Source organism: Hetaerina americana, unplaced genomic scaffold, assembly GCF_022747635.1.
Source record: "Hetaerina americana unplaced genomic scaffold, ioHetAmer1.1.p SCAF_3, whole genome shotgun sequence".
Taxonomy (NCBI): Eukaryota; Metazoa; Arthropoda; class Insecta; order Odonata; family Calopterygidae; genus Hetaerina; species Hetaerina americana.
In genome coordinates this window covers 52,937,142-53,009,230 of record NW_027286874.1, presented here as the reverse complement: position 1 = coordinate 53,009,230, position 72,089 = coordinate 52,937,142, and the positions used below count along the sequence as shown (strand labels likewise).

At 36.1% G+C, this 72,089-nt stretch overlaps 5 protein-coding genes across 6 annotated transcripts in view; 4 read left to right on the top strand and 1 right to left on the bottom strand.

Moving 5' to 3' along the window:
• LOC139691056 (midnolin-like) overlaps positions 1 to 4,242 on the top strand; it is a 93,741-nt gene extending 89,499 nt beyond the window's left edge. For both annotated transcript variants that reach the window (XM_071588786.1, XM_071588785.1), the window contains exon 7: positions 1,277 to 4,242. In XM_071588786.1, the coding sequence (XP_071444887.1) occupies positions 1,277 to 1,926 (650 nt within the window). In that variant the 3' untranslated portion in view covers positions 1,927 to 4,242. The remainder of the gene's footprint in view (positions 1 to 1,276) is intronic.
• A 15,729-nt stretch (positions 4,243 to 19,971) lies between these two features.
• Calr (calreticulin) lies at positions 19,972 to 25,602 on the top strand. Its single transcript, XM_071587724.1, has 8 exons — positions 19,972 to 20,126; positions 20,245 to 20,349; positions 20,436 to 20,639; positions 20,783 to 21,087; positions 22,817 to 22,951; positions 23,197 to 23,412; positions 23,676 to 23,834; positions 24,958 to 25,602. Exons 1-8 carry the CDS (start codon positions 20,042 to 20,044, stop codon positions 24,982 to 24,984), a joined length of 1,236 nt encoding a protein of 411 aa, XP_071443825.1. The 5' UTR covers positions 19,972 to 20,041; the 3' UTR covers positions 24,985 to 25,602.
• A 1,531-nt stretch (positions 25,603 to 27,133) lies between these two features.
• Positions 27,134 to 43,676, top strand: LOC139690165 (dihydrolipoyl dehydrogenase, mitochondrial). Its single transcript, XM_071587436.1, has 11 exons — positions 27,134 to 27,260; positions 27,572 to 27,727; positions 33,525 to 33,663; positions 33,978 to 34,078; positions 35,007 to 35,165; positions 37,383 to 37,469; positions 38,161 to 38,391; positions 39,455 to 39,591; positions 39,757 to 39,946; positions 41,898 to 42,125; positions 42,897 to 43,676. The coding sequence occupies exons 1-11, from the start codon at positions 27,219 to 27,221 to the stop codon at positions 42,960 to 42,962; spliced, it is 1,536 nt and encodes a 511-aa protein (XP_071443537.1). The 5' UTR covers positions 27,134 to 27,218; the 3' UTR covers positions 42,963 to 43,676.
• Positions 43,677 to 49,277: 5,601 nt separating this feature from the next.
• Positions 49,278 to 50,206, bottom strand: LOC139690638 (ubiquitin-like protein 4A). Its single transcript, XM_071588123.1, has 4 exons — positions 50,067 to 50,206; positions 49,887 to 49,992; positions 49,610 to 49,815; positions 49,278 to 49,503 (listed from the first exon to the last, which is right to left on the bottom strand). Exons 1-4 carry the CDS (start codon positions 50,112 to 50,114, stop codon positions 49,414 to 49,416), a joined length of 450 nt encoding a protein of 149 aa, XP_071444224.1. The 5' UTR covers positions 50,115 to 50,206; the 3' UTR covers positions 49,278 to 49,413.
• A 1,549-nt stretch (positions 50,207 to 51,755) lies between these two features.
• On the top strand, positions 51,756 to 70,738 carry LOC139690508 (quinone oxidoreductase-like protein 2 homolog). Its single transcript, XM_071587968.1, has 7 exons — positions 51,756 to 51,934; positions 52,079 to 52,268; positions 52,341 to 52,568; positions 66,588 to 66,779; positions 66,971 to 67,152; positions 69,233 to 69,379; positions 70,453 to 70,738. The coding sequence occupies exons 2-7, from the start codon at positions 52,089 to 52,091 to the stop codon at positions 70,601 to 70,603; spliced, it is 1,080 nt and encodes a 359-aa protein (XP_071444069.1). The 5' UTR covers positions 51,756 to 51,934; positions 52,079 to 52,088; the 3' UTR covers positions 70,604 to 70,738.
• The last annotated feature ends 1,351 nt before the right edge of the window (positions 70,739 to 72,089 follow it).

Genomic DNA, 72,089 nt, shown 5'->3' with positions numbered 1-72,089 from the left:
TTAGATATTCATCATTAAGTAATGTCTTTCTGAAGACTATAGTAGAAGAAATAATGAAAGACAAAATTTACTGAGATAGGCAGGGGTGGATTACATGATTGGTAGAAATAAATGTCAATGTCTATGAAACATTCAAAAGACTTATAGTGAAGGGCCTAAGAGAAACAGAACAGTGGCTGCCACAAACCAGCCAATGAATATAAACTGGTGTTGATAGTTATACCTCCTTCGTAGCTTTCAAAAAAAGCATAATTTCTATTGATTTTTCTGACAGTGTTTAGGGGGAATATTATTCCTTCTTAACCAGTCTTCATTTCATAATGAGGCCAATATCCACCTATACAATATACATGAATGCTCCTTAGGTAGCTTGCAAGGTAATGTGTTGTATAAATTTGTAGTTCAACGGGCTTTTTTTAAGCAGCCTATTGTGCTCAAGAATGCTGCAATTTAAGCCTTTTTAATCTGTATTGTTTTTCACCGGGTAAAGTATTATTTTCAATCTGTCTTTTTTAAAAGTTCTACCTCTCTAAAGACAAAGTAAGTTTCACCCAAGTCATATTGAATGCTTTCTGGGATTGCAAATATTTGAAATGCTGTACAGAAACTTAGGTCAAGTTATTTGTGGCTTGAAATTATGAGAATCTTGGCCCAATGACTTGCTTTGCTTATTACACCTGTGAAAAAGTATCTGGAAAATGACAAATATTTTCAGCAAGAAGCAGCAATAGTTTTTTGAAGGTTCAGTGCTGAAAAATACATTGAACTCAATAGAAACACTTCTGGTAGCAAATGTGCTATTCACCTTAAAGTAACCTCAATATGGCTTTGTGATAGTTTGTTAGGTAGTTATAATGGTTCAGCATCCTGTTATTGGATAGCAAATTGTTAAAAACAGTTAAATCTAAATTTGCCGTAGAAATTTTAGAGTATAAACTGATAATTTTAAAGTGGACTTGTTTAAAGTGTTTATTACTTCTTGATAAAATACCTTATTTGGCACTTTTCCTCGCCAATGAGAGTCAAGCTATTTCATTTCAGTGAAACAATGAATGAATGAATACAGCTAATGGACTTCACTGTTCTGGCTGTAGTCTCTTTAAACTTATTGTAAATGGCCATATTAAGAGGTAATTTTTACATTATGGTAATATTCAGCAAACACATAATAATAATAATATGTAGAATTACATGTGTAATTTTGTTGATCATTTCATTGAACGTGAAAATGTCTTTGAGGGTCATCTTAAGTATAATGTTAAACTTTTTATTCCAGATGATGAGGAGGAGTCAGTGGAGCTCTCTCGGGAAAATCAAGCAACACGTGGTAAAATGGAGCAACTTCGGCTCATCATGGAAGAAAGACGAGCCAGGAGAAGAGCAAGGCGTGAGGCTCGAGCGACCCCTTATTCCCAAGTCAGCTCTGCAGCATCACCTGGCTCTAGCTGCACGTCCAGCCAATGGGGTGGCACAGTTGCTGGGGCCAATTATGCTCAATCCAACGAAGTGGGAGAAAATGCAGCGGCAATCAATTCTAATGTTCCGTCAGCAATGGATGCTGATAGTAGTACCCTACCTGTCAGTGCGGGCACTGCCACAATTCCTGTATCTAATTGTTCTTCCATGTCGATGGGAAACTCTGCCTCGGTTAATGTGCCTGGAATGGTGCCGCTGCCCGAGCCACCCACGGGCAGTGCGGTTGCAGAACTTCAGGTGGCTGGTCGTGATTCGACACCACCCGGGACTGGTGTTAGTGCAAGTGGAGCAGGAGCCGGTGCTGTCTCAGATGGGGGATCCACTGCCGCAGCATCGGGTGGAGCAAATGGAAGTGGGACCAACTCGGCTTCAGGCTCGGGAGATTCTCCAATGGAGACAGACTCAAGCGCTGAGATATGTGAATTAAATGCTGAACCAGTAGTCGCTTGACCTACATTAATAGATAGGCGAGTTGTTGGTGGGCACTTTGCCTCATGTGACACCTGAGCAGAAGTTTTCAGCAAAGGGGATTGTGACATACCAAAACCATGGAATTTGATAAGGTTGGGATTTCCACACGGTATTGGTTTCTGTATTCTCCCTCATTTCTTATTGCAGCCGCTATTGTTGAACCCATGAAAATTTTATAATTGAGGGTTTTAGAAAATTTTGCTGCAGTGAATGTGATACAGTAGGTTTAGAAGTGGATCCTAAATGGGTTTTGATTTCATCTTATACTTAAAAAAAAAATTTGCTCTCAGCTATAATAGATTTTGGCTTCCTTTCTCTCTTCTCCCAGAAGTTAACTAATTTTTTTTAGGCTTTCTTATTATTCTTTAAAAATCTACCTCTTTTATTAAGATCTTAAATGGACTCCAATAAAATTTAAGACTGAGCCTTATTAAAGTTCATGTTAACTTGCTGGGCTGTAAATTTTAACAATTGCATAGCTGTGGAATGAGTATACTTCTATCATGATACAAAGTTGTATTTGACCATAAATTCCACCTTGCCCTTCCTGTTTTTAGTCTTAAGGGCAGTCTCATATGTCATAATGCTGAGATTTATGACGACTTTTTTGATAGAAGCAATAGAAGATATTTTGCTTTGCAGAAAAAATTCTCTGGTTAGCCAACTTTTAAAAAAAAAATGATGAGGTCATGAATGGTTTAAAATTCTCATGTAAATTGAGGCAACCCAGTGATTATGGGATTTCATTTGTCTAAATGAGTCTGTGCACTTGCTAATTAACATAAGTGTGAAAGTATAGGATGTATGTTGACAAATTCAGCAATTATGGGTTTGAGAAACTCCTCAAACATTGCTAAGGGCTGTGTAAGTATTTCGATGTGTATTTCAATTTGTTGCATATTAAGCTACTTATTTTCAGGAAAAGATACAAGTCATGTACGAGTAGGGGCATTTCAAATAATTTTTGAGTGCTTGCAAAATGGTCTTTTTTAAAGAGCTTTTCATTGGAATGTGTGCTTGTACCATGAAAAAATTACTTGTGATCTTGAAGTGTTTTGGGAATGGCCCATTGTATTTTAGAGAGTGCTCTTTATCTTCATGATCTGTTGAGGTGCTTGCAAATGGTGTCAGTGAGAGTGAAAAATCATTGCATAACATAAGCAGTGGATTTGCTGAATTATTCAAGCGTGTAGTGAATAAGTTTGCTTATGAATGTTCTGGGAGGCTGCGAGGAAGTGATAGGTTTCGATTAGAGTACATAGGTATTGTAACACCCATAGATATTTGAATAGGTATTGTAACACCCATTTCTATGCTGTTAATAGCATGTGATAATCAATTTCCAATAGTGACTTCTTCCATTCTAATCAAATGGGTAACAATGCTAATCATTGACAATGGACAATATGTTTTGGTGAATCATGTGGTGGAAGCATCAAAATACATGAAGCAATGCAAAAGTGAGTGACAAGGTGGATTTGAAATTAATGTTTCAGTGTCCTGGTTGTATGAGATGTGTAGAGTAAATACCAAGAGAAAAATAGCCAAGTAAACAGTGGTTTGGTGAGCACATGAGTTAGGTTCAACTTAAAATCTTGAAGATTTTGGTTATTTCATATGATGGCCAGACCTAGCTTTAGGCAATGAGAAAGCCTCACTCTATTATATCAAAGTAGATTACATCATAATGTCCTCACTATTTATCACTCTATATTAGGATGTTGTGAATGCAATTTTTACAAAGCAGTTGATCTCCTTAACGATTATTGTAAAAGAGAATTCTTTTCATTTGAGGTGACTTCTCTTAAGGACTTAAGCTTGTGTAGAAGTTAAATTCTGCCACCTTTCATAAGCCCACACAAATTCACCGAGGGGTATGATAGTTTAAAATCATTAAAATTTCCACTATAGAGTAATCTCCAATTACTAAAAAGTAAGCAAGAAGGCAAATGTAAAATAATGTAATTATTTCACGTGTATATAAAAAATAACTGTATTCTGTATGGTGCATTTGCAATATGCTGTCTAATATACTTATGTATGGAAACAATATTGAATGTCCAATGATATTGTCTGTAGCAATGTACAATACAGACATGCTGTCGAAAATCAATTTGCAAACACATGCATTGCACACTTGTAGAATTTTAAACAAAATTAATGGAACTGATTTTTTCATAAGAATTAATGGCACGCTGACCTGGGAAAGGTGTGTTTTCAGGTATTTTTAGTTGCATTTGCTGCACAAAAGTGGGTTGACCTTGGCATGAAAAATAAAATCTTTACTTTTTTGTTCACGATTCTGTGTATTTGGGTTAAATGTTAAAACCAACACCTTACCTCCAACTATATAGGAAACATCATATCATTGATCTTTTCCACTGCATTTACATTATGGATATGTATTCAGTTAACAGTTTTAAGTTCCTAAAATTGTTTTGTGGGGTAGTTCTTGGGCATGTGTTTGTGAATTAAAATGGAGAATTGATTATTTGTAGTGGAAATTATGGTTACAGTCCCTTCCCATTTAGCAGTTACCAACACACCACTGGCACACGTAAGCAACATCTGCAATTGAGCACCTTGGTTTGGTTAATGTAATTTGAAAATGAATATAGGCTTATACTGGAAACACAGTGGTACAGACACACTTTTTTCTGCTTTAAATTATTTCGTATTCCATTATATGCCCATTGGAAATTAATTATGTGTTGAAGTGAATGCATGGCCCACCTTAATATTTTGATTTGTAAGTCTTTTGTTTAATAATTCAAGTTAATTGTCTTATGTGTTGTAGAATTTGTTGATTGGAGGTACATCTGTGTGTTTAGGCTTCCAGATAAATAGAATAATATTAAGAGAAAATGGTTTTCAATATTAAGTATATTATATATATAAATAAATAGCCTTTATTCTCTTATTGAGACATGGACTTTTTTATGGAGAGAGAGTGTTGATTCATGTGAATGCTTGAGTTTTCTCAAAATAAAACAATAGTTAAACCAGGGAATGTTTTTGGAATTATTATTTAGCAGGAGATGCAAGTTAGCAAAATGTTTACATATATCTGTAAATATTTTGTGGGCTACTTTAATTTGTATGTGCATGTAGTTGTTATTTCTAGCTCACCATGCTCACAATTATATGCATAAATTAAGTTAATCATTGGTAGGAGGTTGAAAAGACTATTCTCCTCTACAATGCATATTTCAGTCTTCCATAAAATATTATTGTAAAATTACCTAATGTGGTGATATTCATTTAACTGAGTTATTTGAGGTGTACTATTTAGTACATCTTATTTTTATAATTATTCTTGAGTCACCTTAATTGATTGCCAAATATATTTACACATTTACTATACACAACACCTGTGGTTGTCAAAATGCTGTCTTTCTGATGCACCTCATGGATTCATTGCACCTTATGAATTCCATGCTCTATTATTACACATAGTCCGCACACATACGCTTAAGGTATAAAGAAGGGGCAGTGAATGTGAAAAAGAGTTTTCCATATCGACTGGCAAACCCTCAGTTACGTAAAAGTTGGCCTTTATATGCAAATTCCAAGTTTGAAGAGGTCGTATTTATAGATTTTGATTTCTTCTAGTCTTTTGATTGGCTCTGTATTTAGTTACATCTAATCATTCTAGAACATCTGGTAAAGTAATTTGAATAATTAATGGGTGCAATTTGTCAGTTTTTGTTTATGCATGGAAGATATAAGGTATTATTTTTTTGTATTTAAGGGTGCCTGGAGTATGGCTAGTAAGAAAATGTATGTATTAAGTGGAAGTTATTTGTTTTTGGTCTGGACCAAGTGCATTATTGATGAGGGGAAAAATGGGATAGGCATGAGTAAGGAAATATTGAGCAGAGGGGGCCCACCTCTTTTATGATGGAAAAAGTTTTACAGATAAGGTTATTTTATATCACTGTAGTAAGTTGGAAAAATAACTTTTGATTGGTTATGTATAATAATTATCACTAAAATGCAATACCACAAGGAATTTTTATTGGTATGAAGTGACTTTTCCTAAAGTGATCAAACTTTTGGTTTGGAAGAAGCCAAGCTCTTCATTGACTTTGTCAATCAGGCACTCGTCCATCTGAAAAAGTTGGCATCACAGGCCATGTCTCATCTAATTGAACAATTATGATCTGAAAGAGTGTAAAGGTGCGAAATTTGGCTTTTAGCTAGGCAACAATTATTGAGTTTAAGATGAAGTCTTGTGCAGTGTGTGAATCTTTCGTACAATTATTCATGTTTCTTGTTCCTTCTGAATGTAGAAGTGCACATTTGCCCTGGAGTGTGCCCTTATTTGATTTGACCTGAGAAATTAATCATGTTGTCAATGTTCAAAACCTAGTCATGATTGCTGGATGTTAGTGGTCTGCCTTTTGCAGCACTAATTTGCCATTGCACAGCAATTTCATCTTTTCAATTTCAACAATGGGATATCTTTACAATTGTTGGGTGAAATACTGCATTCTCTAATCACTACGATTATTCCCGAAGTAATTTTAATCTCCACTTCCTAGGACTTGAAAAATAAATTCCACAGTAACCTGAGTAAAATGCTATTTGATGGTATTTTTATGTACTAGTTACATCTTAAGTACATTATTGTAACTCTAGTAGGATGGAGGTATGAAGTGCAACTTTCAACACCTATCAAATCTGCGTTTTTGTGCAGGGATGTTAAGAACCATGGTATTTCCTCAAGGAACTTTACAATACTTATCCTCCAAAAACCATCCATCTAGTTTAGTGAAATTAAATAGTTTCCATCATATAATGAAATAAGCCTCTTGGAATCTACCTAAATCAAATTATTGAAATGTGATCATTAATGTTATTCTGAAATTTAGAGGCTGATGTCAGTGGTACTACTAACCTCTTTCAATAAATGGAATTTTCAACAAATTGTTGTAGTGTGATTATAATTCAAGGAAGTGATTCCGAATACTTATAAAAAAGTGAATGCTTCTTAGGATTATTTTTGCTATTCTATAAATGCAAACTAATGATGAGCAATCAATGAGGTTCTGTACAATTTGCACTCGTTAGTTTTCCATAGTTGACACTTCAGGATTTATTGTGACAGTTGGTATGCATGAAATGTAAGGAAGGTTCCTTAAAATGGGATTTTGAAGAAAGGTTTTTTTTATTAGAAAAAGTAGCCAAGTATGCATCATGTTATTGCAATTTTTTTTTCGTAATGGTCTCTGCATGATTAAGATGAAGTGAGTTAATGGTGTAACCTCATTTGCCTAGTTGCAAAAACACTTTGGTGTTCCATCCTCATTTGCCTAGTTGCAAAAACAGTGAGGTGTGCAGAAAGGGTTCTAGATTTGGAAAGTTTTGGAGATAGTTAAATATTCCAGCTGTTTTGAAATATGAGACTTTTTTCAAAGTTAAAATTTTTTGTGGTGGGTGGACTGTTGAGCTGATACTTGGTGCAGTGTTATGGAATATTTCCATTACATAACTGATTAAATGATTTTTCACTCCACTTCTGTATTCTGTGATTGTAATTATTATTTTACGAACATCCTCAGGCCAAAAAATGGAAGTATAGTTGCAACATTTAATCTTGTTCAGTATTGAAACAAATAATTTTGGGAATAATTGTACATATGACATAAAACTGATGACAGAAAAGTATTATGTATTATAAGGTATACGCATTGGATATATCCTGTGTGTATTTGTGAAGTACTATTGCCTCTGCTTTGGCAATGTATGGACAGGTGAGGACATGGGTATCACGAGAAGTATTATTAACTGTACTTGACATTCACAACCTGGTGTCAACTTATGAATTGTCCAATATTTTTAATAGTGGTACTTCTGCTCTGATAATGTGGATGTCTGCAGTAACGTGGACACATGGTAACCCTGGTCCAGATTTTTTATGGATTCTGGTTATGCCTATTCATCATGCAGTTTCCTTAAATGGTATTAGCAGAGCTATATATCAGAAATCATTTATGAATGAATCAGTATCTTTTCATCAGTGAACGTATGCTATAAAGTACTTATTATCAAAAATCTTAAGTTCTATCTTGAATAGCTTGCACACTTTCAAAGTATTCCTTGGCAAATTTAATGAAATCCGATTTTTAGAGCATACTCAGGATATCATTAAGAGTGCCCTCAAATTCATTTACAGGCAGTTTTAACATGAATGATATAATGAACATTTATTTTGAAGAGCACCAAAGAGAAGTGCATTTAGCACCTACTAATTGTTAGTCATGGGATGATAAATTATTCACTTTACATTTGTACAAAATTTGTCGAAGAATTATCATTCTGAAATATTCATATGATAAGAATTATTGACATTTCATAAATATTCTTTCACTTTGCCATACTTGGTTCCAAAACAGTCGGGTCATGTACTCCAATGTGTCTGTGATCGACACTTTTGCTTTGTGAAAAAAGTATGAAATATAGTATGCGGAAACTTATTATGGGACTGATGGATGTCAAAAAAGTGCGCATCAATAGTGATCGAAATGGAGTTTTTTAAAAGATATTCCGCGTAATTTTGGAAGTTATTCATTGGGTACATGTGAAGTACTATTTTAATTTCTTCTGTGATCAATACGGATGAACAGTTGCATCATTATTATTTATGTTTTAGAGTGAGAAAATCGGGATATCGTACAAGTTGCACGAGTTTCTTCGTGGAGGTGGTTAGGACGGGGGCGTTACTTTGGGGTCACAACAGTGTTCTGGGAACCGGTTGAATTCCCCCGAATGGCGGATGGGACTTCCGTGTCATGAGGTGATACGCTGGCATGTGTGCGAGCACCATATAGCCAATGAAATACTAACACCTCTCAAGTGATAAGTTCGACATTCTTTCAAGGACAAACATCGCTGTCGTCCGCGGAAGTTTCCTGGCATTGACTTAGTAGATGCGTTCAATTGTTGTATTTGTCCTCCATAGTATTTCACACTTCACAAGTTCAATTTTGGCCTCCTCGAAAAAGAGGAGGAGGAGCACTTCATTGATAGTGTCAATTGTAATCGACAAAAGGATTTTTAAATTCGATGTTCAATCCTATCTGTCAACGTTGGGCCAGTGTTCGCGGAATGTAGCGAAAGTAAATTAACTGGCCTTCTACGTCTAACTCAGTGATGTAAATATATCCCGATGTTTCCAACAATGTTCCGAAAAAAATCGACGTGTAAGATGTCGCAAGGAGTGTAATGACAAAGCGAGACAGGAGAATTGGAGCACGATATAAAACATGAAAAAAGATTCCAGTAACAGGCTGCCAAAATAGGCTTGAAAATAAGACAACGTTCCATATCTCAACTAATTTTTAAGGAGTACGTCTGGCATTTGGTCGCTCGTACGACCTGGGAACTCCCGGTTTTTGCCGAACCATACCACCTCTGGTGATAGATACTTCATTTACTGCTGCCCTTCCTATGACCGTGCAATAATTTTACCACAGCGAAGGAATAGTTAACGAAGTTTTACTTTTCTCTCAATGTTGAGTGATATCGCTGCCTCCGTGGTTCGAGCGGTTGGGCGTGCTCTCCATCATTTATCAGTCTTGCCAATTCTGCCGAATGGAAAATGCATCAATGCACATCCTCAATACATTGTCTACAAGAAGCTATGCCACGTAATTCATGAAGCGAAAAGCATAGTAGCTGATTTCACTCAAGTTCAGGGGTTTCTAACAAGAGTGCCTAAACCTCCAGATTGTGGCTATATGCCGATTCATCGTTGGCTTAATCCTCGTATATAGCATATATTAGTTCTTTAATATTCAGAACATAAACTGGCTTTGCTTGCTCCCTTAGAAGATAACTATTCTGCTATCTGCAGGGTCCAGAAGAAAATATTAGACGATTGAAATTGGCACTCGGTAAGGCAGAGGATTGTGAAAGTGTTTAAAAAGAGTGTAATATTGGTCAATGAACCGCAGGTTGTCTCGGGTGCCATATCTTTGGTCGGTAAAATTTTTCATGGCGCCCATGAATTCTCCCAGATTATGTCAGGAGACGCCTCTTGACCGCGGAGGCGTTAAAGTAAACCCTATCCCCTAATTTGACGCTAATCGAATTCGTTACTTTTGAAACTAATTTTTAAGGATGCATAGGACAGTTGCGGCGCCTGAGAACTAAATTTAAAAAAAAATGCAACAAAATCTCGAATGGCGCTCTGCCGCGTGCGAGCGCAGTCGGTAATCCACAAACTTAGTAAACATCGAGGAGAAAGAAGCAAGAGTCGAATCTGAGTTGGGAAAACCTTCGTGTGATTCCGTATTCATTATATTAGCCAGATTGTGTCTTTTTCCCTGAATTGAAGGATGTTGCGTGAATCTCGCTGAAGGTAGTTCATGGCCACACTATATAAAACGTACATAGTGCTGAACATTTTCGTCGAAGTGATGAAGAAACTATACCACGGGAGGTGAGATGACGATTATATGCGACGTGTTCTCATATATCTATGTGACGTATTCTTCCAAAGGTGCCATACTAATGATTTCATGTTAAGCTTTTTTACATTTTTGTGGCTGGAAATTTGTGACGTGGATGGAGCAGGTTTATCATCTAATAATACTGGTTGGCCCTAATTTCGTCATTTCTTCGCATGCAGTTAAATAAAAACAAAATTCATGTGATATAAGCCTCCCCCGAGATGAGGATCCTGAATGTCATTTTTAAGGATACGTGGCGCACTATCTTGATATATCTGTCTCCAATATTTCTCTTTCAAAACAACTACAAATAGTTCAGTAAATCACCGCCAAATGAATTTTAAGCTATATTATATTGTTTAGTTGCATTCTTTGCAAACGAATTTGTGAAGGCATGACGGAGGAAATGTTGCGAAGTGTACTCTTGCGTCAGATGTTCGCGTACTCGTATTAACCAAAATGACCGTTGCCCAATGCCAGCCGCAGTACATCTATTCCTCAATCGTCTTATCATTAATTAATTGTCCCATGTTCCTCATCTTCCATTATGTTATATATTCTTTACGAGCGATAGTATTAAAGCAAAAGATAAGCTATCCAGTTGCGTCAAATAGTACCTTATCTCTTCTATCACCGGTTTTTTTCTGCGTCATATAAAAAAATGTGCTCTCCCGGATTGAAACCTGCTTCTCGGAGTAATCGTAAACCCTAAAAGGAAGCTGAAAAAGTGCTTGGTGTAACCTTGTTGGATTCCAACTTTATTGAACTAATGAGATATACTTGATAAAAACCTGGATAAATTCTTTTTCGGCAACCGTTTAAATACGAGTAATGTAACACCTAGCATTCATAAGTATCCTCGCCTGCCAACCCAGAGGTCGCGGGTTCGATTCCCGCCTAGGTGGTTTCTCCTCCACCTAGGGCTTGGGTGAATGTAATTGTAAAACTGTTTAAAGTCCGATGTATAGTATAGGCCGAAGTGCTGTATTTGGACTAATGATGATGACAAATAATTATTTCAGAAGAGTAATTTTCGGAATTTACTTGAAAACTAAGAATATTTACCAAAAAAATAATATCGAGAATTGAATTATTTAGATCTCTTTTCTCGACTAAGCAAAATCTGCTTTTTAAATTATTTCCCTGCTATGAGAATTTATCTTCGTTTAAGCCAGTCAGAGAACCCTCTGCTCCGTCGAACAACTTTTAGATGACTTTGACGTCCAAAGCAACAATTTTTTTTCTTCATTATTTGCAACTCCATCTGCCATTGTTTATTTCAGAGAACGAGGGCGGATCAAGAAAAAGTGATTATTTTTTTATTCGCATAATTTATGGTAAAAAAATTAAGCTCGTTCGTTAATTTGACTCTGTATTGCGGAAGCCATTGCAATTTGAAACTTGTTCAATTTGCGTACGGTAGGATTGGAGCTATCAGACGACACTGCACTGAGATATTGCTCCCATCTGAACGAAGCATCAGCCGACTCTTGCATAATGCTACAAGAGGCTTATGGAGTTTGTTTTCCCCTATAGCACAGATTGAAGATGGTTTTTAATGTTTTAAGAGGAGAAAACAATCAACATCCAAGGGAAGTAGACCCGGAGCTCAAGACATTACTCTAAGGGAAGTAAAAATGAACTTAGCTGCAGGCATTGTGAGATAAGATCATCCAATAGCGTAACACTATCATAAATATGAAATTTTCATTCGGTTTTATGGACACGTTAGTAATAAAAAATTGAACTTGTGACGTGTTTCTGCACGGCAGGTTCCTCGAAGTTCAATTAATCTCTCTTAATCCTTCCTACAGTCTAGACCCAGTTCCATGTCATTTTTCATATTCCCCAATGTGAGCAAATGCCGTGGAAAGCGTTTTTCATCATCAGATACAAGTTTAAGCAAACTGAACATGTTCCAAATGGCACCGGCCGCTGTTGATGTAATATTTCAGTGAAATCAGTGTAACTTGTACCACATATAAATACCACATGAAGCTAAATATTTAACATGGAATTAAGTTTTTACGCTGTAAATTACGCGAATAAAAATATGATTACAATTTTTTGAACAGTACCTGTATATTGCATAACTGGGTATCCGGTACAAATTTTTGAAATTCTCTTGAATTTCAATTGGATGGTAGTCCGCGCAACGGTGAGGCGGCTGCAAAGGTGCCTGACTCCAGTTGGGAGGCCATTGAGTGAGGGTGTCAAATTAAAAAACACTATTAAGGAAGGCAACGGCAAACCACAACAATTATTATTCCCTAGACTTTTACGATGGGCAATATGCGTAGAGCAATTCAGTCTTAGCAACTACGACACTAAGCCGTGTGCCGTGCCCGGTTGCGGGAGAGGCAAGGCTTCCGCAGTTGTCATATCACGAAATCTTGCAAAGTTAAACCGACAGCAGCCGTACCAAAGATGAATATGAAGACCGAATAAGTTAGGATAAGAACTTGGAATGGTAGAATAATGGTGAGAATAGGAATATTAGGGAATATAAAGCAAGAGATGGAAAGAGAAAATACAGATATTTTAGGTCTCTTCGAGGTAAGATGGAAGAATAGCGGAAATTAATGGAGCGCTAGTATTAGTAACACACATTAATAACAGTAAGAGTAATACACAGCGGAGGGGACGAGAACCGGTGAAGGGTTGCCATAATATTGAATAAAAAGATAGGAAGAAACGCCGTCAACATAGAGCAAGAAACGGATAGAATATTACTGGTAGAGATAAAAGCAGAACCGACGAACTCGGTCGTTGTTCAGGTATACATAACAACGAGCAACCATAAGGAGGAAGAAGTGGATAGGGTATACGATCAGTTAGAGGAAATAATTGCGTGTGCTCCTGCAGGGAAACATTGGATGGTGATGGGGGATTGGAATGCGATGGCAAGCGAAGGAAGAATTGGTGATGAGGTGGGGGATTACAGTTTAGGTGCGAGGAATGACCGCGGGGTGAAAGCAATAGATTTCTTTATGAGGTCGGGATTAATCATAACTAAAACTTGGTTTTGACAACATAAAAGGCGTAGGTATAAATGGAAAATGCCAGGTGACTCAGAGAGGTATCAGTTAGATTATATTCTGGTTTATAGGCGTAGGTTTAGGAACAGTGTGATCAATTCACACAGCTTCCCGGGAGCGAATGCGGACTCTGGTTACAGTTTCATAGTTATGAAGAATAGCGTCCTATTCACAAAGATAAGACAGGAGAGGCGGATAAGTAAATTGAATGTAGATGCATAAACTAAATTGACAAGGAAGGAGTATCAGCAGACTTTAGAGAAAATCATGAGTGAGGGAAAGGAGCTGAGTACTATCGAGAAAAAATGGGAATATCTCAAAAAACGGACATCGAAAGCCGCAAAAGGAACAATAGGAACTGTTAATCAGAAAAGGGTTAGGAAACCATGGATTTCGGATGAGATGATTAGAAAAATAGATGAGAGAAGGAATTGAAAGAATGCAAATAGAGAGTTAGGTAGACGGAAGTACAAAGAGTTAAATAATAAATTGAGACGGGTAACAAATAGAGAAAAAGAAGCGTGGTGGATGACGCAGTGCGAGGATATGGAAATTTACAGAGGAATGGTGAAATCGGTGCGCTATAAAAGAAAGTTAAAGCACTATTTGGAAGTAAGAAGGGAAAATCTATGTTAACATTTAGAGATTAGTCGGGTAAAAAAATAGTGGGAGAAGCAAAGATCCAAGAGAGATGGAATGATTGTGTTTTTTAGGAGAGACAAGATATTTATTTGGTAGTTGCTGCCATCCAAAACCCACCTTAACCGGTAGTATATCTATAATGATTGAAAAATTAATGCTATAAAAGTTATTCCGAGTGTGATCATTGAATTGCAATTAATATTAGGTATCCGAATGGAGCAGAGTGTTTTATAATGGTTTTTTTTTTGTGATGCGCTCCTACATGACCTTGCTTAACATAGCATATTTATTGGATCTCCTCTATAAAACGGTGTTTCAACACTGATGATTTCATGTATGTCCATATGCTTTGCAGAGTCATACCAAAGGTTTGCTTTAATTTAGGACAGTGATAATATTTTCTGACTGATCTAGAGACCAAAAGTCCAGTTATTGCAAAAAGGAAGTACTTAGTCGCTGAAATACACCACATGTCTTCATTTTGTAATAATTATAAATTATTGGTTATCATAAATAGTGAAATTGATCGCTGACGTTGTTACCTCATCCTCAGAGTCGATCCAAACCATTAAAAGTTTTAAATAAATAAATTTATTCGCATGTATCAACACGTCTTACGTAAAACAAAATTGTTGTCTGAGGCGTAACTTTATGGAATTTGCATAACATTTTGAAATGTAATGGAATAATTGACTTTGTAATTCCACACACTTTATTTTCAAAAACACACGACCCAGGTTTCGACGTTGAACGTCATCATCAGGTGGTCATCATAGAAGCACGCTGGCTATATATACCTTCTGATCATAGGGAGGGGGGGTTGGTCAGAGAGGGAGGTTGGAGGGGTAAAAAGGTTACAATGTAGCTGGGAAGAAAAGAGAATTACATTTTTGACTTAGAAGAGTGGTAGGTCTAGGAGGAGACTACATGCGAATCGTGACCATGCATAAAATCTTTTGTGCCTTGAACGAATGAACCTATATCATCATTAGCTTATATATATATATATATATATATATATATATATATATATATATATATATATATATATATATATATATATATAACCAACTTATATCCAATGGATAAAAGAAAACATTATTAAAAAAAAAACAGAACAAAAGAGAAAAAAAATATATATCCTGTATAGACAATAATTAGACCAGAATCTTAAGTTAATTTTAAGTTTTTAGATTATTAAATGTTTTTCCGTCCTGTTGACGAGTTTTTGGGCAAAATGTCTCGGCCCTTAGAATTAAGCTAATTTTAGTTCTTCCCTTAAGTTAAGGCCAATTGCCAACCCACTACAGGTCTTTCTTTCAACTTCTCCTTCACTAACACTGGAAAGGTACACGTTCGTCATTTACACATTCGATCGCCATTGTTTTCCCTGTGCGAAGTGCACAAACACTGCCGCTGAAGGGGTGGACGTTGTCTCACCGAAGCAGCAATAAAAATGAGGGCAAATGCCCAGTCAATAGGGGGTCTGGTTTGACAGCAACAAACAATATAAGAACACATAAAAAGATCACTCACACGTTATTTCTTGATCATTTGGATGGGATTCAACTCCGTCTTCATCGGAAGAAATAGAATTTATGTATATATATATATATATATATATATATATATATATATATATATATATATATATATACATACACGTATAAATTTCCAATCATAGCTTTATTAATTAATTTTTCATATTTTCGCGTTTCCATCGCGGAAAATCCACCTTCCAACTGGCTTCGCAAGTGGTCAATAATAATATTCTTTACATTTTAATATTTGGGGAAGCTGAAACAAACCCACGAGTCGTTCCCAACCCGAGCCGTTCGTCGGATTTTAAAACGTGAGATTTAACGCGTGCGTTCACATTCTTATACGTGTATGTCAATTTGTAAGGCTGGCCAACGCGCGTATTTTTTGGAGGCACGTTGCATAAATGTTGACTACCCATATTCCAGATCCTAGGCTTCCCAAGCTCATCGGTTCTAGTGGTGTATGTTGCTGACGACCTCTTAACACATTCGCCTTTTCCTCACTACGCATCTCTTGCATGCCTTATGTATGTCAATATGAAAATGCGCGACGTGAGGTGTAGAGAGATTTATCAGTCATGTGACGGACTTCTCTAGTCGGCAGCTGTTTGCCAGTAGTAATAAATTGATATATTTACCTCCATACATAAAAATAAAATGGCGCAGTTATTTATCAACACGTCTTTCGACGTTTCAACATTATCATCTAATGAGCCGATTTTAAAAATACAGAGTGCGGAAACATAAATTCCTTTTTTAAAGGGGTTTTGATTTATAAAAAAGGTAGTCATGTTGCCGCACCCTGTATAGCATACTGTCGGAAGAAGTAAGGAGTGCAGTCAGAAATGGAGATAGAACTCCGCAACAAAGACTCCTATGTCTCCATCGTAAATCAGTACGTTTTCTCCCAATATTCACCCCTAATAGCGTTTGCCCCCACTCCTGCCCATCTCTTACCTAGCCCACTGATCGCCTCTGCCGACCAAGTAACTTCATAATAAGCACCATACAACCGTCATGAACTGGGGATGATGGCGTTGAATCATATGTCGTGCTCATGAATAAATTGTGAAATTTTTACTCGGTATTTTTATTTCTGTCTACATGTAAATGGAATTTTTATGTAGACAGAAGGAAGCTTAGGCTTCTGCAGTAGAAAATCAGTACTGGAAATCTACCGGTTAGGGTAGTTTTGAGGTAGACAAAGGCTACACAACAGTACAACGATAATTCCCTTGCCTCTCCCATAGAATACAGTTGACAGTCGAATATATTTACCATTTATTATCTATCCTTGAGGACCTTATTCCGAGCACTTCAATGAGCTCTTTAGTCAGGTTTTATGGGATAAGTCGCTAACTATAAGTATTTCGTGCGCCTTCTCCTTCACTGCACTTGAAACTTACATGTACTTTGTACATATACCCTGTCCATGTACACTTTTTCCTCGTTTTTACCATAGCTCCCGAGTGTTTACGAGACCAACTACTTAGGGTATCCACTGATGAGTTGGCTAAACGCCACACTGATGCAGTGGCCCTTCCGAGCTTCGTATGTCATCGGCGCGGCGGCGCTCCCCTCCGCTGTACAGAAAGAATCCAGAGACGTCAATCGTTTGCGCGCATTAAGAAGCATCATTTCTGGGTTTTTCTACACTATATATTGTTCTTATTATTAGGTAATCTTCCTGTTTAGGCACGTTTAGGATAGACCCAACAATCAAATAAATATTTTGTGACTCCTAACAAAATACAACCCAACATCCTATACGATAAGTCCCTCTTCATCTCTGTGTACTTCCTTCCTCCCTTCATAACAACCAATGCTTCCGCACTGTACATAACTACCTTCCATATCAAAGTTTTGACTGTCTTTTCTTATCATCCTTACTCAACGTCCCTGTCATCAACTCACCCCTCCTTGTGAAAGCCTCTTCGCCTAGTATAATTCTTCTCTTTACGTCCCTACTACTTTCTGTTGTTCCATGTTGGTCCAAAACACTTCCAAGATACGTAAACTGTTCCACCTGCTCTAGTTTTTGCCCTCATATTTAATGTTTAGCTTAGTCTTTCTGGAAAATCGCATAACCTTTGTTTTATTTATATTGATTCTCATCCCATATCTATCGCACTAAATTACCAATTCACTCAGCAATGCTTGCAACCCTTTGGCTGACTGAAAAACTAGAGCCTGGTAATCAGCAAACCTAACTGATTTTATGCATTCCCCGCCGACTTTCATTCCTACCTCCAGTTCTTCCCATGCCTCTTGTACCATTTCTTTCACACATACGTTGAACAGCACATATGATAATAGACACCCGTCTTACTCCTCTTCCTAACACTCCCCATACCGAAACTCCATACTGGCACCTGAGCAGTCTGATAATTTTCCTATCCATCCTATGTACTCCTATTTTTTTTTTTTTTTTTTTGCAATATATTCATTATTACCACCCAATTCACTCCATCAAATGCTGTCTCGAACTCTACGAAAGAGACACATAATTTATCCTGATTGTGTACTAAGTTCCTTTCTATTAGTAACCTCATTACTGCAATGGCATCAAGCATGCCTCTCCCTTTTCTGAAGGGGATCGAGATGGTGCGGGGGCTAACGTACTGGCTTCCCACCCTGAGGGCGCGGGTTCAAATCCCGGCGGTGTTGAATATTTTTCAGAGGTATCTCGATCCCTACTTGAGGTGCTTTGTGGAGGGCACTTTGAGGGAGTACGCCGTCCGTCGGATGGGACGTTAAACTGCGGACCCCTTGGCGCCTTTCGTAAAGAGTAGGCTAATGCCGACGCCGGGTTTCTCTCCACCCTTCATCCTTTCCTGTCCATCCCCTATGGCGCAAATGACCTTAGCTGTCGGTCGCCTCCCCTCAAAACTACTACTACTCCCTTTTCTGAACCCAAATACATCATCCCTTAAGTCCATGTAAGCATTTGCCCTATTCTCCATCCTCTTTTTGATTATCCTGAGAACCACTTGAACTGTGAGCAAAATCGAACTTATTGTTCCGTAGCCCTCACTTATGGCTGCCTTGTCCCTATTTTGGAATAAGAACTACGTCTCATCTGATGAAGTCTTCCAGCCAAATTCCTCCCTCATATATAATACTAATTACTGCATAAAAACTCTTCCTCCCACCATTTCCTAAATCTTTAAGTAGTTGCGCCGGAATATTGACTACCCCCACGGCATTACTTGATTTCAATTACTTTAATGCTATTTCTATCTCACCGTTGAGTAAGCCTGGACCTAAGCTATCTTCATGCACATAATATTCTTTTTCTATGACTTCTCTCGCTAGCTTTCTCCCACATACCCTCGTAGTTCAAAACCCTGTTCAAGTTGGACTGCAAGGCTGTCTTTTGACTCTCTTCTTACAAGAGGAAAAGTGTGACGCTGTTCTAAGCGAGCATGCAAGGAAGGAGCAAGATATTCTACGCGGAGTGAGAAAGGGAGGATTTCTCTTTTAATAATGGAGTGAAGAGAACGAAAAGATTACTACTGTTCGTAGTTACCTCACTATGAATTTGTGGTTCACTCGACTAACTGGTTCAAGTTGTGTTATATCCCCATAAATTTGTTCGTTGCCTATAGTCCTTATTTCTCCAGCACGTTGTCTATTTCATACTTCTATGTTATGGCCCTTCGAATTTCTAGAAATATTCTCAATGCAATATTCTCACGCCGTATTTCATTGGCAGAAATGTATATGTATTACATTGTCTAATAAATACTTTGCTTGCAACTTGAGATGCATGGGATAATGAATATTGTCTTCCCACACTCCTAGCGTAGTTTATAAACCTTCTAAGACAGTCAATTTTCTATTTTTTATAATATAAAAGAGGATTATAACGTCTTTCGCGCCTGTGAAATTGATCGGAAATAAATTGAATACCCAGCAAATGAAACATTATCAAGGTATTTAACATTCTATGATATTTCGCGAATTGATTATGGAATATGATATAAAAAGATTTTTCCCTAGCACTGACTTTGTGCATATTAAAAAAACTTTGAATTTTACATCAGCCGTATTAACGAAAATTATCTAAAAATAAACAACAATCGTATTTACTCCTTCAACTTTTTGACAATTGAGAATTTTTTCCGTCGTTGATGGTTACAAAGGGTTTGTTACATTATTTTGTACTGTAAAAAAGTAGGGAAGTGTATTATTAACGCACTTTTTCACGTTTATCATTTACGAGTATCTTTCGAAAACGTACCAAAAAGCATTCGTCACTCTTCAAAGCGTGGTAAATGCTCATTGGCTGGAAGAGATTCGCCAATGAGAGCTCTCCATCTGTCCGTCTGCTGGCTCTCTCTTAAAGAAAACGGACGTCGACACAGCACGCCTGGGCATCGTTGGGTAAAGAGAGGGTGTGAAAGTGGCTGAAATCATGAAGATGATAGCCGGTTTATTTGCCATTCTGGCAATTTCTTTAGTTTCTGCTGAAGTTTATTTTGAAGAACGATTTGCCGATGGTGGGTATATCGTATTTCAAGATGATATTCCGGTTCTAAAATCCTTGAGCATGCTGTCCTTTTGCTGATGTGGTATTTTATCAAGTTGTGTTTTACAAATTGCTTTCTCGCCCTTCAGATTCATGGGAAAAAAATTGGGTAGAGTCTAAACATTCAGGAGTAGAATTCGGAAAGTTCGTGTTAAGCCATGGAAAATTCTTCAATGATCCTGAGGATGACAAAGGTAATACCCAGCTGAATTCAAAATTTCATTTCCTTTTGGCCAATTATATGCCCCTGAGGTTAATTTTCATTACACTCCTCTTTCAGGCATTCAGACGTCTCAAGATGCTAGGTTTTATGCCCTTTCAACAAAGTTCAAACCCTTCAGTAATAAGGACAAGCCTTTAGTCGTCCAGTTTTCAGTCAAACATGAACAAAATATTGATTGCGGGGGTGGATACGCGAAAGTGTTCGATTGCAGTCTAGATTCCAAGGATATGCACGGTGAAACACCGTATCTACTCATGTTTGGTAAGTTCGTGGCAATCATTTTAACGCGCCGTTAATTTTGTATATTCGCCGTGACTTTCAACTTGTTTTGTATAAGATAACCGCAGTACGATGTGCCTCTATTGCGGAAGGATGTATACTGAAAGTGTTGCTATTTCCAATAGGCCCTGATATCTGTGGCCCGGGAACGAAGAAAGTGCATGTTATTTTCAACTATCAAGGAAAGAACCTTCTGATCAACAAAGATATTAGGTGTAAGGACGATGTGTACACTCATCTTTACACGCTGGTTGTTCAGCCGGATAACACCTACGAAGTTCTCATCGACAACGAAAAAGTAGAATCGGGAACTTTGGAAGGAGATTGGAACTTTTTACCACCCAAGAAAATCAAGGATCCAGATGCGAAGAAGCCCGAGGATTGGGACGATAAACCAACCATCGATGACCCCGAAGACAAGAAGCCCGAGGTAAGTGTTCTAGGATGTACATTGTCTTCATATTGAACTATTTTCCATTTGTTGTGCTTGAGTTAAATTTCATTATTACGTGATGTCAGGGACGCACACTAACCTCTTAAATTTTCCAAAGTGTAATTTGACGGCATGGCTCATTAAAACCAGTTCTCGAGTTTTTCCCTCTTCTAAGTCTTCAGAGCTGTATAGCGAGATTATAAGCCCCTCCACTTGTGAATGCGACAGGATGAGCTTGTCAGGTAAAAGACTGCGCAACGTTAACTCACTCATTATCCTCCTTATTACTCGCCCACCCCAGAACTAGATTTATATAGTTTTGAGTTCACTGATGCTGCCCCAAACACGCCAGTAAAGTACCCTCCTGTCAACGTAAAGTACCCCACCCACGTCAACTAAATCGTTGGTGCAACTATACTACAGGATGCGTGTCACCATTTCTGGGTGAAATTTCTCTAGGAGCCAGTGTAAACGAACAATTTTATCAATTGTACGGTTAAGGTGGGCGGAGCCTTTTGAGAGAATGGGGGAGCAATTCGATCAGTAGATCATTCCAGAGTGCAATTTGAGGATAGATGAACTGGTTTCTGGGAAAAATCTTTCAGCTCTGTTTCAGCATAATGGCTTTGCTTGGTTCCTCGGGAAGTTAATGGCATGCACCAAAATGATTAGGGGTTTTGGAGAATTAAATATTTGCATATTCCCGAGATAGACGAATCTGATTTAATTAATGAAAATGACCTGAATTAAAATATTTTGAGGGCATGTACGATTTCTGGTGAAAAACGGGTTTTGGCATGTTATTTCTATTCTGGAGAATCATTTGTTTGCTCAGTCGCCCTTTAAAGTTGTTTCCATAAGAGTTTAATGGAATACAGGGTTTAATTATAAATCACAAAAATTCATCGTGCCTCTTGTGGCAGTAAATTCATATAGTTCAGTATCACATGTTGGCACAATTTACCCTACATTACTGTTGTGGATATTCCAGAGGGAATATCAAGGTAACGCCTGTATCGTTATTAAGTAGCATGTGACTTTTTGAAGCTTGACTCGGTAATTCTTTGGCCATAATTCTCTATGGTATCACGTTTATTACTAGCAGGTATGAATTCCAATTGCGAGTTGGTCAAATGTGCGCGACCTGAAAAAATCTCGAGGGAAATTCAGTTTGCATTTCTGGAAGATAAAGATATCCCATTGTAGTTTCCATCATTAATTCAAGACAATCTGATGAATTCTAGGTCCATAGAATTAGCCCAAAGTGCACAAACGTTACATTTAGGAAACTTGCATTTACTCACTTACTTTTGAAGTGAAGGGGAAATAAAGGATTGATCTTGAGTTGGTTAAGTTTTGAGTTTGTTCATGGGTCAACAGCAGGGAGAATTAATTTTCGTACTCCTATTATTCTGTACCAGGAGTCCAAAAGCATTTCTTAAATTGTCCCCTTTTTCTTTCATGGCACACACTATGCTTGTATTTTTATAAATTTAATGCTCAAGAGTTTTATTTTTAAAGAATGTTCGTGTTGTGTGGCCAAATAGTTTCAATGAGTTGTTAATTCTTTAAACCAAAGGAGGAAGTTGTTGAAAACCTCAGATTCATGAAGTGATGGCATAGAAAAGTGATATAACAAAGTTGATAACTGAATTAGTACGTACTCGAAATATTCTTGTTCTATCCTGGCTAATGTTATGATTAATTATATTTGGTCATACTATAGGATTGGGACCAACCTGAACACATACCTGACCCTGATGCTTCCAAACCTGAAGATTGGGATGATGAGATGGATGGAGAATGGGAACCTCCAATGATTGATAACCCAGAATTTAAGGGAGAATGGAAACCAAAACAGGTATAGCTATTTGGGATAGTAATATTGATGGATGATTTCACATAATGTAGGTCAGGAATTAAAAATTCAATTGCAATACTCGATGACCAATCATTTTTTCTTAAGCATTAATTTTATGTTTCTTATATGTCATGTTGTAGATATTGGAGTGAAGTGAACTGAACAAGGTTGAATTAAGCACTTAGAGTTATACTCCTGTATCATTTATGTTTAATTGAGGAAAATTTTAATTTCCAAATATTCAGATTGATAACCCTACGTACAAAGGACCCTGGATCCACCCTGAAATTGACAACCCTGAGTATAAAGCTGATGCAGAATTGTACAAAAAGGATGAAGTATGTGGTATAGGTTTTGACCTGTGGCAGGTGAAGTCTGGAACAATATTTGACAATGTACTGATCACAGATGACCCTGGACATGCCAAGGAAGTAGGTGAACAAGTATGGAGACCCAGAATGGTAAGTTTTATAATGGGAACCTAATTTTATCATATCCTACAACCTTGGAGGGAGAGTACTTGAAATTTATGTAATTAAGTGGATAATGCTTAAGATCTAAAGAATATTGTTATTTTGCCTTTTGTGTGAGTTTTAGTTACAATCTGAAGGACGACAGCCTGCTGTAAGGCATCTCAGATTTGATTCTGGATTAAACATCCTCTGCTATTGAAGATACATAAGTATTATACAATTTGAAGTTTTCAAATGCATACTCTTTTTAGGATGGCGAGAAAAAGATGAAAGAGGAGCAGGATGAGGAGGAAAGGAAGAAGCGGGAAGCAGAAAGTAAAACTGAGAAAGATGACGATGATGATGAAGATGAGGATGATGAGGAAGAAGAAGGTGGTGAAGTAGAGGCAGGAGATGAAGACCATGCAGAGGTAAGGATATTGTTTTAATCTTTGGAATCCTAACCTGTGACATATAACTGCATAATTATTTTATAGTGATGAAGAAACCCTAGCCATCATACTTTCACAGTATTATGTGTTCACAGTATCAAGTGTTTAAGATTGCTCGATACTTAAGAAAAGTATGAGATGTACGTATAAAGAGGGTAGTTTTGGCTGCTTATGCTTTGATGCCTAACTTATAACCTTGTGGTGTAGTAAAATGGAGTCATTTGCTCTGACAATCCCAATTTCATTCCAAAATCTCATGATAATAGTCACTAGCCCAGAAACATAATTTTTCTATGATGAAATTTCTTTCAATGCCATAAACAACATTGGTTGAAATCATTTAAAGCATTCCATTTGAAGGTGCCTCTTGCATGAATGGAGCATTTCGTGGGTGATGTCTGGTGTTGTAGTCTTTAAGGTCTTGTGACTTCTGCTGAAAACTGCCTTAACACATTTTGGTGAAAATTATATTGAGTTTAATCATCGGCTAGCAATAATGCTAGTGTCATCCTTGTTTTTGTGCATTATTTGTTGCACATTTCATAATCATTTTAAGTTAACACAGAGTCTGTGAAAAATAAAGGTCCCTTTTCCATAAGTTGAGATAATAATATGGGTGGGGTACTGTCCAATATGACTGTTGCAGTCAAATTATACAATTATTAAGTAAAATAATCGATTCAGCTATAATCATATTTATTTTCACTGCAAGGTAAATCCAAAACCACAGTGCTGAAGCAAAAATCCTGCCCTTCGAAGATATGATTACATCAAAGCCTTATTGCCAGAATATTCTATCAACTGCTTTGTGATGGTTGGGTGTAATTTGAAGCAAAGAAATTATACTTCTGAACTGTCTCAAAAAGAAACACTAAGTAATTTGAGTTTTTGCAGTAAAACGTTCTTATAATTTTTCGCGGCTCCCATACTAGCATTTTTTTGTATTTTAATGTATGCAAGGATCAGAGCTGCAATCATACCACACATTTTGATATAGTAAGAGTTGATTATGGATGCATGCATGCATATAAAAGCCTTATATGTTTTACTTTTAGTAAGAATGCAGTCGTTTTTAATATTTTATATTTTATTTTCTTTTCAGGATCATGAAGATCATGACGAACTTTAAATGAGTGTGTGTGAATGTGGGACATTTTTAAAATGTTTAGTGACTTGTGAATCATAGTGAATCAAGCCAAGACTGATTTTTGAAAGATGCTGCTATGAGTGGTGAGATATTCCAGCAAATGGGGACAGAAGAATTATTCTGAAAATAATTTCCAGTTTGGAGATAGTGACATATCGGCCTCTTTGTTATTTATGTTTTGTTTTATGCCCTTCCTGGGCATCAATACTTCCCTGGTGTTTTGTGTTACATCACTATGTGGTGCATTAATTAACAATATTAAAGAAAACATTGAGGAAATTGAAAGTTGATCATAATTGGTCGTGTTGGCACTATTTTGATGTCAAATTCATTTTTTACTCTATCCCATGGGAAAATTTTGCACTGTGTGACTTTGTTTTCTCTGACATTTTGCTGTGATTGACAATAAATGTTGTCAAACTCCGGAATTTACACAATTTCAGTTTGTTTGTCACACTTCATGCTGAGCATTTATGCGTTTGTATGACCAAACGCACCAGTGTATGTTACCCCTTAAGTTTTTTCATACATCCCAGTTACTGTTTCAATGTGCTGTCTGTCTGGAAAGGGAGTCATTCAATAAAGTTGGATTTAAACATACTTGGTAACACTGGTAATTTAAAAAAATCTTGTTGCCCATTTATTCTCAAAAGCATATTTAAAATAGGACCTGCACTAGTAGAATTATAGTTTACAGGTTACTACGGAACAGGGTGGCAGAGCACTTTTGGAGCAAGATAAATTTATGCGGCTATGTACCGGGCCATGTGTTTACTTAGTATTCTTGGTTTTAACCTCGCCTTTGTGTAAATTTGGAATACAGTAAATGACAAGCTCTTCGTGAGTAATCAATCAAAAATAGATGATCTACTAATTGTTTCAGAGATAAACCTGAATCGAATCTCTATAAATGAAAATGTGATTGATAGCCTGGAACATTGCATTTTGTTCTCGGGATTGTTATAGAAATGTGAAAAGAAGAAAAACTGGGAATTACTTTGGTCCTTCCACTGCACACCCCTCAATATAAAGTATTGCAATTCTTAGCGTCACTGAGATCAAAGCTTTATTTATCACGTCTGCATCGGCTGGGATTCTGCGGACGCTGAATTAATACTTAAATTAAACTAATTTAATTCCGAAATGCCAACATTAATACAATTCTGAGTGACATTAAATTAAGAATTCTTCACTTCTGTTACAGTGACTAGTAATATTTGGGATAAATTTCTGTGAACCACGGACACAGTAACCAACCGGAAGGTCGATTTGATAGGTGATGGTAGTTCACCCAGTACTAAGCCTGAAGGGGCGTGAAATTTACACATGGGGGGGAGGGGGGGCAGTTCTTTTCCCTGCAGCAGTTTCCCCAAGTAGAACTGACACCCGAAAAATCACACGGCCGCTGCCATATGGTCAAAATTCGTAGTTTGTGGTTATTTCTCTAAGATTTGGGCGTTTTGGAATCTCTAATTATGCATGTTTCATCGATGTATCGGCTAACAATTTCTTTCCTGGCCTAAATGTCCTGGTTGAGTTACTAGATTCAGTGCCATGAATCGCTATTATAGAAACCATCTTGCCTCAGAAGTACAAGTTTGCCAATTGTAATGATTGCTAGCAGGTAGAATGGAAAATAGGGAAATGAAAAGAACTATTATTTGAATGACATAGTCATTATGTTAATATGAGCTGAATTCCGGTCACATGGATTGACTGCAGGAATTTACGAAAATTCGCTAGGCAATTTTTTCTAATTGTTTTAATGTCTTCCCAATTATAAACACCGGAAAGCGATACTTTTGCAACTTTCCAGATTGTTCAAAGCTCAAATGTTCGGTCGCCAACAATTCTAATAGGAAATCACATGAGAATACAAGGTGTAATTAATTCATTGAAATGAAAAGACTTGATGCGAAATACTTACACCTCCTGGCGCTGGATTGAGGGCATGAGTTTAAAAATTACGAAGGAATAATAAACTTATTTTAAATTCGCACGCCATATTATGAATAAATTGCATTTGTATTAAAAAAATCATTTTAACAGTTCCGCAAGGAATACAGATTGTTAAATAATTGTAATTGTTGTAATTGAATTTTTCATATCATTACTCATTTGTTCAGCACTGTGGGCTGGTGGGACTTTTGCGAATTGTGTACCTTTTTCTCATCTGGTATCTCGGGGTTGACCTCAAGAACAGGGTTTGCAGGAAGATGCAGGCCACCGTTTGGACAAGGATTTCATCCTCAATTAGGGTAAGTCACTCAGTAATTCCAATAAAATTGAAGTTTTCTGGATAAGAACCGACATTGGGCGAGAGTTCGTGGTATTTAATTGTTTAAAAACTTAAACTACAGTTAGCATAGTTCCGTATCCGAAATGCTTGAAATTAGGAGAACAGGCATGTGAAATATATTTTAATTGATTACAATTTCGTATGTTAGACTGTATGACTACCTGTTAATTGGTTTTACGACCAGTTCTATTTTAAGAACATCAATAATATCATTACTTTTAATTATACATTTACTGCTTAAATGTTAATATGCAAATATTTTTATATTAGCCGACATGTGTTCAGCGGCAGATCACCGCAGTCCAGCAAGTTTGCATACAGCAGAGACTTTATTCAGCGGAGTCTCACGAAGCCGACCTCGTCGTTATAGGATCTGGGCCTGGAGGCTACGTCGCTTCCATCAAAGCAGCACAGTTAGGTCTTAAAGTAAGTACAAAATATCAAATTGTGTTTATGTGCGATCAGCTGTTAAATATGTTTTTGTGTTCTAATTTTTCAACAGCCCATCAAAATGAATGATTTAAAGCTTTTGCACAGATAATATTTCATTGTAAGAATGTTTGATTATGGAAACTATTCTCTATACAAAAGCATCTTGAACGTGTGCATTTTGTCGTGCCCGCCGATTAAAAATGGATATTCCAGATATTTTGAATAATATCACGTCTAAATATAGGTGTATAAATGTAATAGTTATAGGTAAAAGGGGGTTATTACCATTAAGAATAGAATGACAAAACCTTTATGAATAAGTACAACAGTGATTTGTTTTGAAGTCGTTGAAGACGTAAGAATGACTTGTTTCAGGAACTCGTCGATTACTAGCGCTATATTTTGGTATTGTCATTACTACATGGTGACTTAAGATGAAAATGTGTTAATATCGAAGGGAGCCATAAGTTGTCTTCTGGAGAGGAAGTTGGATGTTAATGAATTGCATAGTTTGTGGTTACTGAAAAAGGGCTAATGCAGTAGTGAATGTGGAAAAAGGAGAAAGAAAATGTGGAAATAATTGTGTACCCAACGCCAATCAATTTCCAGAGTAGCACAGTTTATCGAGATGACTGAATTCAGGATTTTCTAATTTTTCTATGCAGTTCTACTTAATACCTCGCAAACCTCTGCAAGGGTGTGTGGAGGGGGGTGTTAGGTCACCACCCTTAAAAGGGAACAGCAACATCCAAAACCAATACAAATGCAAACCCATACCCACAGTAGGGCACACATCCATGCAAAAGTCATTTCATTTTACACGTATGCAAAACTTAGGATGCACTAAGAAATTTATCCAATAACATGAAAACTAGAATATGACAAACAAGAAGGCGAAATTCTGCTACCAAATGAACATGCAACGTACAACAGTCTCCTCACAAAGGACACCAGTAGGGAATGTGACCCAACGCTGCATGTAGTGGGAGGGTCACCCTACAGAGAGAGAAACTATGCACCTTGGACTAGTAATGAAAAAAAAGACCTCGCACAGAACTCAAGAAAAGTACTTCACTCGGAAACTTTATTTTGTGAGGAACAAGTAAAACATTTAAAAAATTCACTCAACCTTTAATATGTGATTTCACAATCCTGATACTATTGGTACTGTTTAGTAATAAAATGGTAAAGATCGATAAAAAAATCTTTCATATTATTGATTGATGGCCTTATTTCCCTATGAGTTGTTTTTCTTGCTGTAAATGTACAGTTATCAGATGTTATACTTCTTAAAAAATTAGCACTGCCATGGCACTAGATGCCTCAACAGTAACATTTAATGGAGTCACCTGCTAACATTCATTTCAATGCAACAATTTCAGAGTGTAAAAATCATTCGCCTTGACTGGGATTCGAAACAGGGGGTCTCAATGTCCGGTTGAGTACTTTAACCAGTTAAGCTATCGAGGCGTCCTCTTAAACTCTTTTTCAGATGTATATGCATTTAAAATCAAAGAGTTCTATTTCAGGATGTACCTACTTGGAAAGGAGCTAAAATGTAATTTACATCAGCTTAAGGGAATGTTTAGCTCTTAATTATTATTGTTTTATTGTCGAATCCTTGAGATTGGTCTGCCTTAGTTAAAACAAAATATTCATTGAATATAGCTTACTTATTGATGAAATAATATTTGGACCAGCATCTTAAGCATCATCAGCTGAAAAAGAATTAAATTTATTTTAAGTTATATCAGTTATTCTCATTTTAAGTTATACAGTTTGTTATTATACAGTGATCATTCATTTTTCTTTGAATGGATGGTAGAGGGGATGGAGATGGTGCGGGACTAACGTACTGGCTTCCCACCCAGAGGGCCCGGGTTCAAATTCCGGTGGTGTTGAATATTTTTCAGAGGTATCTCGATCCCTGCTTGAGGTGCTTTGTGGAGGGCACTTTGGGGGAGTACGCCGTCCGTCGGAAGGGATGTTAAGCTGTGGACCCCTTGGCGCCTTTCGTAAAGAGTAGGCTAATGCCGACGCCGGGTTTCTCTCCACCCTTCATCCTTTCCTGTCCATCCCCTATGGTGCAAATGACCTCCGCAGTCGGTCGCCTCACCTAAATACTACTATGGATGGTAGACTATTATCGGAGATACCAGAAATGATCATACTATTTGTAGGTTTCCCAGACTTTGATGTTATGGAATTAAATATCATTGAAGAGTGCTTTTCAATATATGCAATCAATATGGTTAATTCTGAAGAATAAAATGAGTGGAGAACCACTGGGATGCCGTGCTTTGTGAAAAATCTTGTAACATTAAGGAGCATGTAATATAGATCATCTTGGTGGCCCAAAAGCTACCAGCACATTTTAAGAAAATTCACCTTTTTCTAATTCATTGATCTATAAGGCATTGCGGGGTGGTTCTGTTGATAGTTGATTTGTAGTCAAGCCCTGGAGAAGAAAGTCCTGGTGTACACTACATGGCGTAGAAATGAGAATTATTATCTGCAATTATTTTCTGCAGGAAAAATAATAATGGTCTCTTTTGCTTTGGTGTTTGTTTTATTTCCTGAATTTTCTAAATAAAGTCATGATTATTTATTTATTAACCATATTGTCCAGATGAAAAGTAAGCCAAATGTCAACACCAAGAGAACTGACCTCATTGCAGCAGTGCTTGGCAATAAGGTGGCATTATTTAAATACATTTGCAGAAGTTTGAGTAAGTTCCCTAAGCTGCTCTGTCTGAACTTGAATGGGAATGTGGGGAACAAGAATTGCAGTGATGCCAGGTTAATCATGCAAAAAAGATGAGTGCAATTCTGTTTTAGTGGAGGGTATGACTCATTGCAGCACGACAGATGGGGTTGCTTCTTGAGGCAAGACTCCCTCAGTATCACTAAAGAAAAATGCAACACAAGGAAGAAGTAGTTAAAAGATACACCTGTGAGTAGGGTTAATGCGGAGGATGGGGTATAGCTATCACCTTAGGGAGAAGACATAATAGGTATGTTCAAAAAGTAAGGCGACTTTTAAATTTTGAGGGCAACATGCATTCGATTTTTTTTGTTTTGTTTTGTTTTTTATGTTGATACACACATCCCTAACATTTTTTCACATTTCCAACTTTATTGAATATTTAGTTTGTTATTGACAGATTCAAATGTTAGACATGTTTTGGTGTGCTTGGCGATTTTCTGCTATCCAAAAAATGGATCTAAGAATTTGCATCAAATTTTGTGTTTAAAAATTAAATTAAGTGCTTCAAAGCATTTAATTTTAGGTTGACAGTGGCATATGGTGAGACTGGTTTGAGTAAGCAAAATGTGAAGAAGTTATAAAAGTTCTTTCAAGATTGCTGAGAAGATACCAATGCTAAACCTCACTCTGAATGCCCCAGCCTGTCAACAACAGAAGAAAACGTTGAAGCATTGAAGAAAACTGTTTTAAAAAATGGTCGAATCACAATTAAAGAAGTTGTTTAAGATGTTGGTAGATCGGTTGGCTGCTGCCATACATTATTTTTGGATGGTTTGGGCATGAGACGTGTGTTGGCGAAATTCTTTCCGAAACTATTTAATTTTGACCAGAAGAATCGTCCCATGAGCATTGCTCAGAAGCTCTGGAATGATGTCAATGGTGATCCTGATTTGCTTAATAGGATCATGATTGGTAACGAATCATGGGCATATGGTTATGCCGTCGAAACCAAAGCCTAATTGTCTCAATGGAAGAACCCAGGAGAACCAAGATCTAAAAAAGCATGCCAATTTCGATCAAATGTCAAGGTTTTGCTCACTGTTTCTTTGATTACCATGGCTTAGTGCATCAGAAGTTCTTACTACAAGGTCCCACGGTCATTAAGGAGTATTACCTTGAAGTTATGATTTGACCCCCTGTGAATCTTTCCTGTTCCAAAAACTGAAGAGACCTATATAAGGGCAGATATTTGCAGCATTTGAGGAAATTAAGACTGCATTGCTGGAAGAGCTCGAGGCTGTACCAAAAAGTGCTTATCAGAATTGCTTCAAGGATTGGAAAAAGAATTGGCACAAGTGTATTATATCTGGGGGGGATTACTTTGAAGGGGATAACTTGAATATTGATCAATAAAAAATACTTTTTCATAAAAATATAAATTCACCTCATTTTAGTAGCTTCAGGCGTGATGTGGTGGAAGTTGAACATAATGAATAACCGATTGAGGAACTTTTCCACTATCAAGTGGAAAAGTGCTTTGATCAGTTATTCATTCACCTCACTTGTTGAATACACCTTGTGTACGGAAAACCAAAGAGGAGAAGCAGCAATTTCAGAGTCTAAAAATCATTTGAACCTGGATTCCTCAATGTCTGGTGGAGGACATTGAGGACCTCTCGATAGCTGAACTGGCTAAATCACTCGACCGGACATTGACGGATCTGGGTTCGAATCCTGTTCAAGGCGAGTGATTTCTACACTCTGAAATTGTTGCATTGAAAAGCACATTAGCGGATAACTCGGTTAAAAGTTACTATTGTGGCATCTCCCGCAGTTTCTTTGGAATTTGTCAAAGAGGAGATGATGGCAGTTCAATGCCCAAGGTCTTGCCAGGCAGGAGAGTGGTAGGGAATATCGTGCTGACGGTGAACATGGTTCTGGAGAAGAAATCCAAGCTTATCGTGCAGGAACCAATATTCAAGATGCACAGCCAGTCCCCTGTTAATTCTATGTTGGCCCAGATTGTACTACACAGAGGCATGGTTTGTACTCAGTGAGATGATGGCCACTGAGTCTACCATGGTGCTCATAAGGAGGCTTGTGAGTAAAAGGGTCCCAGACATGTAATACAGCTATACCACTGAGGAGTATCCCATGCTTGATGATAGCAGAAGGGAGGCAGCAGTGAAAGTACCGAAGGAGGGTGGCTGCTTCTGTGCGTGGACGGGAGCCTCCTCCTCTTGGATGGCAACAAACCATAAGTCTTTTTGCCAAGTAGTGTTCACGGCTGAAGTGTATGTAAAGAGGACCCAGTTTCCCTGTCTAAGCTACAAGTACTCTGGCATTGACTCGCAATCAGCAGTAAGGTCAATGATTCCAATGTAGGATTGGCACCAAAGTGGATTAGACCTTTTGAAGTAGATTGACCGCTGGGTCACAGTGTCAGAATTCTGAAGACCACTCCTCCAGTTATGTTTCTAACAGCATAGTTGAATCTGGGGAGGCAACCACTGTTCAATATCTGAGTGATAGATTTGGTTGAACCTGATGAATGCCTGAGAATGGCGCAACATAACAAAGATCAGGCATCAAAAAAGAAAAGTAAGGGCACCATTGATTTGGGTGATGTAGGTAACTGATGCAGCCTTGTCAATTTTATAACTCAAATCCAATTTTTTAAATACTTCTTTTATATGTGTCCATATTTGAGTCTGTGTATATTTTATATTGCTCTCGAGGTCATTAAAGATGGTTGTTGTTATCATTTGTGTTTGAAGAATGAAAAAGAGATTTTTTTCTGAAACAGAAAAACTTAGGGTGGTAGAAAGTCATTTTGGTAGTACTTTGTAACAGCTCTACTGCATTATGGTATAAGTTGTATGCCTTTCACTTTTACAATCCAACTTGTAGTTATTTTAGTGACATTTTATGCCCTTACGATTGTGTTCAACTTTTAAGTTTTCTAGATTAACTGGTATTATATAATATCTACTCCCATTTTTCCTGAAGCTAGAAAATTTACCAGAAATATATTTCCAGAATCTTTGGCGCACTACTACTGAATACTTTGTATTTTCCTTTCAGACGGTTTGCGTTGAAAAAAATGCCACACTTGGTGGAACATGCTTAAATGTTGGCTGTATTCCTTCAAAATCTCTCCTAAACAACTCACATTACTACCATATGGCCCATGATGGTGATTTGGCAAAGCGGGGAATTGAAGGTATTTATATTTGATGTATCATGATGATTGAAAACTTTCAATGCATATGTGAAGGAGTGATGCTCTTATGCATCTTTGTATGCATATGTATATCTGTATATGTAACAGATATAAATAAAAATAACATTGGTAAAATGTTAATATAACATAACTATTAATGTGTGTGTGATATCCTGCACCTGCATCTGGCACCAGAGCTTAGGAGCATGTCTTGCATTAAAATGAATATTTCATTATGATTTTAGCTGCCTCTTGTTTGATGTTGTTTTTGGTTTCCGTAGCCAATATGTTAATTAAATAATGATTATTTGCAGTTCAAGGCCTTAATCTTAATCTGGAGAAGATGATGGAAGCGAAAAGTGGTGCGGTGAAAGCCCTTACTGGTGGTATTGCTCACCTATATAAACAGAATAAGGTTAGTTAAACCATGTGTATAATGTATCCATACAAATATATAAAAGGAGTTTGATTTTGTGCCTTTGGGTGCACATATGTTCCTCTTTTACCCACTACTGCATTTATTGGATTGAAAATTTTTAATTATGACATAAGTGGGATGTAGTAAAAAGCTTCATTAAATTTTCATTATATAAAGTGAAGAACAGGTAGCTAGGTTGATATATGTATTCTATTTTATCTTTGTCCTATTTGGATGTTAATTAGTGTGGTTTTGCAGTAAAAGTAGTTGTTACAATACCATGTGACTTTGTTGATATTCTTACTTGTATAAAATTTTCATTCAGGTCATCAAATGTACATAGAAATTTAGTTGAATTATTTATGAGAAGCAAGTTTGCACTTTTCCACAGATTTATTGTAATGCACTATGTACACTAATACAGAAAGTTACAATAAATCTGTGGAAAAGTGCAAATTTGTTTCTCATAATGACAAACTTCCACTACATCTCACCTGAATCTGTTGAATATATTTGAATTCTATTCTCTTCTATTAACATTTTGATTGCCACGTCCATTGCAATTATGCAAATTAGGTGATAGTGAGAATGTACTTGTGAAGGTGAAACGTATGCATTGGTATTTTTTATGTCCTTGTGAATTGAGATATTTAGGTTTTGTGATATGGAATATTCAGCTTTTTTTTAATGATTTTCATTTATGTTTCACTAAAAAGAATGTGGTGTTCTCTGCAGCATCGTAGCTATAGTTGTATCCCACCATTGGCATTGATGTCACAAAGGAACAGAAGAACTTCAGATTGCTAGTCAGCCAAAATGTTAATTACGGATTAGGCCAACAAATTGCCCACCTCTATCCTTTTATCTTCCTTATTATGAGGCATCTGTATGATGAATGAAATGCCACTCATCAAACTTTTTACAGGTGACACTAGTTAGTGGCCATGGGAAAATCACTGGAACTAATGAAGTAACCGCACTTAAAGAGGATGGATCATCTGAAGTTGTCCATACGAAGAATATTTTGATAGCTACTGGATCTGAAGTTACACCTTTTCCTGGTATTGACATAGATGAAGATAAGGTAAGGTGGTGGTTTATTGTATATTTATTGTCGTCTTGATATGTTTAATTAGTTGATATGAAGTTTACTGTGTAGTCTACCATGGTGAAATTCCAGGTCAAGTGTAGAAAGATGTTACAATGTAGTGAAATTCATAGTTTCAATTGGGTAGCATGACATGTATTTCAATGTTTGATTTTTATCATCACATGTGCTGTATGTTGAAATAACTACTAAAATATTGATGGTGAAGGGTGGGGAGGGGGTGCAGAGGTGAGGCAGAAGTTTCTGAGGAGAGCAGTTAGAAAGCAAACATCAGTTAGGGCAGCAGTACAGTTTTATTATTGTGGCAGGAGCAAACATTTTCCATATATGGATTAAAGAGTAACAAAATGCCTTCATCCTCATACTCTGATTCTTCTTCTTATTTTGGTTAACACCTTTATGAATCCAAGCAAAACTCCAATTATACCCATGCTGCATTTTAAAAAATACTTTACATCGTAGTAGAATCAGAGATCAGAGCAACAATCCCTAAGTTCATCTGATTCAGGAGTCTCAGGGGCACATCTGGTTTTGCTCATTTAACTCGAGTAAATGGTGGGCCTATGGAGAAAATTATATTCAGTATATATTTTATTTCTAATTGGCACGATTAAATTAAAAGAGATTTCCAACTCATAATTTTCTTTTTAAATTACTGATGAATGATGGGGATATCTATTATCATTTATAATTTCAAGTAAGATATTAATGCTATAAAACCCAGTCACTCTTTTTCAATAAATATTGCTGTAATAATAATTTTTATTGGTCATAAGAGCCATACTTTCCTTTCTTTCAAGCATTTGGCAACATTCTTCCGAGAAGTACCTTCCATCAACCAGAAGCATCTTTCATCCACTAGCAAAAGAATAAATAGATTTACTATCAAGATTGAACTCAGAAGAATAAGCTAGGTTGTTTTTGAAATGGGTGAAGTGGCTAATAAATTATTTTCTTTGTGCCGTCTTTAGGAACCTCATCTGATGTGTAGTGCAGCACAAAGTTTGACTTTTTTGTTGGAAAATATTCTATAAATCTAAGTTCATTACCTGGTATTCAACCTTGGCATCAAATAAAGTAAAATAATGAGTGAGGCTTTGGCTGTGTGCCTTAACTTAACCATTTAGATTTGTGAACGATTTAGTAGCTATAGGAAGTGCAGTAAAAGTGTGTTCATGCTCTTAGCCTACGCATTAAATTGCTTGACCATGTGATCCAAATCACAGTGTGGCTGATGCACTCCGATTATTCCAGTGTACTAATTTGGATTTTTTTGCATGAAACTAGGTTTTTCCCAATGCTGTATGTTCATTGCTAAATCCTACACCATTTATAATTTTCTTAGCATTTATTGCAAAATGACAATTCTTGATTGTTGGGTATGTCTATTTTTTAAGGCTAAATTCAGACGTAAGAATGGCGGTTGTTAGAAATGGTTTAAGAAATCAATCGTAGCCAATTTCTGTGAGAAGTAAATAAATAGAGATGAACTTAAATTAATGTCAAAATGGCAGAAAAAAACTTTAAAAAATAAGGTATAGCCTTATTAGTCACTATTTGAGACATATTGATTTGGTGAAGATAAATATTGAAGACAAAATTTATGGGAACAATGACAGTGGGAGGCCCTAGCATGTAGCAAAACATGATGATACATAATCAAATGAGCACACCGACATTAATTGGCTAGATGATAAGGGGCCAATTAAAAGGAAATCTTCATACATTAATGGTAATGTGCATGTTTTACTCTTCACATCTTTAATGAAAATTCTTTATTATATAAAGGACAGTTTTCCTTGAGTAATTAATGAAATTATTTTAACATTTTTTTCACCCTTCTTATAGATTCTTCTACTCTATAATTTCTTTCAAATTGTGATCAATATTTCTAACTGATCACTGCGTAGTTCATCCTTTTAATGTTGAAACATGAAGACTACTTATTTTATTCTAGTCAGCCATGTTGATCATGGATAATTAGGATTTCCGCATAACGTGCCATTCCTTCTTGCACCCTTGCCTCCTCCATGCCCGACTTTGCTCATTTCTTAATCTTCCTCCTCTAAGCATGATCCAATAAGTAAACAGTCCTTTTTTACTATGCACATTGCCTAATATATCTTGGGGCAGTATTTTCTAAATGCTATCTTTTCAATAATTTCATGGATTGATGTGTATGTTATATTTCAGGTGGTTTCTTCCACTGGTGCCTTGAGTCTCAAGAGTGTGCCAAAACGGTTAATCGTTATTGGTGCTGGTGTTATTGGCCTTGAATTGGTATGTTATAAGCTTATTTTTTTCTTCTTGGCTATTAGAATATTCAGAGCTAGTGTGTAGAGCACAAATGTATGGAGATTCATCATGAATAAAAATCATTTTGCTTGACCAAACTTTGGGAAGCTTTTAGGCCTAGGAACATGGGATGGTTTTCTGCCCAAATTCTAACAAGTTTTGTAATGCCCATACACTAGTTACATATGAGTGTGTCCTTTATCCTGTTATTGCGCATATACCCTGTATTATTATAAACCTGTTGCCACGTGCTCCTTGTAAACATAGACTGCTTTTTATTGCCACTTTGACCATTAACTGTCAAGAAAAAACAATATTTGTTCAAAATTAGGAGCTGTCTGGGATGATCAGCATCCTAAGTTGGCATCATCCTTGATCCAGCCTTAACTTGGTTTTTGTATAATACTACATTGAGAATATTGGTGCAGGGTGTTGGATAATGTTGAATTGGTTATTGGGTTTTTGTACAAAAAGACAAGGCAATTAAAGGTTTGGTGACATCTATTGACATGTTATCATATGCAGGATAAGATGAATATTTTCTTGCAATCATCATTTTATTGATAGTATAAATTTATTGATGAATTTTTAGTTCAATTTATTGAACAAGAATTAATTATACTTTCCATCAGAGTGTTGATGCATATCAGAGTTTATTATTTTGATTCATTTTCAGGGATCAGTATGGTCCAGACTGGGCAGTGACGTTACCGCAATTGAGTTTTTAGGCTCAATAGGAGGATTGGGAATAGATGGTGAAGTATCTAAGTTGTTTCAGCGAGTCCTTGGTAAACAAGGCCTCAAGTTCAAACTTGGTACTAAAGTCACTGGAGCCAATAGACAAGGAAGTGATGGCCCAATAACTGTGTCAGTTGAAAATGTTAAGGATCCAACCAAAAAAGAGCAGGTTTGTTATCTGTTTAATCCATGGAACAAATTTTGTGGGATGGCTGGTGGCGGATGATGGAAGTGGAATCCTGTCGGGTCTTCTACTGGGTTAGTCTCTCCATTGGTGCTGACGTTTTGAAAGCTGACTCAGTCTTTGACCTCAGGGCTTCTGAGTGCCATTTTGTCAATATTTGTCTGGTATGCATATGTTTTTCCTGGGATCAGGTGTCCTAATTGGTCTGTAAACCAACTTCCATCTTGGCATCACCTGATTGGCAGAGAATTTTCCTGCTTTCTGCTGTGCATTTTAGAATAAGTGTCCAGGTGTAACTAACCTAGGGGAAGGCTGGCTAGCTCTAGTTTAAAAATTTAAAAAAACCTAGAGGTTTAAACACATTAGACTTTCCTACCAATAGGCTTATCAATACCAATAGGAAATTTCCTGTACATTAAAAGAGTTTGTCATTTTCGACTTGCCAGTCTCACGTCAATGCTTTCCCCTCTCTGGGATAGTTGCTCTGTAGTTTGACATATCAGAGGTAATGAGGTTTTTCCCAGATATAATACCTGTTGAATCCCTTGCCCCTTCGCTCCAGATTAACCAAGAGCTCATTCCAATCAGCCTGACTTCGATTAAATTCTATTGATCTCCTACCACTTGGTCTTAAGATGATGGGTATTAAGTTGTAATTAAAGGAAGATTTTCATCACCTGTTTCTCTTTTTGAAAGACCCACAAGTATGTGTATGTCCGCTAACACTAAAATTCACATAATGTTTACCACTTCCTGCTTGAATTATTGCATTCTAAATTTCATATATCGTATTTTACCTGTAAATATATCTTGTCACTTGGCAGTAGTTAACATTCTAAGTTATCAGCTGCTCAAAATTATTAAATGTATATTTGTTGTTGTAAATTGTATTTTCTTAATCCCTAGTCAAAGAGTAGTAATTGGCATGTGTGTAATTAATCATTTATTCTTCAATTGAACAGAATATTTCTGAGAAAATATTTAATCATATATATGTTTTCTCTAATACTTTTTTTGAATTGTGTTTAATAATCATATTTATTATCAGTTGGAGTGTGATGTCCTACTGGTTTGTGTTGGTCGAAGGCCATACACTCAGAACTTAGGATTAGAAGAAATTGGAATTGAACGGGACGAGAAAGGAAGAATCCCTGTTAATTCTCGTTTCCAAACTGTAATTCCTAAGTAAGTAACATTCTTTCTTTTAAAGGATAGCTTTTTACTTGTGGGTTCACTAGTTGAAAATGATTTTGCTTGGTCATTATATTTAATTCACCCATATTTCTGTGCATTTATAGATTGAATATTAAATACTTTACCATTGTTTTATGTAAGTTTATGAATTTTCAGTATATTTGCAATTGGAGATTGCATTCATGGTCCAATGCTTGCTCATAAAGCTGAAGATGAAGGAATAGTTTGTGTTGAAGGAATTGTTGGAGGACCTGTTCATATCGACTATAATTGTGTTCCGTCTGTTATCTACACTCATCCAGAAGTAGCCTGGGTTGGACGTTCTGAAGAAGACCTCAAAAATGATGTATGTACATTGTTGAGGGCATAGTATTGATATCGTCTTAATATCGTGTGTTCCCTATCTTACAAGTTTAAGTTAAAGTCAAGCTTGCTGCAGCATAGCTTGGATTAAATTTTCCTATTTTCATTATGAATGGTAACTTATTCATGCCATTATTAAGTTAACTAGAATTCTCTTTGAAAGGGGAAAATTAAGTTAGATGAATTAATTCAGTGATGTTGCAAAGAAATGAAACCGAGGTCATGAATAATTACTAATGCCGAACCACTAAGTCTCTTGCCATTACATCATCAAACAATTCCACAAAGTTACTCTGCTTCGATTCAAGCTCAGCTTAATTGAATTACATCTTTTGTCTGAAGAAAAGTGACAAACTCAAGTCTATATTAATGTAAAGAGGTAGTTTCTCAAGGTTTTTATGATTTATTGATGTAAAAATTTTTGCAATACTGATTTGTTCATTCTGATCATCGTACTGATTTTGATTCTGATCATGACTGATCATCATTTGTAGTGACAGTAGCTCCACTATTGTAATTCCTTTCATGAATTGGTAGGTAATTTCTGTTGGTTTTGGAGGATTGCCTGACAGTTGGGTGTGTTGGATTGAAAAGAGTCCTAGTGCAAAGCCAAAGGATAGTCGATGATGTTACAATTGTTAGGCTGCCTACTTACATGGTTCTGTATGCTCCCAAAAGTCTGTCATTGTGCATGGAAAAGCATTTACTATTGATTTCTATAGAAATCTTTTATTTCAACTTTCTATGTCATTGCCCAGCCAATTCTTTGAAACCGTACAAGATCTTTGAGGGGAAGCTTCATCTCCTTGGCTTATCTCTTGCATTTGCACTGGTAGTATTTTGATGAATTTTTATTCATAAAGACCTTGAAAATTCATAAAGATGGTGACAGTTCTAAAAATAAATGTTTAAAGGAAGTTTAGAATTTTGTGTTTGTACTGTATTTCCCCAAGTTCAATTTTCACATGGTGTCAATAAAACATATTCTGTGCAAGTAAATATGTGTGTGACACAAGATAAGTTTTACTGAAGTTCCCTTCATTTGGAAGATTTATATGAAATTCTTCTCATTACTTGTTGTACTTTTGATTTTCTTCTGTATTTTTAATACTAATGTAACTACTTTTGTAATTACTGAACATCAAATTTTTAAATTAATTTTTAATTTGAATAGGTTTTTAGTGATTCTCTGACTATTGTTATCCTCTTGTAGTACCTTGTTTTTGTATATTAATCTTCAGTTGCCTTATTTGTTCAAGTGCTTTCTATGGTACCTTCATCTTTCAATTTTTTTAAATCAATGAGATAAAGGCATAAACCACTGTAGCATTCCTATTTGATTTATTCTATTTTTTGTTTAGTTTAAAAAGACAAGTATGTTTAATTTCTTTGCTTTTTTTATACTCACTTTTCAAGATCCAGTGGCTGTTTTCTTCATGAAAAAACATCACACTCACTGCTGCATATGATATCCCCAAAAGCACTCACTATATTTTTCATATTTTTGTTGGTCATCATTCCAGCATCATGTATAGTTTCTGGATGATCTCTCTGCCTTCCCTTCTACGTGTAAATCCAAACTGGTTATCTGTAATGGTGTTTTCAACCTTTATCTTAAATTATAAATATGATGTTTAGGTCTGAAAAATGAGCAAGACTGTTCCATAAATACGAAACGAGATAGAGAAATATTTTTGAAGTATTCGTGCATCACTGATTCTTTCTCAGAAGTAGGTTTCAATAGTGACTTATAACAATGTTTATTCATTATTTTGCTCCATTGAATATTACAGATTAGAAAAAGAGTGAAAGTTAAATTTTTTAATGGCAATATATTTGTCATAAACTACTTATATTCAGGCCAATGTAGTATTTTCAATTCTTAAATTGTCAACGTTTAGAATTTGGATTAATTTATGCTTTATTTTCTCTAGGGTGTTGAGTATCGTGTAGGTAAATTCCCATTTGCAGCCAACAGCCGTGCCAAAACCAATAATGAAACAGATGGTTTTGTCAAAGTTCTTGGAGATAAGCTTACTGATAGGATTCTTGGAACTCACATTGTTGGGCCTGGTGCTGGAGAAATGATAAATGAAGCAGTCCTTGCTATGGAATATGGAGGTTCTTGTGAAGATGTTGCCAGAGTTTGTCATGCTCATCCGGTACGTAACTGTTCCTGGTATTGTTATTACAACTCAAAAACTTACAAAAAAATGGTTTAAAATTTCCTTTTTTAGATTACACTTTGATAAATATTTGGTTAAGCTTCTGAATACTATAAATGCATGCATGTTGTCTGTAGTTTATTTTTTTACACACCTAAGAGTAAATCATGGGAAAGTGCTGTATTTTATGGGTAGTTAGACTTTTTTCGATGAATGTTTGTTTTGGCATATTTGTCTTACGTTCAAAAAAATAGCTGTAGGTGATGGTTGGAAAAGCCATTTATAAGTATTGATTGGGGAGACTCAAGACTTCCCTGGTGATAAGTACTGTTTATCAATTTACTAAGTAAGTATTTCAATATTGATGACTACATGCGCAATAATGAAGTGGTTGACCTGCATAAAATTTAGAAAAGCACATTGAACCACAGTAATCATCCAAGGTGTTGGTTTGCCAAGAAAGAAGGTGCTGGTCTCATACTAAGCCCTAGCACCCGTGAAATTCAGAAGCCAGTGAAGAAGAACCGGTTGCTTCCCTAACCTGCCTGCATATTCCCACGTATCTGTAAATTTGTTACAAAATAATGTTTGCCTTGCCTATTGCTTTGAGTTACAAAATATGCTTATATTTTGAGAGTCTAATTACAAAAGATTGGAGTAAGTGTAGTTTACTTATCAGAAAAATTGGGGAAAGGGTTTGGATGTGGAAAATGAGTTGCTGCTAATCTGGAACAATATTTTTCTAATTACTGCCCTATTTATTTGCAGACATGTTCTGAAGCTTTGCGAGAAGCAAATCTGGCTGCATACTTTGGAAAGCCGATCAACTTTTAGAGATTTTTCCACAAGTAAACTCTCTATCCATCTTTGATTTTCTATTTTCCGAAGACTGAAGTCAGACATGGATGTTCAGAGACATGAAAAGCATCAATTGTACCGCAGATACAGGTGAAGGTTATGCTTTTCAAATTTTGTACTGTGTAAATAATGAATTTGGAGCACGCACTCTGCTGCCAAGCCATTCATGTGTATATATTTGTATACATCTATATGGTTTGCAGGTCTGTAATCATGAAAAAAGGCACTTGTTACTGTAGTAAAAATATGTAATGCTATATTTGGAAGGATCTTCTATTAAAAAAAGAATGTTGACCTCATTTCAAGCATTTAAATTATATTTTACTATGTGAAATCCTGGTAGTGATGTTGAAATCATGCCATCTCAGTTTTTAATTTAAATATTTGCACCAGTGTGGAAAATGTAATTTCTATTTTTTATTTCAGGTAGTAGTCCTTAAAAGCTGAAAATAAATGTGTGTTACCTTAAAATTGCTGGTGCTAATAGATATATATTTAATTTATTAATCACAAATTAGCATAAATTAATCCATTTCTGCAAACGAATTGTCATTTTTAGGCATTACATAGATGACAAAAAGATGCCCTTTTCTTCAAAAGTGTCATGTTGTAAGTGATATTTAACAATCCCATGTATTATTTTATACTTCCATGAATGTCCTAATAAAATATCCTGTTTGCTAGTCTGAATTGTGTTAATAACTTAATTGCCCTTCAACTAGGTACAATTTTTGTATTCAGTAATATATGTAATGCCTGGAGTAAGGAAAATGATGTATGGTGAAAACTATTGTTCTATATGCCATGCTAATTACTATGGTGTATTTGATAAATACAATTTTTCTTTGTTCCAGGATATGTGGTTGACAAGTTTAGAACATGTAATACATGTATGAATACAGCACACTGACACACTGCCTAAGGAGTATAATTAATACAGATACATGCATTAAAGATACATGAATTCATCAGCAGAGTAAAATGTATGGCTTACAAGAGATCGGTATAGTTTTTGTTTAAACTGTGGGAAATTAGAGATTCCCCTCAGTTTCCTTGATAGTTAATTAAAGAGTTTCATGCCTAATTATAGTGGTTTCTTAAGGGGCTTAAATTATGAGTGACAATCCTGGTCTCCTTAGGCTCTGGTGTTGTATCTGTGGGAATCACTGAGAGGTAGCATCCGGAAGCCACTTTAGAACATACTTGGTTAATATGGGTTTCCCAGGACTCAACTCAGCACCACTGCAACTGAAGCATATTTTCCGGTATGTTGATGATGAGATATTCAAAGTCTGGCCTCGTGGCAGACATGCCCTCGACCAGCTCCTGCAAATGAATGGCAAACATCCCAACATTGCCTTGATGATGAAGCTGTAAGACAACAACTATCTACCCTTCCTTGGCATTCTGATTCATCGGAAGATGGAGGGAAGACTTAGGTGCTGTGCCTACCGATAGCTGGCCCACACTGACCTGTATTTGATGGTGGGATTCACCATCATCCATACCAATGATGGGCTGTACTATCATCATTGATTCACAGTCAATTCAGGTCAATTGACGACGAGATCAGCTTGTCTCTGGAATTGAAGCACCTCAAGATGACCTTCCATCAGAATGGAAATGGAGAACTTCAGATCTTGCTGGCCCTAAAAAGGTCTTACCCTCTACTCAAGAGTCCCAGCCACATGAGGAATAGGAGAAGCCAATTGATAAAGCCTACTTGCCCTGTATCTCCTTAGATTCCTGCAAAATTTCCAGAATATTGAGTGGAAACAACATTGGGACAGTCCATTCACCACTAGCCAAACTTAAAAATTAACTTGTAAGAGTCAAGGATTCAGTTGGCCTCAAAGAATCCTGTGCAAATGCAGAAGACCTTATGTTGGAGAAATAGGATGCACCATTGGGAGACTGAGGAACATATTCAGCATTTTGGGTTGGGACAACCCAAAAAATCAGGGCTGTTGTGATTGCCTAGTGAAAGAAACAATTGAAATTTGATTCGAGAAGAGGAACTTAAATCTTCTTTGTCAGAATTGGATCAGCAATGCGTAGAAACCCATCTTGAATAGAATATGACAATCACAACAGAAAGGCACATGAAAACTATCTTTTCACACCCACCAATCATGTGGCGCCTGAACTGAAGAATGCCTATAAGGTGGCCAAAAAGGGAGAAACAGTGCTCTTGCCCTGAAGACGGTGCTAGAGTTGTGCATCAAAATGTTGGCCAGAATGAAAGTCAAGGAGAGTAGATGTTTATAACTTGAGATCTGCCTGTTAGAAATGAATAAATCAACTGATTGCAATGCCTAGGATGCTATAGGTGCTAAGTTCATCATTAAAATCCTATGAACCACAGAGCCAATGCTTTTTTAAGATTGTCAAAAATTCCTGTGATATGCTAATTAAGTTCATGGATGACATCATGCATGAACTTCGTAATAATAATATTAGTTGATCTTATTCTAATGAAATCAACCTATGTTTTGAAAAGAACATAAAATTGTTTAAGAATGATAATAAGCTGTTGCACATAATGATCAAAGAACTTGAAAAAACAAAGAAAAGAAGTTGGCCTGTAATTTTGGAAATCATGGGAGTCTATACTCGAGAATTGGGACAGACTTAGCTTACTTTTAAGCTTCCATCATCAAGAAGGCCTAGCAATGGAGTGGATCAACATTAACATCAGCATCTATTGACCAGTTGGAACATGAACATTTCACTCGGGTAACCAATTGAATAATGTGAGTGGATTAGTAGTTTATGTTGTTTGCGCAGTGTCTTAAAAACTAAAATAGTATAAACTTCCATAATTGAAAACACTAACAGTTTCATTTTATTCAACAGAGGACAGAGGGTAATGGATAGTTACATTTTCTGGATTCACAAATAGTCACTAAAAACAAATAACTTTACAATATTCATAGCACCAATTTATAAAAATCTGGTCACATTAGCTGACTCATGCCACCTGATGACCCACATCATCACCAGTTTCAATGTGATGATCCTCATAACATTAAATATCCCACTCTAAATTAAATTTCAAAAGAGGATGATCATTATTGATCATACATTTCAATAAGATGGTTACAAAACTTGGACGAGGTGTAAATTGGAAATGATAAAAGCTATTCATCTGATGTACCACACACCTCAAAGTGTATACGAGTTAAAGATGTAAATTTATAAAATTACCTTTCATGGACAGCAAATGGCATTTATATACATAAATGTACCAACTTTTTATAAAAAGAAGTGGTAAAATTTTGGCAAAATAGATTTATTTCAGATATTGCTACAATGTCTCAAAATTCTTCTAAGTGCATTCATTGAGCATTGACACACTTTTGTAGTGGCTTTTCCACACTGCAAAGGATCCCTGGTTGGTGGATTCCAAAGGTCCTTAAGGGTATGCGTGCAATCTTCTTTGACAGCACTTACGGTCCCATGGTGGTGTTTGTCCTTTGCTGGAGAATTTCACTTTTGGGAATAGGAAATAGTATGCTGGTGCCAAGTCGGGACTGTAAGGCGGTTGGAGAATCGTCGTGATGCCACTGCAGAAGGTCATTGCAGTCACTTGACTGCTTTTGGTCTTCCATCAAGACCTTCGGGGCGAGTTTAGTGGAGATCTTTCGCATCACCAAATTTTCAGTGATAATGTTGTGCAGTCATCTTACATTGTCAATACGATCTGCAATCTTGTGCACACGAAGACTGAAGGTGTTAATTCAGCACTTCATGCACACGTTGTTGTCGGTTCTTGATGTCGACGGCTGTCCAGCGTTGGGCTCATCCTCCACAATTTCTTGGCCTTCTTTGAAGAGTATGTGGCCCTTAAAAACAGCAGTTTGTGACTTGCTTTCATTTTGAAAGAAATATGCCCAAGGTCTCCATACCCGATTTCCCTAGTTGAACCCGAAATTTGATGGTGTACTGCTGTTTTAATATCTTATCTAAATCATCAATAAACATCCTCCAATGTTCATACTGTGAGGACGAAATATATATTTGATATCAAAATTATTTCTCAAGAATGCATATTCTTTACACCCATTTGAAATTGTCTGTAAGCAAAGGGTAAAATGTATGTGGATCTATTAAGTCAATTTGTCTCCTCAATCAGTTCATTGCACAATTTTTTCTGAGAAAATGTTGCTGCCTGATATGTAGTAGCTCAAGTAAATGTGATTCAGTGGTAACTTTCCCTGAATTTTGAGCCAGATGAATTCCACGGCAACATTTTTTGCCACTTAGAGTTACTTAAGTTAGGAATATGTATCTGTATTCTCATACCATAACAAATGTAATTTTTAAGTATTATGTCAGTAATTTAGTACTGTTGGATGTCCACTCTGATCTCTTATCATTGAAAACATTCCCTGATGCACATATTATACCATTACTCATCTTGAACCACTAACCAACCAGAATTAGACTTAAAGTTATTTCAAATCTCTTAACCTAAATGTCAGTCTTGTCTTTGGCAAGGAGCTGAAATTACAACATTCTTTCTGTTAAAACTAGGTAATTAGCTACATGTTCAAATTCTCATCTTTACCATGATGCATACTGTTTACATACTTTTGTATTAGATCAAACTTGCTTTTATTAAGCTAAGTTGTTAATTTTCATTAAGGTTGACAATATTGAATTTGGTTTTCCAAAACCTGTCCCGTCAGTTTTGGTTCCATCTTCTATATAACCCTCCACTTATATTTGTATAGAAGCTGAATTTTCACTTCAAGTTGTTGTTGAATTATTTTCTGCAATTTGTTGACAAGGAGCAAATTTACAATGAAAAATGACCCAGAAATGAAGGCATTACTAGCAGTTGAAGATCCTAAAATTTATTTCTTGCAGCTTAAGAGACTCAGTGGCCCTCTCTCCATGAGGGCAGGACACATGTAATTAGTTTGGTGGTGCATTTAATAGGGAGTCACTGCTCTGCTAATGTTCCACTTCAGTAGAAGTAAAGGGGTAGGGAGAAGTGAAGTAGCAAGATATATCCTCACTGGTGTGTTATTGGAAAATCTCGATAAAAATTTGGAAGAAGGCTTTGTCCCAAAAACTAGTAAGTAAAAATTCAGCCTAAAATATGCTTTCGTGTAATATTAAGAATTTTGCTCGGATTTACTAACTGGGGAGCACAAAAATCACACACAAATGCGGAAAACTATAGTGCCTAGAATAATGGAATGACTACATTTCATGATAACTGGTATCTTGTGTTATACTGTTTTCATTCTAAGTGGTTTCCACTATTGTTCACAATTCTGTACCACATAACAGCAAGAACCATATTCCACTGGTCAATGCATTTTAACTCATGAAACTGAACTTCTCTGAAGTATTCCTCTGTTTACTCCTGCAATTCTCCATCCATAGCATGCAAAATTAATTTTAGTATAAACGGAATGGGATATCAACATTCAATTCTATGTGGATTATTGTAAAAATAATGTTAGCCGAGATCAAAAGGCCGACATTGCAGTTTTAGGAAAGTATTTAAAAACATTGATGTGAAATTAAGATATCTATAGTCTGCACTTAATAGATATTGAGAGCAATCTTCTAGCATGGTACACCTTGGAGTTCCCCTCTAGTTTTATTAAATTGCTTGTTTATAAAAACCTTGTTCTCTCTTCAGATGGTACTTTTCCCAAATTTAAGACACTGTAAGATAAAGGAAGGAAAAGTGTGGGGTACGAGGATGAAATTTGAGAAAAATAATGTAATTGGTTCCATAATACCCAAGTTAAAATGACAGAGAAAATGGATAGTGAATGACGGAAAAGACATTGGTTGATTTAACAATGATTAGATCAGAATGAGGAATACATCTCATAGGGATAGAATATTTAGTTAAGAATATGATATTGCTATTTACAACGATACAGGATGACGAATGTGGAGAAACACTCTTGATATGGCAAGACTTAGGAAAAGCATGCTTATTTAACAGTCCAAACTCAACCAAATATAGTCTCCAAATAGCCTTAACTGCTTTGCTAATCAAGTTTCCTTCCCTGCCAAACGCTTGAGGGTTCAAGCACACATATGCTACCTAAAACAAATGTTTGCACCCAGCTCCTTGCAATTGTTGCTTAACGAATATAAGATACACTAATGTACTTTTCGTCGAGGAAATAAAAACTAAATCCTTTGCAATTTTTCTACATACATTTAAAATAGGAAACCAATAAAGTTTAGGGGCTAGGAGTAATGCACCTTATGAAATCCTCTTATTTGGTACACGAAATCGGGAATAATAAAAACGAATTAAAGGTCAATGATATATATATATTTACATAATTTCCAAAAGTATAAATCGGATGGACAACACTATAAAAGAAATAAAAATATAAAAATGAACCCTATAAATTGTTACACAATTAGTGATAGATAATTTAATAATTTAAACGGTGTGTTTTTCATCTGACATACAGGTGGCAGCCATTCTTTCAATATCATCTAAACTTAGAGCAGCCAGAGAGCGATCAAATTCCTGAAAAGAGAAATAATAGGTAGAACGGTGATCCTAAGTTTAATTAACCAGCAATTAAAATATGGTTCACGAGACTCATTAATCAAAATTGTACATCCTAACATACCGTCATAAATTCAAGTAACACTCTTTTTGAGTCAGCTTCGTTATAATATTTCCTGAGAAATGCAGTCACTGCTTCTTGTAGACTCGTAACTGGTATAACTGGAGGGACTTCCTTTGATACGACTGGATTCATTTCATCCACTTTTTTAACTACAAGGTTCATTTTGGCACCGTCTTTTATTGAATACTCTTTCAGTGTATTTCCATCTACGAGGAATAAAATGATTACCAAAATGATATTTAAGTTCAAAAAAATGGTACCATGCAATGGCACCTACCTGATAATGGTTTCCCCATATAGAGAAGTTTCTGATTTCCTGGAGGCACTTTAAGCTCCTTTTCTACCATTTTCTTGAAATCAAGAACATTTGTTTCCTCTGTGACCTAAAACATTTTTTTCATAGTTATCTGTATTCAAATGAATACTAGCACGTTTGTCACTGAAGAAATTAACTCACCTCAAGGGTACATTCCTGACCTTGCAGAACTTTCACATTAATTTTCATAACTATAAGTTTAAATGAACTATATATTAATAACAAATTGTTTTGCGGATAGATATACTATACGAGGAATGGACTGATTTCATTGCGGTGCGTCTCTGTTGACTACGATTTCGCGATACTACGATATATCGAAAGTTTCTATGGAGGTAAACGTGAATCAGTTTGGAGAGGTATTCCATATCTTATATTAGGTTTGCAATAAAAAGCTTACACTCCATCTTTTTCTTCAGGTAAAAAGGAGAATTGGATGCATTTGGTATACTTATTAAATATTTCAAAAATCCTAAAATAATGAGCTAATACCTTTGTCTTCACATTAATACAGAAATGGACTTGTGCGAACAAGGAGCACACCAAGGCAGTCTAAGGCAATGAAATAAATAATATCACTATATCAAACAGCTAGAGTGGTTAAATTAAAAATATTTACATGTGCTCTTTCAGTGACAATCAGCCAAACTAATAATCAAGGATGGCTCCACGTTGGGGTCGGAGTTGTATCGTCAACGACGATCATCTGTACTATGGCTTGACAAAGCATTGCTTAAATTAACGCGGCTCCGAAGGGAATTTTAGCTTTAATGACCTCAGTAATACATGTGACAGTTTGAAAGCATATGTAGTATGCTGTTAATGGACATCATGTACCTTCCATAGGGAACTTAAGAAATTTTGTTGGATTATCGCTACAAACAATCTTTTAGTATTATGGTCATTGAATATTTGGATCTACTTTCGCTGAAAATATTCTCAGGGTGGGTGTAATGCTTCATATTCCAATTATTAAGTCAGGAGTCCATTTCATTGGTAGAAGAATACATATTTGCTCCATTGTTTAACTTTCAGTTATATATCTATCCCTAAATTCATCTCTTAAGTGTATTCCATGGGAAAGAAGTTTATTGCAAACATTTACCTTATTAATAACCTATGTTTTGAAATTTTAGTAGAGACATCATCACTAAAAGTGATCGTAAATATATCTTCCCCTTCTCACAGCAAAGAGCGATTCATTGGCTAGTTGGGTTCTACTCATTTGGCCACTTCAGTTTGCCGCAAATTGAGAGGTTTGTGGATTAAGTATATTTATACGGTGGTGAGAATTTTAGAAGTGAAGACTTTAAAGAGGAACAAGAAAAATTTAGGACTGAAAAATACTCCAAATGCATTCCGTAGCTCTGTGGATATGGAAGAAAGGGATGGATCAAGACCGTGAACTATATCAAATTCAATTGGCATGGTTAGATAATATAAGGGGAAGGGAGTAATAAACATTTAAAGGATTGAAATGTCGCGACTTAGACGATATTTTATTCTACTTGACTAGAGCATTTTCCTATGAATAAGGGTTGGATAATAATGCCACTGTACATCAAATATATATTGAGCTCCTACGAAGGTATATTCAAGAGAGAATTTTGCTAGTTGAGCTTCAGTAATGGTATGACATTTCTAGTTCCTATTGAGAGCCTATATATAAATATAAAGCTCCATAGTGTCAATCATGTCAACTTAGGATATGTCAGCTACTTACACTACTTATCACTTGTAAGTGGCGGGAGGGATGCCAGACGTCTGTGCAGCGCCTCCAATGGCTAATGCATATACTTGTGTATGACTAATGAGATGCGTGCGTGTGAATTCATAGGTAGGAACGCAATGGATCTGTGTTATGCCGGCTTTCTCTTCCGTTTAGTGACATCATAGCTGGCGTATGACAACCTGAGCTATCGTAGAAGGAATTTACCCCAGGGTTGTGGCCTTACGTTGAATTTGATATCTAACTGAAGCAAATATTATTTTTCTCTTGGTACAATTTAGTGAGTATTATTGGATTTGATATTTATGTTACCCTGATTCTAGTTTTTTAATCTATGCCTTGGATGTTTTATTAAGCTAATCCATCGTTTGCCTCAATATTTTGACGGCATTTTATTTTACATGGTTGACTTTATTGTTTGCAGTTACGTTAATATGGCCACAGCTATTCGAAAGATATTGGCAAGAGCTCCTTCGAAATTGTTTTCTTTTTGTGTTAAAATCAGTGACACTGGTGCTGTGCGGCACGGATCTTTCAAGGCGGCTGTTCTGCATGAATTAAAGAGTCCGCTGAAAATAGACAAATTTAGTACCAAGAAAGCCAAAAAAGGAGAGGTAATAAATAATAACCCGAACTTGTTAACCTATAAAGAACCAATATCTAACAAATTGTTTCCGTTTAAATAGGTACGCATAAATGTACGTGCCTGTGGTGTAAACGCCAGTGATATTCAGATGAGCAAAGGGGAATGGGAAAAAGAGGTTAAGCTACCGTTTGTCCCTGGGTATGAAATCTGTGGGGAAGTGGCTGAAGTAGGATCTGGCGTGAAAGACATTTCTACTGGAGACAGGGTCATTGCTCTCAATAAGGACAAATGTTTTGGATTTGCTGAGCAGTGCTCTGTTCCAGCTCAGGTAAGATCACTCACTCAGTATGGTTACTCTCAAGCTGATACTTTCATAGTTGGTAGTTTACAAACTTAACCATAAATTTATCATCAGTGAAACTCACCAATGAAACATCAATGGTAAAGACTTCCACTAGTAGGACCCCTTGTTTATGTTGTTATATCCTTGGTGCAATTTTCTTAGGATTCCTTTTCCCTGTTGGAGATCTACTCATTTCATTTTTGTGTTCCAATATTTGACATTTCATGGGTCTTTCTTTTGTAAGCCTGTTATTACATTGGGTTTAAGGATCACTCTTTGAACGTCTGGGGAATATTTGCAGTTTGAGATATCATTTCAGGGGTAAAAATATGTGTAATTCGATATTTTCCAAGATGGAATGTTGATTGAAAATGTCAATTATGACATGCAGGATCATTGTCGACAGGAAATCAGAAGCAGCTCATTTGTTTATACTAACGTGTATGTATGAAACAGTTGGGGGCTAGTTTTAATTTTTTTTTGTCATTAAGTCATGTGTGTTAATTGCAGAAAATTTGTTTTCCAATTAAAGATCCTTAAAAATGATGCAATGTACCAGGAATTGTTTTGTACTCTGAAGTATTTTTGTAAAATAATTTTCAGTTTCAAAATTCAAATTCAAAAGTGTTCATACACAATTATCGCTAAAAATTGTGAATAAGTAAATAGCTGTAAGACAAAATGGGAAAAACATTGATTCCTTAGGAAACATATGCTATTGATTAAATGTAAGGATAAAAATGATAAACTCCCCATGGACTGCAACCCTGATGGAGTGGGAGGGCTTGTGAATTCTGATGACCCCTAGAGCGGTGCTGGCCGGTGCAATGATAATATCCCCAATAGGAAGACTATTTGAGTGATGCTATCATGTTAAAAACACTATTATGAAGGCAACAGGAAACAACTTCAATTAGTTATTGCAAGATGATTATGATGGACGCACTAATGACAATGAGCTGTAGCCTCTATGGAACTCAACACAATCAGTCATAATAACAGAGATGAAAACCCCCACATCACACCTGAATCTGCAATTTATACAATCCGTCATGTTCGATACCCAGTAGCAGGAGATTCCTGTCTTCTTCCATGGTCCCTATCGCATAAAAATCTTGTAAAGTATAATCATCAGCTACATCACATAAAACACAGAAGAGGGCTAAACCAATTAGAATAGGCACTTGGAATATTAGGATGATGCATGGAGATGGGTAGGAGATGAAGAGAGGACATTTAAATATTTTTGGGCTATGTGAGGAAAGATGGAAGAACAGTGGCAAATATTATAGTGATAATTATGGACTAATATACAGCAATGGGGAAGAGGGCCAGTGAGGGGTGGTGGTTTTATTGGACAAAAAGGTAGAAAAAAGCATATTAAAGGCAGATGGCCTGGCAGATGTAGGAGAATTGTATTAGTGGAATCAAAGCTGAACCATTGAAATTGGTCATCATTCAGGCCTACATGCCATTAAGTATCCATAGGGTGGAAAAAATAGGTGTATATGATCAATACACCTCCCCACGGACTACAATCATGACATAATGCAAGGGCTTGTATATTCTGATGACCCCTGGGGCTGTGTTGGAGGAAGTAATGATATTTGCTCCAGGTAGGGCAGCAAATGCTAGATAGGTTGAATTGTATGATCCTGATGAAAGTCTGTGCAGCATCTGCTCTTTAGTGAGGCAGCGACAAATGCATCTTACCCCAGTGGGTGGTCATTTAGTGATGGTGTCATGTGACAAATAGTATTGAGGAAGGCAGTGGGAAACCACCTCAATTATGTATTCCTAGGATTGAATGATAAGCACTATAGATAAAAAAGTCCTGGTAACCATGGGACTGTGCCTAATCACCTGCGTGACATGCTCAGCAGTGTGGGAGGTAATGCTTCCAGTCATTATCTTACATGTATAGAATATTTCTAATAGAAGTAAAAGTGGAAACAAGGAACTTGGTCAATATTCAGGTATACCTGCCACCAAGCATTCATAGGGAGGAAGCAGTTGATAGGGTATATAATCAGTTAGAGGAAAAGATCATGGGTGTTCCTGGAGGAAAATATTTGATAGTGATTGGGAATTGGAACACAACGATAGGCAAAGGAAGAGATGGTAATGAAGTGGGGGATTATGGTATAATTGATAAGTCTCTTTGACCTGAAGACGCTCGTTGAAACGCGGGCGAAACTGTTGTCAGAAAAACAACCTATGTGGTGACATCCCGAGAATGGAGAGTCTTTCAAGAGGGGGCATTGATGACAGGGATATTGAGTAAGGATGTTAAGAAAAGGCTCGTCGAATTGTTGATATGGACTAGTACACAACGGAAACAAGGTCATTGACGTAGGATGGTAGATATAGATTGGAGGCTTTTGCAATTTGGGTGTGTAGAAGAATGGAGAAGCTGAAATGGACCTAAAGGAAAATAAATAAGGAAAGGCCTGGCATGGTGGAGGAGGAGAGAGGATTTTTGGTAGAAATCCAAAGAAGACAGGAAGATGGATTCAGAGCATTTTGATTGGTGTGACTGATGGTTGAGGCCGAGACTTTGTGGAAATCCATTGCGAACAGGAGTTTCAGAAATAACTTTGCAGCTTCCACGTAAAATAACTTATTTATTTTCTACTAGTTTCGCTACACTGTAGCATCTTCAGGAACGTACAAAAGTACGTTCCTGAAGATGCTACAGTGTAGCGAAACTAGTAGAAAATAAATAAGTTATTTTATGTGGAAGCTGCAAAGTTATTTCTGAAACTCCTGTTCATTTTGATTGGGACTGGGATGTTGAAAAATTTGATGCTAGGCTAAGATGAGGGGAGAATGCTTGGCCAAAGATGATTGGGCTGGAAAAGGATGAAGATGATGTTGGGCAGAATGTAGAGAGAAAGGAAGTATTCGGAATGAAGTAGGGTTTATTGTAATGTTGGATGTCAGTTTGTGTTTTGATAAGAGATGCAGGTGCATTATCACTGTATTGTGGTAGCTTGTTACCATCCAAAACTCACCTTACCTGGTAGATTAATAATAATAATTCATGATCAGTTTGCAAAATTAATTTTGGGTGTCTTTGGGAGGGAACATTTGATAGCCATAGGTGATTGGAATGTGGTACTGGGCAAAGGTAGAAATGTCAAATGAGAAATTAACCCCTAGGTTGGTTTTATGTGTGAGGGTAGAGCTTCTCCCAATATAAGCTCAACTGCAAGTGAAATTCACACATCAAGGTAGGGGGGGGGGGCAGTTCCTTGCCCTGTGCAGGGTATGGTTTCCCAGGAAGATCTGGCACGGAAAAAATGGCACAGCTTGGTTGAAGCTGACGGTATCTAGAAGTGTGGCTGTGAATCGAACCCTGTTCCTGTGGTCAGTAGCCCAGCTCTCTACAAAGGGCTCTTTTGTCACCAGTTTAATCATAATGAAAAATTAAACACCACAATAGTTGTACGTATACATGGAAAAACCTGGCAATACAGGAGAGATATACTAGTTACATTATATTATGCTTTGGCACAGATTAACATCTACAGAATACGTTGAAAGCCACCACAAAGGTGTGTAGCAGGGGGTATTAAGATACCACCCATACATGCAGGTACTCATATACAAGGACTGTCCCAAAAGTCACCTCCATTTTTGTAGAGCATGAGAAGTAGTGGAGGGAGCCAAATGGTCCCTGTATGCTTGCAGTAGGTCAGTACGACTTGAGCTGCAGTGGTTGAAAGTGGAGTCACCCTTTTCCATGTGGAAGTCAGGGTGTAGCCGTCCTCACGGTTGATATATTTCAACTGTGAGGATGGCTACATCCAGACTTCTACATGGAAAAGGGTGAATCCTATTCACCACCAAGAAAGAGCCAATCAGAGAGCTCCAAGCTAGTCAGCATCTCCTATATATAGCGGCCAAATCGTGGCACAGATCAATTCAACCTGAAGATGCCTTCAGGACTGGGGGCAAAACAGTTGTCCATCAATACCCCTACACAATGGTTTTTCCCCGGAAGTGGCATGGATCCTTCATCAAATAGACGTTGCAGAAGCCTAAAGATTAATGAGAAACTTCAAGATTCCATCATCTGTTGGTTGCGATCTCAGGCGGCAGAATTTTATGCTGAAGGAATTTTAAAACTGCTTCAGAGATATGACAAATGTTTAAATCTGTTGGGCAATTATGAAAAAAAATAGCAGAGATACAAGGTTTGTCTCAAAAGTAGTAGGACTGAGTTGATTGAAAAAATACCATATTTATTGTCCGAATTGATATATTTACTCAAAAGTGTTCTAAGTTGCACCCTTGTATGTCCATACACCACTGCCAATGGGTTTTCCATGACTTGTACACCTTCTGGAAGGCGGAATGCTGCTGAACTCCATGGCCACGCTCCATTACTGGTTATGATGGAGCGTAACAAGGTTACATAATAGAGGTTTCACAAATGAATGATCCATACTCAGCAAAGGTTGGGAGCCAACTGCCACTAACCTCAAGCCTTTCCTGAAACTCCTCTTCCTCGAACTCAGGAAGAAAAACCTCCGCCTGGAGATGAAAATAAATTTTCTGTATCTATTCCAGTTAATTATTATGGCATAATGGAGGTTACTTTCTGGACAGCCCTCATAGTATTAAATACATTCATTATTATGTATATAATTAAAAATCTCATGCACATATAAATGCTTATATACGTACACCATGAAATAATTGGTGTTTTTTTAATTGACGGTTATATTTTTGTCTTTAAGGATGTGAGCTCTTTGGTTCTTTTTTTTTTAATTCCTATCTTGCGTGGAAGAATGATTAAATAAATCTGTCTCTGGAGTATATTTTTATGCCTTTTATTTTATCCTAGTGGATGAATCTTCGATTTAAATTTGGCTGGGGCTTTTAGAAAGGCACTCCTGAGTTTTCATGCAATATTGAGGGAATTATTATGGCACCAAATTTGTTTGGAAGATCCAACCACCAGGATAAAATAAAAGAGATACAAGTACCTTGCCTGCTCTCTTTTACAATCAGTTCCTAATTCCTCCTATATGTCTGTCAGGTTTACTATCTTTTTGTAGCAATTTTCAATAAACCTAGGATGTTTTTTCTGAATCTTTTCCAATTCTCAAGTTAACGTTTCCTCCTATGGATCCTAGATACTTTCTGAATATTCCAAATGTGGCCTAGCTAAGCCATTACATCTATCTCTTACTTTTTCATTTCTTTCTCCTAAAATCTATCCAATGAAACCTAGCTCTTTTTAAGGCTAACCCAACTCATCTTCTAATATGTGTACCCTATGATAGGTTTCATGTCACTTTAACGTCCAAGTATTTGGTCTGTTCTGAAATGTTTAACTCAATCCTATCTATTTTATAATTTGTCATGTTTATCTTTTCTTTTATTCCGAAACTTTGGTGCTGTACATTTTTTTAATGTGTAATTTTAACTCCCATTAATTGCATCACACCAATCTGGTCTTTGTTGTTAATGATAGCATGCTATCTGCTGGTGTCCTATAAATCACCAGGTTGTCAGTAAATAATCTTAAGTTTGCTGCTAACATGGGAGCTTAGGTTTTTTATGTATACATAAAGTGGATGAAGGGCCCTATCATATTTCCCCATGGCACACCTTAAGTTATGTCTTCCTCCAATGATCGCAACCAATCATTGACTACTTTTTGTTCACATTTTCATAAGAAATACTTTATCCTGTTCATTTCTTTCTCATTAAAACCATAATATTTTAGTTTTTATTTGAATTTTTCAATTTGGGCTCAGGATAATCAATTCACAGCTGCAGTAGATTCAGATCATAATTTACTACTAATGGCGTACATCATCAGATTCAAGAAGATAAAACAGGGAAAATGGATGAGAAAATGTGTAGAAGCATTAACTGGAAAGAAAAGAAGTGTTAGGAGGCATTAGAAAAAACTATGAGTGAGGACGGGGAGGGATCTACAGTAGATGAAAAATGGGAGTAGTGAAAAAGCTGGCATTGAAAACAGAAAATGATGGTATAGGAACTGTAAATCGGGAAAGGAGGAGGAAAACAGAAAAGATGGTTAGGAAGACAGACAAGTGTAGGAAATGGTTGAATGTGAACAGAGAAATTCCAAAAAACTGCTGCAGATACCCCAACAGTAACTTTTAACAGAGTCATCCGCTAAATTTGGATTACAAAGCAAAAATTTCACTGTGTAAAAATTATTCGCCCTTATCAGGATTCGAACTTGGATCCCTTGATGTCTGGCCTAGTGCTTTAACCAGCTAAGATATTGAGGCATCCTGTTACATTCTGAAATTTAGGGGGCTCTAATGGAACAAGATGTTGTGATGAAATACCATTCATTGTACTCATTGCACAGTCATGTCACTGGCATTCCGTAGTTGTGCGCGATGCACTACAGTACACGAAGTTAAAGCCAACTTTAAAGACAAGGGGTGTTTCACCTTTGAAAAATTTCAAGAAACTGCTGGAGATGCTGTCATCCGCTAAATGTGCATAAAAATGCAAAAATTTCAGTGTGTGTGAAGCCCCCAAAATCTCAGAGTGCAAGAGGATGCCTTGATAGTTTGACTGGCTAAAGCCCACGACCGAACATCAAGGGATCTAGGTTCGAATCCCGAACAATGTGAATGATTTTTACACTCTGACAGTTTTGCATAGTTAACGGAGAATTAGGATAGGGGAAGTACTAGAGATAATTGATAAACTGGGGTGGGAATTTAATAGGGTAAAAGAAGCATTGTGGAGAATGCACTGCAAGGATATAGAGTTTACAAAGGTAAGGAGTAATGCAAAGAAACGGTGGGAGATGCAGTGACAGTGACTTTTAATGGAGTCATCCACTAATTTGCATTACAATGCAACATTGTCAAAGTGCAAAAATCATTTGCGTTGTCAAGGTGAATGATTGTGTGCAAGTGGTAGTTCCATTTTCATCCATGCTTTTCATCATCCTAATTAGTTTGGGTTGTGTATTCACCACACACCTTAGTGGTGTCTTGTATAGTTCTAAAATATCATATATGTAGAAAAAATGGTTATAGTTGTATGGGAAGACCTTGAGGTAGGAATGAAAGTCAGTTGGGAGTTTATCAGTTACATTTGCCGACAATCAAGCTTTAGTTAGCCATTTAGCTGAGGGGGTCACAATCATTGTTGAGCCCATTAGAAAAGCAGTGTGATGTGTATAGAATTAAAATCAATGTAAGCAAAACAAAGGATATGAGGTTTTTTCAGAAAGAGGAAGGTTAAGTTAAACGTTAAAATCAGAGGGCAAAAACCGATAGAAATTAATCTATCTTGGATGTGTTTTTGAACAAGTTGGTCAATGCAGTTGGAGTATAAGAAAAAGAATTGTGCAAGGCCTATCTCATACATAACCCAGAGGAATTGGAAATTCACACATCCTGGTAGGAGGCCTCTACAGTTCCTGAAATGAATCTGATTATTTCATCTGATCTCTAATCCCCCCACCAAGACTTACCCACTGAAAAACTCACTCGCCAACTTTCAGGTTGATAACTATGTTATGCTGATATGTAGTTTTTGATGCATATTAATCATAATATATGAATTATATAGACATAAATACAATTAATAATAATAATTAGGGCATTATCAATGGAGAAACTGACCTGGTAGAAGACCCGAGTAGCCTTTTCCACAGCAATTTGCCGGGAAAGCACAAGATCATACGACATATTAATCACATTACTATTATAAATGGTTGGGATAAGTGCAAGAGATTGCGGTATTGGCGAGTGAGTTTTTCAGTGGGTAAGTCTTGGAGGGGGGATTAGAGATCACATGAAATAATCAGATTCAATTTCTTCTTCTCCTGTAGTTTTGGTACGTATTTCGACATAATGAAGCTATTTCCAACGCTGATCACATGCAAAATGAGATAAAATGTTGTTGTTAAAATGATGAGTTTATTTTCTGTGTGTCTGTCATTTCCAAACAATTATTAGGCCCATTTAGTAATTAGTGCTCACAAGGTCGAATAAGATTCTGCATGAAATGATAAAGGAAGGACTTGAACCAAACTTTCGATTGAAATGGTAATTAATGGGCAGTTTAATTTAATTTGAGCTCTGGGTGTCTGCTTTTCCATCATAACATATTCTTTTGCAAAACCTAACAGTTTTCTTATTCTTTTGCATTTGAATTTAACTACCACGCACTTATCTTATTTTAATATGAGGGTAGGCTGAAAACTAATGCACGCATGCTTGTAGACCACAAACAATGTACCTTCAGAAGCACTCCTGGTGGCATGTGGAAGTAACATTCCCCCTCAACACTCATGTGAAGGTTTGAGGTCATTACATTCATCCAGTGTATTTTGAGAAGCGGAAGTATGGAAACGTGTTCTAGCGCTATGCCAACGAGTTAAACAGCATGCTGTTATTGAATTTTTAACTGCTGAAATAGTGACTTATACTGAGATTCATCGTTGTTTAAAGGCTGTTTGTGGTGATGATGCGGTTGATAGGTCAACTGAAATTGATGGATAGTAAAGTTTTGTGGTTGGGAGCCTGGAAAAGCCATAATTGTTGATTAAACTTATTTTGACTGTGTTTTGGGATATCCACCAAGTTTATGTGACTGATTTTCTGGAGCAAGGGGCAATGGTAAATTCTTCTCAGTATATACGGACGCTAAAACACATCTGACGTGTAGTTTGTTGTGTGGAAGCCAGCCTGGCACCAATAATCTTACAACATGACAACGCTCATCCTTACACCTTGTGTGCAACTGGAGAGGCTCTACGAAACCTGAAATTAAAACCAATTCCACATCCTCCTTATTCCCCCAATCTGGTGCCTTGCGATTTTTTTTTCCTCAATTCAAGATACACCTCAAGGGTAATCATTACACCTCTGACGACAAGGTGAAGTTGAAAATTCGATAACAGCCCTCTGTTTAACTCACTTTGACATATCACTAGAACTTGTCTCCACACTTCCCCTTCTTGAAATACACTGGAAGAATGGAACAACCTCATACCTGTGCATGCATGTTGAGGGGGAATGTTACTTCCACATGCCACCAGGAATGCTTTTGGTCATTTTGTTTGTGGTCTACAAGCATTTGTGCATTACTTTTCTGCCTACCCTCATGTCATTATTATGTATAATGCTTCTCAAACTAATTTGTCAGCTTTATTGGAAGAACTTTGAGCCACTACATAGACAAGACTTTGTTAACCTCTAACGTATATCATTGCTACTGCATTTTATCTGCTTCTCTTTATCACTAAATTTCACTTCTTAACTTTCCCATTAGCTGTTCGTGTTTCTGCTTACCAGATACTCTCAACCTGCAAAATGCTGCCAGATGCCTCGGATCTGTGTTTAGTTTTGGTTTTGGGAAGATGTAGCATGCCCATTATATAGTTCTTTCAGGAACATTTAAAATTGAGGTAACAGAATTCCCTATATATTGTGAAAACAGTACATTGTCTAAATAATATTATGGTAAATATGATAATATTGTCTCACTTTTGGTAGAAAAGAGCTACACTTTGATATTAGCAAATGATTGGCATTAAACATTCTCACTATGTTTTATGCCTCTTTAAAATATAATTTTAGGAAGTCGCTTATTTTAAATTTTTATTGTTTGAAAGATCACAATCCAGTTGCTATTTCCAAATGTCCTTTTGGTAAATGAATGAGACAAATCAGAGACCTAAGCACTCTTCCTAGAAGGTAGTAGAGTGGAATGCAATGTCAGGCCTGGAGTGGTTTGCCATTGCAAGCCAACCTATCCTCACTTTTATAAATGCAAACACTCCTACAGTGTGATGTGTTTTTTCCTGAAAGCATTTACGAGGGAGTACTGTAAACTTTAATTATTACTAAAAATAATTAAAGTATGAACTTAATCATTTGTTGTTATTCTTAAGACTTATCCACATATTCTCCATCCAGGGTTAAACATTTCTCTCAGCATTTCTTGGCCTTTGAAAGGCCGTCATTGTAGAACTAGGCATATTGTGTCGGAAACAATTGATCACTTATTAAATGATGTCATTTTGTGTTGTCAAATCTCTGATACTCTGCAATGGTTTTTTTGAGTCCTGGGAATAAATTAAAAATGGAATTAAGAAAATGTCACTTAGAATGAGATTGGGAGAATAGGGTGGATGTGGTAAAATTTCAAGGTCACATTGATTGCCAGTTATCCTGTGGTTGTGTTTGCAGGTTGTGACATATATTCTTCTGAAAAGGAGTTACTAGTCATGGAACCCAACATTTTGACACCTTTGATATGTGCAGTTCTTCGCGAAATAATTTGTATACACTGCTATAATTAAGATCTCTCTCATTCATGATGATTTGGATGGCTGCCCTTTAGTCTAATAGGATAAAGTCCCCCACTTCTTTTAGCTGTGGCAGCATTGTCCACAAGTGATGGTCTTCCACTTCTTGGATGGTTTGTGAGGGACTTGTTGTCAGTTTGAAAATTCCTTTTCTGTCCCACAACTGTGTCTTATGATGACCTCAAATTTCCATATTTTGAGCCCTTATCTTTTCCATACTGCGAATCACTTCAATCTATGGCTTCCTCTAGCAAAACAAGTCAAATTAATAGCTATAATTTACAGTATTATGTGCATGTGGATGAATTAATATGCAGAATTAATTTTATCTAAATATCTGTTATTTTGTAGTAATAATAAAGACTTACAATAACGATTAATGATTCCCCCATGTATATAACTGTGCCTTATAATATAAGAGGGTCATCCGGAAAGTAGTACCCGTTCGTGAAATAAAGACACAAAAGTAAATATTAACAAACATAAAAAATGTTATTTGAAAGAGGATACTTTAAACTACTTCTCAACATAATCTCCAAGCAAATTAAGGCATTTGTCATAACGTGTGACAAGTTTCTGTATTCCTGCTGCATAGTCCTTCGCCGCCAGCTCATTGAGATACGCGAGGGACCCATCTTGCACAAATTTTTGCATAATGCAGATGGTGTTTAACAATTTCATGAACAATTGTTCGAGAAACATTGGGAAAATGCTCACAGATGTCATCAATTGTGACGCGCCGATCGTTCCTCACGAATTCGTCAACTGAGCTCACCAGTTGGTCTGTAATGACAGACGGTCTCCCCGAACGCTCATCGTCGTGTGTGTTCCCCCTCCCCATGTTGAAGTTGCGACACCACCGCCGAACAGACGACTCGTCCATTACATTGTCTCCATACACCTCCTTTAATTGGCGATGAATATCACATGGGCGAACGTTTCTTGCATTGAGGAATTTAATCACTGCCCTCACTTCACAACTGGCGGCGTTCTCAATTTTTTTAAACATTGTAAACAATCACAGAAACAACACAGGCAATGCTAGCGTCACGCAACTTGGCTCAGAGAAGGCAGACAAGCCACTGAAGCTATCTGACCTCGTCCAGCGGCTACTCGCGTCGTCAGCACTTCATGCGGCACGAACGGGTACTACTTTCCGGATGACCCTCGTAGAAAAATAATGGACTGAAACCAAATAAGAACAAGAGACTTTAATTCTTCCCAAATATCAGGGAAAGATTGTAAACTTGACATATTAATTAAAACCAACATGTCTTGCAATTTGTAACTGGGTATAGTGATTTTAAAGCTGTACTAAACCAATTTTGACAGAGTGAAATGAAGGATGCCATTCTGCGGAGAAGATGAAACTTCTTAGGCATTTAATCGTGGATTGTTCAAGATATATTCAGAAATATGGTACCCTGACTGTTGATAAAGGAAGAACATAGGGCATGAGAATCAATGAATTCGGTAAAAGGAAATATTTGGAAATGTTTTGCTGTCTCAGGAATGGCCAGAAGTATCCAGTGCCCGTAACAGTTTACTACCAAAAGTACTGTTACATTTATTGTGTCCAATGCTTAGGTATTCATAAAGCAGATACAGTAGACCTTTAACAGTTGAATACGCATAAGTTTCAAGAGGCTGTTTGATTTTCAAGTTATTCTTCTTAAGAAATAATGGAAATGAATTGTTCCGTACCAGACCCCCCAAAAAACTCATAATATCTTAAGTATAAATATTGGTTAAAACGTGTATGATAATACCACTTTAATAGTCTGCAGTCAAAATTGTTTTTTTATCATTTTCATTGGACTTTCTTGTAATTACCTCTTTTATACTTTTATAAATAATAACTCATTATTTCCCATACATTGGATATCATATGAAAGTGCAGTTCATAGGCTAGTAGGGAAAACTATGTGTATTTCTTATTAAACAGCATTTATCTTATATTGAATCATATACAATTAAACATACCAAGGAATGTTTAGAAAGTTTAGTGATTGTGAATTTACTAAATGCATCATGGAGAATGCCCAAGAAAATTTTGTAATTGTGATGCCCAAACCAACATTGGTGATGTATTATATTACAGCATTTGCGGCATGAATTTATCTCAAATCTTTGAGTAAGGAATTGAATCGAGATGTAGGTAACATTAATATTAAATATGAGTTGTGACATGTGGTGCACTTCATTTTCATGTGATCAAACAATTTACTAGCTATATCCTAGAGAATATCTGTGAATATCTTTTGGTTGTGCTGGCAACAAAAGAATTTGTTTTGTGTATGCACGCTATATGTCTTCATAAATAAAATGACATATTTTTCAAGTTAGCATTAATTTGAATTGTGAGTTATTATTTGAGCGCACTTCATATTTATGGTATATAGCAATTTAATAATGAAACCTTTCTTTAAATAATACACATGAATTCATGAAAAAGCAGCAAAATAAAATTAACTTGAAATATTTTGTGATTACAGGCATATGAGTTGGATAATGCATAAGTAATACAATGAAAAGTAAAATTCACCTCACTCTACAGAGAATTGATAATGAGGAAGATAGAGGAAGTGGGAGAATGAATGACTTGGATTCTCTTCTTCTCTTGAAGCTATTAATTGAGAGTTGGGGCTCACCATTTAGTAGTGTCACCTCTCGGTCTTTATTTAGGAAATAACCTGTCTAATGCCATTTGCCTTTGCCAGCTTAAAATTTTTTTCCTATAATGTTGCATTACATAGCCATCAGTCAGGTTGATGATCCTGTTTATGACTTCTGTCTGACTACACTTTCAATGCTTTTTCTCTTTTTAAAATTGGCAGACCACCTATCTCTTCAGCATTAAAACCAGGGGTACCTTGCTTAATGACTGCAGAGAATTGTAGCCTTCTCACAATTAATGGTCTCCTACACTATCATCAGTCAACTGTTTTTAATTATTTTAAGCCATAAAAAGATTTTCCACCTCATTGAACCATTGGCAAAATTTACTTTTGAGGGTTGTTAAAACTTCTTTCATGTCATCTGCCTTCATGAATACCTTTTTCTTCAGAGGGTGGTGTGGTGAACTCAGCTTTACCCTAGATGCAGCAGCCCATGTCTGATACACTTGTATCAATTTCCCATTCAGGGATTTAGTTTCTTTTTCAGTTCTGTTGAGGCCATTAAAATCTTCCTCTCAGGCTTTTCACTTCTGTTAACAATTTTTTGAATGGGAATTTTTTAAGACAAAAAACCCATAAAATCAAAAACTGAAAAAATTACTAAATTTGAGGAATGAGTGATGAAATAGTCCGAAGAGAAATGATTGCAAACAATGTAATTTTTCAAAAAAATATGACCAAGAGGTATTTTGTTTAAGTGTCCTGGGAGTGTCCAATATTACTCCAAGATATGTTAAGAGAAATTGGACCACGGTCAAATTTTTCTCTGCTAGGCTCAGAGGGCCTTGTCAAAATATTGTGCATTTTTTTCAAGATATAAATTGGATGTTCCTTTTATTTGGTCAATATTAAAATTGTTTTGGTATTCAAACCATTCAACTCATGAAAGTCAACTGTATATTATTTGTGTCTGTTGGTTTTACTGTCCATTTTATCATGAATTTTTCATTAGTATGTACTCTGAAATAAGTGTAATCTATAATTTGTTTTTGGTAGGATGTTTTCAAGATACCAAGTTCAATAGATTTCATTCATGGAGCAGCACTTGCAGAAACCTATTCAACTGCTCTTTTGGGCCTCTCAAGACGTGCTGAACTTAAGGAAGGCCAAGTCATCTTGGTTACTGCTGCTGCTGGTGGATTAGGCTTAGCTGTTGTGGATGTCGCTGCTAATGTATATAAAGCAAAGGTTAATAATGCATAATATCATAGTTTTATCAGCATGAATTCATTTTTGAGGCTGTAATGATGATAAAATGCATAAATGAAAAAGTTTAAAAAAAATTCACTTTGGCAGGGATATCTTGTGCAGTTCTTTCAATAATGGCAATATTTTCAAGTAATGAAAATTTTAAAGTGGAAATGGGAAATTTATTACAGGTGATAGGGGTGTGCAGCAATGAAGAAAAAGCAACACTTGTAAGAGACAGGGGTGCATGGGCTGCCTTGACTTATAATCCTAAAGATATGCAAAAAACAGTAAAGGAAGTAACCAATGGAAAAGGAGTGTCAGTGGTGTTTGATACTGTGGGAGGAGAAATTTTTGAAGAAAGTATTAAATGGTTTGTACCAGTTTTATTATGTAGCATATTTTGTTTGGTTTGGATTACAGGTGTATAATTTTATTTTCATATTCATTTTGAGTTAAAGTTTTTTAATCAGTGTGTTGTGAGTTTTCAGTCTCCATTAAAGAATTAATTTAAATTTGAAATTAGTATGTATTCTTTCAAATATTTATTTAGAATTCTGATTCATTTTGTCCTTCGACATACTATGCCTTGTTTTAAAAATCACTTCTATTATGGTGTAATTAAATAAACTTTTATTTGTGTGTGTGTATGTTTATATGTTTATATATGTAAACATGCCATCGGCCAAACAAAGACCTTATTATGATTTAGAAAAATTTATTTTCGTGAGGAATTTCAAACATTCTAAAAATGTAATGAAATGTTAATCTGTTTAGAAATTTTTAATCTTGATAAATATTTTTAAATTTTTAGTATGGGGTGTTTCATGGTAGCTTTTGCAATTGTGAAATAAGAAAAAGAGCTAATGCTAACAGAGGAGTACTGCAAACTGACTGGGATTGTATAATTTATGGGATGAAATAACAAATGGGGAAAATTATTATTTTTATTATTAGTACAACAGTCACAAGTCAACCATTTAAACAGGTGGTAACATTAGGTGGCAAAAAAATTGATGCAAATATTATAGGAAATAAAAAATATGCATCAAGGCATAAATATTATTCTCTTACATTAAAATGAATCAGTTTTTTCTCAGCCTAGTTACAAACGTCCCAACGTTACTTGAGAATGGCTCTAGGATACAGTTACATAGAGCACTCCCATCTTTTATCCTGCAATTAAAAAAGGTATGTTCTATGCATTTGAGAAATACCTTCGTGGCTTATCCTAAAACTATGGTCTTTCCCAGATAACAGAGTTTCTCTAACCTTTCTGAAATATCTTTCAATGCATTGAAGTGACAATAGTGATTATCAGGGCATGGGAGCAGTGAAATGAGGTGATATGACATTAAAGATGAAGTTTTGGAGAACTCTTGATGATCATATTCTTATCCTGTATGACAATCCCCTTTCCATGGGCTTATAAATGGATTGTTCATTTTCCACATCCCAGATGTAAAAGAATCAAATTGAAGATATTTCTGAAAAAATAATTTTCCAGTCACACCACGTTAGGATTTAGTTAACCAGTAGTTAAAAGAAAGTTAACTTTTATTATTTACGTACAGAAAAACTACATTTCTGATGGACCTATTCTCTAACAGGAAATTAGCACTTATATTTAATGTTCTGTATTTGTAGTGAGTGAGTTGAGGGTTTGATTCCCACATACTCTTTTCATCTTTTGATCTTTTGTCATTTTGATGTTACATTATAGGTAGTAACTTTGTTTCTGTAAAATTTGTTTGGCATTTTTTTGTCTGCATTAGATAATTCTATCATGAGAGTTTTCAAATACATACTTTCCACATTTCTTCACCTCATATAAAAAGATTTATATACAGCTCTAAGAGAATTTATAATGGAAATTATAATATATTATCATGAATGTTATTATATCATTAAAATCTTCAACAACTCTAACTTGTACTTTAACAGATAAAATTTATAGGAAGCAGGGGAAAATGAAACCCTTTTCCCTGATGCTAATAGTTCTTTTTTGTTGTGATCTCATATATTCCCAGCCTTTGCATAAGTTTCCTCTTATTCTTCTACTTGCTCATTCCCTTCTTTCGTCCGACCCACTATTTCTCATCATCTCTAATATATGATCATCATGCATCTCTGATATATGACAGCATGGTCTCTACTCTTGCAGAGAAAAATTAAATTGAACTAAACAGACAAAGTTATGTAATATGGAATCAACTCCTAAAACCAGCTGTCGAGCTAGAGCTCCAAATCTAGAAACAACAGTTTTATTTACTTCTTCATTAATTTTTTTGTTTTATCCATGTATAATATGAACCCTGAACTGTGTGCCAACGTTGAGAATAGTCTCATAATTGTGTGTGCATATATTTATGAATATTATTTCTTTTACTCTTTGTGTTAATGGGATTGTAATCACTATATTATTAGAAAACCCCTCTTTTGGAAATTTCCAGTGCTGGTCATGAGAGCAAAGTCGTTATAGCTGGTTTTGCATCACACAAGGTGCCCAAGATTATTGCAAGCACCCTTCTCTCCTCTTCTATCAGCCTATTGGGTGTCTCTCTTGCACACTACAGAGAAGTAGATCCAGATGTATACAGGTAAGGCCTTTTGGTTTCAGAAAATATTTCTCTTAATTTGTATTTATTCCAAGAAAATAAAATCATTGCTAAGATTTGGTAAATTCCTTAAAATTTACAAACCATGAAATGTTAATGCATGCCTTTACTGCTGGTGTTTATTTAAAAAATTAATTAGAAAATCCATTTTTTGTTGAGGGTTTTTTGTCATTGAGCACTGCAGTGTATGAAATAAGGAGGATGGGAGTTACATAGGGAGGTAGAAGTCAGGACACTCATACATTTTATATTTGAACAACTCATTATTATTTACTATTATATTACATATGGTATGATTTGAAACTGCCATCATTCTTAAGCTTTTAGAGAAACCATGCTCCATTTCGTGCAAATATCAGCATTAAAACATTAAATGCAACAGAGGATATACAGAACGTTTTGTCATAACAGCATTGTTGTATGTTTCATACTATTATATAATGCATGAATAGTATATCCTTTTTTATTCTGTCATATGAGTAAAATTAATTTGAAATATGATTGTTTTAAATCCAGTCCCCTTATTTTTCAACTGATCAATGTACTGTCTACATCCTAAAAATTTCTAGAGAAAGTTTTCTGATTGTGATAGCAATAGTTACATTGTTTATGTATAATAACACTGTGTGACCATGTTATTATTTTACATGTTTAATGGAAGAATATGTAAGTGACGTTAATTTTAAATGCAGATTCATTTTTGCAGTGGCTCTAATTCCTGGGATGGCAATGTTTTATCCTTTACCAAAGATAAATTCAGGAGAAAACCCACAGAGACCTTTTGCATGAAATGCCGTGCAGTTACAATTGCATGAGTCTACTGGTTTATTTATCTCTATATCAGTAAAATCAGAAGGCAAAGTGATCTTCACACATTTGTATACATGCATGAATGCATGTAAAATGGATATTTTCCCTCAATGCAAATATTGAAACATCCATATGATGAAATATTCATAGAATTCCAGAAAGGTTATGATTGGGCGTGTTCAATTCTCACTTTTCATGTTAAGGTTTGTGCCTTCTTCACTGATTATCCTTGTTTTATTTTTCAGGGAGATAGTCCTGGATGCAATTGATATGTGTGAACAAGGTCTGTTAAAACCATTTATATCATCTACAGTTTCTCTTGAAGATATTAATAAAGCCATTGACATGATTTCTCAACGGAAGTCAACTGGAAAAGTGATTATTAAGATGTCTTAGTTTGAATAATTTAGAAATATATTTTGCTTTAATAGCATTTATTGTGATGTTGATTGTTGTCGATCTGTAATAGGTTTGTAAAGATGTTGTCCATACTTTTGTCACTTGCTTTTTTAAAATAAATTTTACTTTTGAACCTTTTTTCTTCACAATTCCGTTTTGAAGATTGTTTTAATTGCCATGCAACACTCATTAGATTTAGTTACCAGCATTATCTGACCTGTATCAAAATTTCTTCTTGACTGTAATTTAAGCATTCCAACTTATTGATTTTGTTTGTTGCATATTTCCTGTCCCGTAAAATGCACCCTGATTTTTTTCAGGTTATAATTTACGAAAAATACTTTAATCACACCGAAAATATCAAATTATTAGATGTAAACCCTTGATGCGAAGAAAATTGAATTGTAACATTAAAAAATTAGCAGCTAAATGTATATCAACATTAATTCTTCGCAGAATCTGGGAAATTCCTCACTTGGCCAGAATGCCTTTTGGCTGCGTGTGTTCCATGTTCTGAAAAGTAATGAACGTAATGAAGTTTTAATGCAGTGTTTCTGACAATCTTCTCTCTTAAGATCCCATGAGGTTATTATCATTTAAAATTTTAATGTGATGATTAGTTTCTGTCATATTTTGATATTATCAAAACTTATATTAAAAGCAACAATTTTCTATGCCTATAATAAACTTCCATACTAATTAAGGTTGAATGCCTGTAGACTCTGTGTCTGTCAAGAAAGATACAATGTATGTATGAATTAGCAGAGGGGCAACTTCCCCGTTGGTGCAACTTGTATTAAGTTGCATGGCAGTACCACGTGAGAAGTTACTAAATGTGCTTCATTGTATAAATTATAGGTAATCTACTCGTTAAGTTAGGTTTCGGATGGCCACAAATAGGAAATATATATCTTCTCTCTCCTAACATAACACATTTAAGATTTATTTGGGAATTTTTTAGGAAGTACATTCAACAAAATATAAAAACGCTGTTGCTTACTACTGCCTCAAAACAGTGAAATTATCAATTTCTAATAACTGCAACCATTTCTATGCTTGATGCTGGGAAAAATATGTAATAGTAAGTATTTTTCCAGTGAATTGGCTGTGCTAATGGTCGAAATTATACCAGTGTTGTGCCCCCCATAGCCCATAAGATGGAGGCTGATTTAAGAGCACACTTTAAAGTAAAAATTGTGTATTTTATGGGGTGGCTTATTCTGTATATGATTTAAACATATTTAATGTTAATAGTTTTGATGTGTTAAGTTTTGACTACTGGATATCACTGGAGACAATGTAATTAAATCTTGCTTTATTGGGTTTTCATTAGCTTTCCAAGGCAAGGAGTTACACTTGGCATGTGAAACCTGGAAATAAAACAGACCATTCCTCTGGTAGGATGTGATAGTTTATTTAAGTCATGATGAAACAGCCATCTACCGACAAATAGCAGCATAGTTACTACTTAATTTATTAGTTT

Excerpts from the sequence above, each read along its gene's own strand:
- Calr (XM_071587724.1), top strand. The coding sequence starts at position 20,042 with ATGAAGATGATAGCCGGTTTATTTGCCATTCTGGCAATTTCTTTAGTT. Across the intron at positions 20,127-20,244 it reads TGAAGAACGATTTGCCGATG|ATTCATGGGAAAAAAATTGG; the intron begins GTGGGTATATCG and ends CTCGCCCTTCAG. Across the intron at positions 20,350-20,435 it reads TGATCCTGAGGATGACAAAG|GCATTCAGACGTCTCAAGAT; the intron begins GTAATACCCAGC and ends CTCCTCTTTCAG.
- LOC139690165 (XM_071587436.1), top strand. The coding sequence starts at position 27,219 with ATGCAGGCCACCGTTTGGACAAGGATTTCATCCTCAATTAGG. Across the intron at positions 27,261-27,571 it reads GGATTTCATCCTCAATTAGG|CCGACATGTGTTCAGCGGCA; the intron begins GTAAGTCACTCA and ends TTTTTATATTAG. Across the intron at positions 39,592-39,756 it reads TTCCAAACTGTAATTCCTAA|TATATTTGCAATTGGAGATT; the intron begins GTAAGTAACATT and ends ATGAATTTTCAG.
- LOC139690638 (XM_071588123.1), bottom strand. The coding sequence starts at position 50,114 with ATGAAAATTAATGTGAAAGTTCTGCAAGGTCAGGAATGTACCCTTGAG. Across the intron at positions 49,993-50,066 it reads GTCAGGAATGTACCCTTGAG|GTCACAGAGGAAACAAATGT; the intron begins GTGAGTTAATTT and ends AAAATGTTTTAG. Across the intron at positions 49,504-49,609 it reads TGTTACTTGAATTTATGACG|GAATTTGATCGCTCTCTGGC; the intron begins GTATGTTAGGAT and ends TTCTCTTTTCAG.
- LOC139690508 (XM_071587968.1), top strand. The coding sequence starts at position 52,089 with ATGGCCACAGCTATTCGAAAGATATTGGCAAGAGCTCCTTCGAAATTG. Across the intron at positions 67,153-69,232 it reads TTTGAAGAAAGTATTAAATG|TGCTGGTCATGAGAGCAAAG; the intron begins GTTTGTACCAGT and ends GGAAATTTCCAG. Across the intron at positions 69,380-70,452 it reads GTAGATCCAGATGTATACAG|GGAGATAGTCCTGGATGCAA; the intron begins GTAAGGCCTTTT and ends TTTATTTTTCAG.